Genomic DNA, 72,089 nt, shown 5'->3' with positions numbered 1-72,089 from the left:
GCATACCATGTGGGTTCATCCCATCAGTAGATAATGCGAGGCGTAGGTTCCTATCTTCTTTTCTGAACTCAGGGTACTTCTAATCAAACCTTATCAATTCAGGAGAATCAGGTAGATGCCGAATCTTATCATCTTTAATCCTTCCATCTACATACCATGTTAAATTCTTTGCCTCTTGACCTATGCTATACAAATGCCTAAATCTTGGAATAATAGGAAAATACCACATTGCCTTCTTTGCACTCTTCCCATTTTGCTTATAACATGATGTCTCACACTTAGGACAGTGGGTTAGCTCTTCATATTCATTCCTGAACAAAATGCAATCATTAGGGCAAGTATGTATCTTCTTATAGCTTAGGCCAACTATGCGTAACACCTTCTTTGCATCATATAGCCGATCTGGAAGCTTATTATTCTTCGGTAGCATTAGTTTGATTAGAGAGAGCAAGCTTGAAAAACTTGTATCACTCCACCTACTTGTTGCTTTCAAGTTGTATAATTCTAACACAGCGGACAATAAAGTGAACTTAGTACAACCCTCATATAAAGGTGTCTCCGTATCAGTTTTCAACCTTTCAAACTTCTCTAGAAAATTCTCAAGTTCCTCTTCCATCACATCAACCAATTCTTCAAGACAATCGGCCTCATTTGCATTTGTGTCAAAAGATGATGGTAATGAACAACTTTCTATATACCCTCGGCTACTGTTATTCACATCTTCAGGTGTCTCCCCATGCTTTACCCAACACTTGTAACTTTGATCAATTCCATACTTAAACAAGTGAAGTTCACATGTCTCAGGAGAAATTGACTTCACATTGCCACAACTTAAACAAGGACAAACAATTCGCTCATGATTTTTTTGCGTTGTTTACCACAAACTTAACAAATTCTGCCACCCCATCCCAATATTCTTTAGATAGGCGATTGGCAGATGTCCACTCCTTATCCATAATGCCCTTATTTAATAAAGATGGTAAAATTAGAAAAGCATTTAGTGAATCACGAGTTTAATCACTTCAACAACTTCAACTATGCTTGTATTTGTTCTTTTCAAGAGAAAAATTAAAATTAAAAAAATTAGCAGCCTAACAATTTTAAATAAGTATTTCTCAAGTATTATGCCCTTTCTTTACACTATTTTAACCTACAAAATTTTAAACTAATTCAAGAAACAAGATAGAAATATAACTAAACTCCCTCCAGACCATAATTAACAATGGTCATGTTTGCAAGACTAAAATTTTTTAAAAAATTTGGCAGCATAACGGCATAAAACTAAGCATTTCCTAGGCTTACTGCCCTTTTTTAACAAATTGAACATTAAAATAACAACAAATTCATATTAAAATTCACTCAATCAATCACATTTAACAATTAGTAATAGACACAGAGCATTTTCGTTCAACCAAAATTCAAGCACATTGTATATGAAATCATCCCCATTGTAAATAATCATAATGTTCAAATAAAATACTCAAATTTTATACAATTTCTTAAAAAAAAAACTAACCTTTTTTTGTTTTGCTGACCCACGCATGTAACCACAGTTGAATGGAGATGAATCACGAACCAAAACAACTGGAATGGAAGAGGAAGATGAAGTTAGGAAGAGAGAAAGGAAGAGGAAGAGGAAGAGGGAAGAGGAAGAGAAAGAGGAGCGAAGCAGAGTACTTACGTGTTCGCACACCACAAGATGGAAGACGAAAATAGCAATGAAGCCTTGCGACGGTGTTCCAACGGCAGAAAATGGAAGGGTTTGGCTGGAAATGTGGACTCGGTGATTGGGGAAGGAGACTCGACAGTGGGTATCTGGTTCTACAGAGGAGAAATGAAGTTTTGAGCGTCTGAAAGTAATGGTTTTGGGAGAATGAAGAGGCGATTTAAATGAAATTATTCAACGGTTATATTGAACAACCATTGAATAAATGTTTATTCAATGGTTCCTCAGGTAAACCGTTAAATATTATAAATGTTTATTCAACGGTTCTGGCTAAGGAACCGTTGAATAATAAGATGACGTCATAAGGCGGTTTCGAAAATGTTTATTTGACGGTTTTTTATTTTAACCGTTGAATATTCTGACACTTTATTCAACAGTTACTTTTCCTAAACCGTTGAATAATATGGTGATGTCACTAGGCAATATTTTGAGGATTTTATTCAACAGTTTTTATATTTAACCGTTGAATATATAAATGTATATTCAACGGTTAATTTTTTAACTACTAAATATTAGTTTTTCAAAATCTTGCCTTTTTTATTCAACGGTTTTTATATTTAACCATTGAATATATAAATGTATATTCAACGGTTAATTTTTAACCACTGAATATTAGTTTTTCAAAATCCCGCCTTTTTTTATTCAACATTTTTTCTTATAACCGTTAAATATGGAGCATTATATATACAGTATTTTTTAATAGTGTATTGAAAGAGCCACTTAACAAGAGAATAATGGAGGGATGAGAGAAAAAATTTCTCTCTTAATTTGGAAGTTCACTCCTTTTGTCTTTAATACGAAGTTATAAAATATCAAAATATTAAAATTGGGTGGTGCAATATTTTGAAACTTAATGAATATTAAAAATATAACTGACATATAAAAAAATACAAGTCATCTATAAAATTTTGAAAATCTAGTTTAAGCTGTTAATACTTAAAAAATAATTTACAAATTTTGAATAAATATTTATAAATAATTTTAAATTATTAAATATTAAAATATTTAATTTTAATAATATTTATTAAATTTTATTTTAAAAATACTTCAAGGTATATAAAACTTTTGAAAAAAGAGTTTACAGACAAATTGATATCAAAGGACAAGTTTATAGTCCTACTTGTCACTGTAGTGAGTCCCACACACATGCCTTATAAGTAGAAAACAACAAAGTTAATAGTTGGCTAACATAAGGAGTATTTTGCTCCTCCAAAAAATAGTTTTAGAAGGAAAATTATCTCACTTATTAGTATAAAGTGCCTAGCGTTCCTTGAAAAAAGTTTAAGACTAAAAATAAACCTTAACGCTATATCTTAACAAAGAAAATGACATAATAATTGGAATTTCTTATAGAGTCTATGTCATAAACTAAATCCTTAATAAATTTAATTGTTGAGTTCAAATATTTAAAATATGATTTTGTAAATGGAGTAAAATAAGTGTTATTTAAAAAAATAATCCTCATTAAAATAATAATAATAATAATAATAATAATAATAAATTTTCTAGTTCCAGTGCATGGGTGCATGTATTAAGCATAGTGCAAATATTGTATTCTATTTTTACCATGTAAGCTATCTTAGAATGGCTAATTTGTATCACACATCTAATATAATAATATTTTCTTTTAAGTCCTCGGGTATTTATATTTCTTTAACGTGGGGGTTTGGTACTGAAAGCAATTTGTGAACACCGATACTTATGAGTTATGATTGTAAATATGTACTCCATCAAGTTAATATAATTAATTTATATTGTCAACACTACTATAGAAATTAGAAAAAAAATGATGCCTAATGAATGACAGTAAAACAAAAAAAAAAAAAAAAGAGGTGATATTTGCTGAGTCACTGAATGGAGGACACAAAAATATAAGGGTTAAATTAATACCCCTCGTATTTTGTGTCCCTCAAAACAAAAAAGGACCGTCATATTTAAGTGGTACCTTTAAATGGAACCCAAAAATGATGGCTAAGTAGTTATTGATTTTGATTATTGATAATTAATTAATTCATTAATATATATAATTATTGGTTCTTTATAGTGCCTAAGATAAAAGCAAGGTAATTTAGATTATGACCATTGCTTGCGATTCACGAATGAGAAACCACAATCCAGAAATCGTATGTCAACAAGATTCTCTTTATAAATACTAATGAGCAATTTCATTTACATGGGGAATTTTATTGCACTCATTTCATATTAATTTTACTGTGGTCATTTCATACATTGCAGTACTATGATAATTCATACGCTTATGAGTGAGTTTTGAATTGATTTTTATACTACTTTTATTTGACATTGCTGGCTAGATAAATGCTGGAAATACTACTATAGATTTGTATTGTTGTAGGGAAGCTGCTGTGAAGGTAGCCTCCCTATATATATATATATATATAAGCCAAATGAGAAAATATGATAATTATTTTAAAAATAGTTAGATTTACTCACCATTTATATTGGACTATAAATGATAGGTATTAGCAATACCCATCATTTAGTGTAAATGATGGATAACACTACACACAAAAAATAGTTTATTAGCCATGAATAATTAGCGACAGAATTATGACAGAAAATTTTATGACAGAATTTTTTGTCACAAATTCTGTCACTAAAGTGGAACAAGATATCCTAAAAATTAGCAATAGAATTTTTCATTGGTAAATTATTTTTGACAGATTAGTGATGGAATAGTGATAAAATTTTAGCGAGGGAACATTTTGTCGCTAAATTCCATCACTAATTTGCTATTTTTTTAGTGTAAAGCTTTTACTTGCCATTCATATGATCCTCATCACTTTGTGAATCCATCCAAAGCCCATCATTGGATAATATCTTAGATGTTGGTTTTCCATTTATGACCCCTTCAGGGATGTAAAATACTATATCATATTTTGATTTGACAAGAGCACAAAGACAAAGAGTTGGAAAGGAGTTATGAAACCAAAAAAAAATAGATGCTTCTTTCCCACGGTGATTGAACCATTATGGGATGCTTGACCTCAGCACCATGAACTTTGTGCATTGTTTAACATCTCTAATCATCGCATCTCGAATTAGTTCCTGGGAAACAAAAGAAATATTGGAGAAAGATATATATATATATATATATAGCTTACTTAAATATGGATGTGATTAATATCAAAACATCAAAGACAAGAAAATTAATGACCTCACTCAACAATAAGTTTCTTGACTTTGAACTCAACGATATGCAATCTCTTGTATACAGCTGTTTTATGTTTGATGGAATATCTTCTACTTCTCGCCCATGCCTACACCCTTCTAAAGAAAGCATTTCCAAAAAAGGGCATTATTTTATGCATACTAGTAGAATTGTCAAGTCATTGTTGCTCAAGTCCAACTCTTTCATGTTGGAGAAACAACAAAGATAAATTTGAAGGCTCTTACTATTAGAAATGTTACACTCTTTGAGGCCAACACAAGATAAGTTTGGAAATGGAAAAACTCCTATTAACAACTTCCCATAACCTTCATTTGAATTCTCATATTGGTAGGGCAATAGAAAATCCATATTTGGTAGCTCATTTATCCCTCTAATCACTAGTGAAAAATAGGATATTTAAACCGCATTATCTATATCGATTATAGCGCCTATAGTGTAGAAATTAGAGGTGGTGGTATTTTTGTAAATAAAATTTTTTGAGTCAATATCTACACCGGTTTTGATATATAATGGGTGTAGATATCAACATCTACACCAAGTTTACATCTACCCAGTGTAGATATTCATTTTATTTTTTTTAAAAAATCTTTTTGACATATCTACACCGGTTAAAAAGGGCAACTGGTGTAGATATGTTGATATATCTACATTGATTACTTATGTAACTGGTGTAGATATGATTTTTTTAAAAAACTTTATTTTTTGACATAACTACACTAGTTAATTATGGTAACTAGTGTAGATATGCTTTTATATATATATATATATACAATTTAAATATTTTAGTCCATATATACACCGATTATATTTATAATCGATGTAGATAATGTTTCAAATTTCATATTTCTTTGTCGTTTTTCCTCATCAGTCCACCTCTTCTCGATCTCCCTATCTCGTCTCACAATCCACCTCTTCTCGCTCTCATCTTTGTCTACCTCTTCTTTTCCCGATCGTTGTCTTCCTCTGTTTATCTCTATCTCTCTTAGTCATACTATGCTTCGATCTTTGCGACGCTTTTCACTATCGTCTCCTTCACTGTCATCTCCTTCTCACCACACTCTCTTTGTTTATCAAGTGCTCATCCATTGAAATCCGTTCAAGTTCATCGCGTGCTCAGCCATTCATCCGTTACTGGTGTTTTGAGTAGTCAGAATCTTCATCCTCATTCCTCCTTTGTTCGTGCGTCACTATAGTTGTTGTCGTGGGTAAGATCCTCTTTTTGCTTCCATTGATAAGTTCTTTTCCTTTTCCTTCATTGTCACTTAAGCTTGAGGGCTTTGAGCAACTTGTGCCCTTCAAATCTATGCTATATTTATTCAAGTTATGAAATTTAATAGGTGAAGTTGTAAAATTTTCCTCTTTACTAAATTTTTGCGTGTGGGTTTAAATTAATTGTTATGAAACTAATCCTTCCTTTTTATTTGTATGTGCTGTGAATCATGCGTAGGATGTAATCTTAATTTCTTGATTTGCTTCATCTGTGAATTTCATTCAAATTCGATGCACAGCACTTTGCTTCCACGTGCATATATGAACATGTTTAGTGTGTTTGATCTGTGCATATGAATTTTCAATCTAACTATATTGACCGAACAAGAGGAAGATGAATTTTGATTTTTTGATAACAAACTTTTTGCTCATTTCTTTTTCAAATAAATGCTATGAACATGATAGAAATTCCCGCTTGATGATAAATATGCGTTTGACAAACATGGTTATTGATTTTAGAAAAATATGAAAAAAAAGGTTTAAGGTGAGTAATTTTATGAATGACAAATTTTGTATCAAGTTATACTCTCCATGAAACTATGTGATCACAAAGTTAAGGGGTTACTTTGATAAAACTAGTACTATAAGTATTTGCATAAGTTTTGAAGTTGAAATGAACTTTATTATGTTTCATGGCATGAGGGGTTATTTTGGAAAATGTTATCAATTTATTATTTCAAAAGTAATATTTGGATGCTTGGAAGTTGTTACAAATTACTATGAATCAAAAATTACTACAAGGAAATGGGTTGTGCTTATATAAGTTCTATTAGGTTAGTTTATTTCTTGTAATTAAATTGTTGTTTCATCATTACTAGTTTATTTTTTGTATGCTGGTGGAGTGCTGATAGAGGCTTGAGGCCATTAGGAATTGCATGTGAGTTTTACTTTAAATAATATTATTTCCTTCTTATATTTTTTTAAATTGTAAATTTAGTAGAAAATCTAACTTTTAGGGGAAACACTGCCAAAATTTCTTTAAAAATTGTTGTTTTACACCTTCTTCTATGTGGAAAGGGCTAAAAAATATACAAGTCAAGCATCGTGCTACAAACTTTGTCTCGTCTCTTTTCATTCCTGGCCACTACTAATAACGCTTCACATCTTGATTCATCTATGTAGCTCCTAGGTGAATAGTATATTTGCTATAGTGTGCTTAATTCAAAATCACTTTTCTCAAGTCCGCATCATTAGGCACACAAATCCTATCCTAGTATACCATAAATCTATCATCATTAAAACTGAAATCCTTAAATAGATTCAATTCAACTTTCTCTCGAATCCCAAGAAGATACTCTTCTTCTAACTGTACCATCCTCAGCTCTTTCCAAAATTCACTACTGATCACAATAATATAAGTACCAACTACAGCTTTTAATGATGTGTCTTGTTAAGAATCTATAAAAGACTCCATTAAGCTGTACTCTTACACCATTAGACTGGCCATATGCAGCGATTTCCTACTTAGTGCATTAGCTACTACATTAATTTTCCCAGGATGGTATTTCAACTCAAAGTTATAATCCTTGACTAATTATATCCACCTTCTTCATCTCATGTATAATTCTTTCTAATCCACAAGATACTTCAAGCTTTTGTGGTCACTGAACATGCTAAACATTGAACTTATATGTAATGATGCCAAATCTTTAGCGCAAAGACCATGCTGCAAGTTATAGATAATGAGCTGAATAATTTTCTTCATATAGTCTCAATTGCCTTGATGCATAGGCTACTACTTGTTTGTCTCGTATCAATACACAACCCAAACCTTTTAAAGAAGCATTTGTGTACACCTCATAAGGTAGCCTTAGATTCAAAATTATTAATACTAGTGCCATTGTCAACTTCTCTTTCAACCTTTGGAAAGCATTCTTACACTTATCATTCCAAGAAAAAGGTTGATCTTTATGAGTTAATCTTGTAAATGGAGAGGCAATTTGGGAAAAACCTTAGATAAACTGTTAGTAATATCTAGCTAATCCTAGAAAACTTTGAATTTTCATAACTGGGCTAGATCACTCCCATTTCAACACAGCATCAACTTTATGAAGATCAATAAAAATCTCATCTGCTGACACCACATGATCCAAAAATCTAACTTCTCTTAGCCAAAACTCACATGATTGAGCTTGGTATATAGCTTGTTCTCTTACAGAATCTGGAGGACAATTTGAATATGCTTGGGATGCTATTCCTCATCTTCATAATAAACCAAAATGTTGTCAATGAAAACCACAATAAACTGATCTAGATATGGTCTGAAGATACAGTTCATGTAATCCATGAATACCACAAATGCATTAGTTAGACCAAACAGCATGATAAGGAACTCATAATGCCCATAACGTGTCTAAAAGGCCGTCTTAAGTACATCTTTCTTAGAGACCCTTAACTAATGATACCCTAACCTCAACTCAATCTTAGAAAAGACTGAAGCTCCAACCAACTAATCAAGTAAATTGTCAATCCTGGATAAAGGATACTTATTCTTTACCATTACCTTATTCAATTGCTAATTATCACGCCTCAAAATCAAAGGGTGACTAGCACAGGATGTAAACCATATCACACATCCCTCAAACCCTAGATTGAGAAATCTTTTCATTTTAAAATATAGTTGAATTTGTACTGAAAATGATAACACACTTAAAAAAATCCATTATAATAAAAGTTTTAATATTTTTGTAGAAATTTTGACAAAACCTTCCTTGTAAATAGATTTTCCCAAAAATCCTACAACACAATATTTTACATAAAAAATAGGGTATCATTCAAGAGCTTAGCTCCTTCCAACTAGCAGACAACATATATCAAAATGTAAACCTAGCTATAAGCTATGTGGAGCACCTAACCTTACTTTTTAAAATAAATTATGAATTCAAGTATTTACATAAAATAAATAAATAAATAAATAATGCTAGGCAAAATTCCACCCAGACTAGTTATATGCCCTTCAGAGGTCAGTAGTATGATCAGCGTCAGCTAATGAATCTAAGACCAAAATAAATTTTCAGTGAATAGCATCCCAACAATAAATAAAATTAAATATGTATAAAAGAAAAATTTAGAATAATTATGTGTGCTAGAAATGATAATATTTTGCAACAAATATTTTATAAAATTCAACATATAAAGACTCTATGTAACTTTAAATAAAATCATAATTCATTAAAGTATTATATCAAATGTCATTATCGTTTAATTTTAATAAAGCAAATAACTACATTAAATAATTATAAATATGTCACTAATCAAAACCAATGAAAAACAAATCTATCAAATAATTAAAAACTCATAATTATAGGGACTTATCAAAACAAGCAACACACGTAGACACACAATTCACGAGGATAAGTAACCAAACGCAACTTGAGCTACGAAACAAACATGGACACACAATCCACGAGGGTAATGCTAACCAAACGTGGCTTGAAGCCACGAAATCAAACATGGGTACAAAGCCCACGAATAACAAACATGAGAACAAAGCCGACAAAACAAACTATATAGTTATTAACCACAGCATGTTACGGGCTAACGAAACTGCCGTTAGCAACAGTGTTCTGTATAAAGTCCCCTTCAAATTCATTTTCAAACATGTGAGAAAATCATTACTTTCAAAATAAAATTTTCATTTTTCATGTCAAACTCGCGTGAATCATTTTTTCTAACAATTCAATAATTTTCAAAAATGAAATCCCATAATTAGAATCTGAACTTGTATTTATTGATTAACTAAAATAATCAATTCTGGTAAGATAACTTCATGAAATAAAGTAAGTTAATCAACAAAATATCAAATAATCACATGGTTAAAAAAAATTTGCATAACAATGTAATATTTTGATAAAGGAGATTTTTATTGAAACATTAGTTGGAACACTATCCACTTACCTGAAATTCTCATAATTCCAATTTCACCTCTTAACTTTAATCAAATTTCTCTTCTTCCAAACACCCTATAAATCATATTAAAATTTTATTCTACTCTCATTTATTACAATAATTCCTTTTTAACGTTCCCACCAATAATCAACTAAATAAATTTGAAATGTTAAAACCAAAGCTTTATACCAAGAAAAAGTATTCCTCATTAGCATTTTGTCAAGGCACCAAATACAAAACCTTTCCAATCTCCTCATATCAACTCTAGCATTTAAATATTTTCTCAATAAACTATCAATCTCCAAGAATTACAACAATTATATATTATTAGTTTCATAGTCAAATGTTCCTTGCAACTTTCAAGTCAAATTTAGATATTAATAACATCTAAGCTAACTCTACTTTCCACAAGAATCAATGAAATTTCAAAATAAAGTTTAATTTTTCTAACAAGCATTTTAACAAGCATCTTAAAAGCACTAATCTCCAAGTATTCCATTTAAGCTCTTCTCTTTCACTTCCATCCTAACAATTACTTCAACACCACCCATTCCAAACAAATTAATTTAACTCAGCCATATATATATAATTATTAAGCCTTCCAACTCCATATTTGAATTGGCTCTTCCCTGAAGCAGCACAGACCACACACAAATTCTGTAATTTCACACGCACACAGAGCAAACCACACTCTCACGCACAGCAACAATATACCATATTCACGAGTACAAAAATAATCAAAAAGAAGGGACCCGAATCTCCTACCTCTGTTTAGTGCAGTTAGAAGAAGAGAAGAAAGTGAAACCACTACTCAGATCTCCATGGCAGAAAGCAAGGAAGGAGGATATAGTTTCGATAGCTAAACAGAGGAAGTAGAAAACTAAACACAGCTCACAAGATAGGAAAGAAATTGAATCAGCAGCACACGTCCGAGCTTCTACAGCACCACTAGCTCTTGCGATTTGGTTTCTCACACCCATTAGTGACATGAACGCGAACATTGAGAACATAACAGCAACTAAAGAAGGCAAACAGGGATGGAAAACATGATGGAGAACCTGAGCTTTGCACAGCTACAATGAGGTTCCACTTTCACCAACGATCACCAGAAATGAGAGGGAGAAGATGAAGCACAAAGGAAAGATAGAGAAATGTCTGAATTAGATCTTCTTTCTTCTCACAAATCATACGCACATATGACACGTTCAGCAGTTGATAAGGAAGAGAAGATGAAGATTGTACGCATATACTGACCTTCTACCTCTCACAATGCCTACTCGAGCTCGAACCCTCATGACGCACAGCAACGCTTTCCACGGCAACGAAAATTATAGAGAAAGGAGAGAAGACCGAACAAGTAGTGGAGAACGCTGATAGAAGGAGGAAGAGAGAAGGGAAAGGCTTGATCGAAGGCACAACAACCAGAAACTACCAAAAAAATTGAAGAGGAATGAAGGGAGACAATAACGGCAACACGAATTGAGTAAAAGGGTCCAGAATTTTTTTCTTCTGATGCGTGCTTCTGACCGAGAGTGAGGATAAAAAATCTGAACATTAGAGAAATGCAAAAATTACTAGAGAGGGCACAACATTTTTCTCTAATAACATAAAAGCCACAACACTTTTAGAAATTTTCTTATAATTGAAAACTAAATAAAATTAATCCACTGCTAAAAAAGCATTCAAACCTTGGACCTTCGGGTAAACCATTAACATTAATTTCATTAAGTCACCACTTTTCATTTGCCATAAAAATAATTTAAATAGGATATAAATATATATATATATATATATATAAATTGAGGGTCATTACACCGATAGTCGATACACAACCTTAAACTGCAAGCCTTCTTGCTCATAAACAACATCGGCAATCCTCATAGTAATACAATCAGTCTGATAAACCCCTTGTAAGCAAATCTTTAATCTATTCCTTTAACTCATTCAACTTCGAGGGTGAAATTTGATGTAGAGCTTTAGAAATCAAATTGGTACTAAGAACCAAATCTATTGAGAATTCAATTTCTTTTTCTAGAGGTAATCCAGACATCTCTTCTAAAAATACCTCAAGAAACTCACTTACTACTCCAATCTTTCTCAATACCCCTATCATACACACTGCTAGCTGCACAATTCTTCATATACACACAACATCCCTATCTAATTAACTTCTCAACTTGTACAACTGAACAAAAATCTAGCCTATTAAGTAGAACTGATCCCTGCCATCAACACTGGCAATGACACTAGCTTTCTAGCACAATCTAGCATAGCATTGTTAGCTGCTAGCTAATCTATGCCAACAATTACATCAATCGCCTTTATAAGAATACAGATCAAATCGATCATAGATGCCTGATCCTTAAATACAATCTCTTCTCTTTAACAAGCCTCACTAGTAATACTTGAGGATCCTGAAGTGTCATTACTTTTATCAACACAAGTAAGTCTTTCAGCTCTAGTTTTAGTCTATCTACATATTCTTCTGAAATGAAAGAATATATAGTTCCAGAGTCAAATAATGCTTCAATTCTATTACCATAAATGGAGATTATACCTTTGATCAAGTTTGAAGACGTTTTGGCCTCTTCTTGCATCACAACAAAAACTTATTTCGGAATAGTTGATGCTGCTTTGTTAACTTTATTCCACTCTTTAGAGAATATTTAAAGATATGGCTTGGCTTCCCATACTTGACACAGGACTAATACTTACCCGCATGAAATTTGCCATAGATACCACATGAGGTGATCTTCTAGTGCTAAAAGTGGGAGCTAGCACATTAAAAGCTTGTCTTGAAGCTTGTGGAGGCCCAATTCTAACCCTAGTACTCTTTTGCACAGAACCCTTTTGAACTGATCAGGTCTAAGAACCTTTAATAAAGCTCCCTTTTTCCATAAACTCTAGGACTACTTGAGCTATAAATAGGCTTCTTCAAAACACCTCCCAACAAACCCAAAGAAGAAGTAAACCTTCCCATACTGTCTCTCTTCTTCTTAGCTTTAACTTCTCTGCCTCTTCTTGCAGTCGTTCTCAACTTGTGGCACATCTCTTCATAAGTGGTCACATCAAATAGAGCAATCTACTGCTAGTATTCTGGATGCATTTTCTCTAACAATCGCTCTGCTTTCCACTTCATATCATTGTAGTACTATAGATATATCAATAGACTGATAAATCATTAAATCTCTTAATAAATTCTTCTTTATCTAGATCCCCTTACCTGAATGAATGAAACTCCTCCTCATTTTTCATACGAAAAGACACCGAGAAGTAATAATCAAAGAACACCCTCTTGACTTCCTCCCAAGAATACTTCATACCACTAGATAGCCTAACTAAATCCCAGCATCTCTTGGCTGCTTCGACTAGCTAAACTGTAGCCAAGATCACCTTCTGCTCTAACATGCAAGTCACTACCTCAAACATAGTCTTGAGGTGTTCAATCCACTTCTCAGCTTCTCCTTCTTTCATATTGCCTTTAAATATCGATGGACTGAACCTCACAAAGGTCTTTCAAGCTCGATCGAGGAATGGATCAGCCATAACTCCCATAGCTTGGCTACTACCTAAAGCTTGAGACAGCTCAGGTCTTCTATGTGCTTCCTCTTGTATCGATCTACCTTAACCTTCTGATAGAACACATTTTTTACCTACTTTTATTTGTCAATTAGGACCATTTTATTAATGATTTATCACCTTCAAGTGCACACATTGCATTAGATTTGGAACTTTGCCTAAGTTTCTACGATCAGTGCACTAGGGGCATTTTGGTCCAAAAAATGAACTTTTGAGAAAATGTACAAGAAAAATTGACAAAGTGCATTTTATGTCCAGTTGATGAATGGTGAAATTATATTTTTAAAATTCATTTTAGTTTGGGAGTAATTAAATAAAAAAGTCAACACTTTCTTAAGTGTCTTAGTTTGTCCTAGTTTTTAGTTTGCCTTTGTGTGAAAATTTTTATATAATTTTGTGCAGCCTGAAACTTGATTAATTAATAAATTCTCCCTTCTAATTATGAATTTAATTCTGGACATGACTTAGATTTTATTATATCATATGCTATTTAATTGAATTATGTGATTTATGTGACATAGGTGGCATGTGACTTGTGCATCAATTGGGCAATTGAGGTCAACACTCCTTGAGGACAATAGCTGATGGTTTGCACGTGAATTATGATTATTTTGAGGGATTAGATCAGCTAAAATGATGTGGATGACACATGGGAAATTAGGCACACATTGGAATCATCTACAAACCAATAGGAAGTTGCCACCTTGCAAGTGTGACAAGGCTCCCATTTACATTTTAATTTCTTTTTCCTTATTTTAATTAAGCTTCGGCTGATGGGAGACACCAAGGAGCACGCCATTTTAAGTCTCAAATGGGATCCAACACATATCTCATTCATCTTCCACATTCTCTCTCTCTTGTTCATAGTGTTCTTCATTTTTCTCTTTTGTTCTTCATTTTCCAGCACCCTAACCTCCATTTTCAGCCACCAAACCTCCACAAAACTCATACCATTCTTCTCCTCTCTTCATTTTCATTCCATCCCTTCCATTTTCACAAGGATTGAAGCTCATTTCCATCATTCAAGAGCTATGGAGTTTGGCCTTCACAAGCAATCACTAGGGTTCTTGAAGATGAAGATTGGCTAAGTTTCTTTGTGGAATCCTAGAGAGATAAAGATGGAGGATGAGTCTTGAGCTTCAAATTGGCTAAGTTCTTTTGTTTCCTATCCTCTTCTCTTTTTACTAGATGGTTAGATTCCTTAATCTAGGGTCTAATCATCTTAGCTTATAAATTCTAATTTGAATTTGATGTTGATGTAAAGAGAGAGGATTGTTTCATTTAATTTCTTCCTTGGACAGCCATGACTGAATTTTGCCACTCTTTGTTTGGCACATAATCTTGTGTTTTTCAATTAGTGAATTTCTGTGTTAATATTGCATAATCTTGTGGTGTTAATGCTTGTGTTATTGAGTAGCTTGACATAATCTTGTGGTTGCACAATTTATGTGTTTGACCATGGCTGTTGAGAGAGGATTTTGAATGAATCACTTGGCTAATGTCTTCACCAATTGGTTAATTGAACTAGGGACTTTAATCTAAGACCTAGGGAGGTTAGCTAATTAGGTTAATTGGCTTAGGATAATTTTCTTAAGTCATGACAGCTTTAGTCAAGAGGAAAGGGAAGCTAAACTTAGCCTAATCATGAGAAGATAATGAGTCCAAAATCAACTAATCTCTAGGGTTCCATTATTGTAAAAAGGAAGTTCATTTCACTCACTTTCACTAGCATTTTAATTACTTGCATATTAGGTAATTAGTTTAGATAATTAGATAGATAACTAAATTCCTACAAACTTTGGTTGATTTATTTCACTAGATAACTTTCAATTAGACTTAAAACCATTCCTTGGGAGATGACCTAGGGTTGGCCCTATATTGCATTAGGGTTAGCTTTAGTGTAATTTTGAGGATAAGCGACTAATTCCTATCACCTTCCCTCTCGTCATCTGCTTGATCTTTACCCTTCACAACACATCGTGATCTTACACTATTCTTAATGTCAATCATCGTGTTCCTTAATTCTTTCAACAAGCCATCTCTTCTATTAGCTTGTTAAGGCCTATCCAGTAAAACCTCTAGTACAGGCTCATCCTCTACTGGATGCCTTAATATTTGAGTACTTCATGAAGCTCGAGCACCTCTTTTCATTTTCTCCCTTCCTAAGGATGAATGCAAGAAACAAGCAAAGTGGCAGGTCTCAAAACTCAAGAAACTAATACCAAGTAATTTGTAATGCCCTTACTAATATTACCATACGACCTCCTACTTAATCTACTAATTCATTTAAAAACCATTTATTTAGAAAGTTTGGGATTCCAAATAAAAAAAATTTCAAAAATTCATTTAGTAATATACATATCAGAGTTGTAAAATATTACACAGTGGAAGCATTATATAATAGCACCTCAAAGTCAACAAGAAAACATATGCAAATCAACTAATTCAAGCTAAATCAAGGCCCATACACCACGATTGGTGCCACATGCGCTGCTGCATGTAGTACAAAGACCACAGATGCATGCTCTGTGCCATGTGCCGTGGCATGTGGTCCTTTTTTATCACATGCGTTGCAGTGCACATATTAAAATTTTCTATTAAACTTTAAATTCTAATATGAACTTTGGAAGTATGCCATTTTGCATCCGATATTTGATTAGGGTGATTCAAGCTCTCATATGAAACGTGTTTCAAAATCTAACTAATGACACTAGTTTCATTTAAATCCGATATCCCATTTGAAAATTGGAAACTCAAGTGTATTTTAATCATTTTAAGTCAGAATGTGTCACTTGAGCATCACCAATCAAAACCCCAAGTCATTGGCCACTTTGAGGGCCTTGACCACATTAAATGGATAATGTACACCTGATTGATCAATTATATAAACAATATAACAAACATATACACTTTTGACTTGTAAATTGCCCATTACACACCTCTGGGCAAAATTCCATTCCTTTCATTTTCATTATCACACTAGGCCAAATTCCACGATACACATATAAACATATCCACTGGCCCACAACATCATTTTCACCACATACACACACATATATACATTTAGTAGGCCAGGATACCAAAACTTTAGCCACATTACAACCAGACATGCATATGCTTAACTATACTTCCATATGGAAACTTATATACACATACTACACTATTTACAACTACATTCATTACACCATCTTATAATAGGCTATTAGGAGATATCTTTATTCTTGGCCCACTTCATTCCTCTTTACACCACTACTACCAAAATCTAAAAAATGTAAAGAGCCACGGGTAAGATTAAAATCACAGTAACCAATATATTTCATTTAATGTCTATTAGCACAAATAACCATGTCAAAGTAATAAAATTTAAAGTAGACATATATATACACATCAAAAATAGAATTTCATCTTTTAAAGAATTTCCACACAATTTTCACAATAGCATGATCATCTAACCACCAAACTTCTAATGCTCCCTGATCTAAAACCATAGGCTCTACTAGATCAATCACATATTGAGCTCACTTTTAGTGGTAGAAACACTCGACCAAAGGTAATCTATCCCACCTGTGGACTATGGTTTTCCTCTTCTCACACACTTGTGATAAAGGCATCGTTGACTCTTAACCATACCCTAACAGGAACTAAAGAGTTGCCAAACTGTCCGGATGTCTTATGGTAACATTCCTAATATAATGCTATACCGAATTACCCATGGTACTAGCCCATATAATGTTACATTGAATGTTTTATGGTGCTAATTCAACTATATGGATTTGTTCACTCCCATCTCCATACACATATATCCTCACATACCCTAGGTGAACTACCACCCCCTATGATCATGCTTTTTATATAAATTTTCACTGCTTTTCCACAATTTACACCATATATGCAGATATATCAAATAAAGCTAGAAATCATCAACTTTCATTTCACAAATTCAATTTCATGCTAAAGCCATTATAATGCTAAATCATGCATAAAACTTATATAAAAACAAATTCACAATTTCATATTTACTTCTACACAGTTAGAATAGCTAATCAACATAAAAAACTATATAGTTACCTCAACTCTTCTGTTTAATAAAAAGGGTTACCTGTATTTCACAACGCCATTCAAGTTTCTCTTGCTATTCAACTCACCGTATGCAAGAATCTACACAAGTTAGGCACTAAGAGTCAATTACTCTAGTGACTAAAAGTGCCAATTACAAGAATTAAGCACCTAATCTCTATCATTTCTCCTATTGCACTCCTTCATGCATATTATGGCTAATTACCACTTATGACAAACATTAACTTCCTCACAATCCAATTTCTCTCACTATTCTCTCTCTAAACTAGGTCAAATTGAGCCTATAGCTTTAAAACGTTATCATTTTGACTTAAACTAGTCATAAAGTATTAGTTTAGTCCCAGAGGACTTTTCTATTACTATAAGGTAAGAAATCATCTCCATGAAACTTTCGAATTCAATTTCTCACTAGTTAAAACTAAGAGAAAGAAGGTAGAATAGGAGATTATGGTAATATGAGATTTACCCGATAAGTAATAGGTTGGAAATATCTTACTTTCTCCTGGATATTGTTGCTTTAATAAAGGTTGGCTCCTTTTCCATGCTGGCCCTTCTTCTCCTTATCTCTCTTCTATTTTTCATGAGCAGGACATGTTCTCATTTATCAGATTTCTACTCCATGCACAATGGCAAATCCATCTTTAGCCATGGTGCATGGTACAGTGAGGGAACTCCTCTCCGGACACACATGCTCTGCTTCAAATGTTGTTCTTCTACTCATATCTATTCATGTAACATCCCAATGAGTCAATTCAACACTTTATTATCTAGAATCCTAATCCGACATTAAATTACTAATTCACTCCTTAACCAATATTAATGTAGAAATTAAAAATTCTAAATGTTACATTATTCACAAATCTTGTACTTGCGTTTGATTTTGTAGTTTTGAGCTACATTTAGTTAGTATTATCCTTGTGAACTATGTACCCATGTTTGTATTTTTGGCCTTATGCAATGTAAAGTCCCTTATATAATCTGGACTTTACCAATCTACATACATAGTACCATACAATAACAATACAATATTAGAGTTTATAGCTCTTAATTTATTTTTTTAAATGCAAGATCTTGATTTCATATAAAATAAGTTCAAATAAAAGGGGCTAACGAAAGTGCAAAAGCCATTCCCAAGACTCAAACAAATAACAATCATTTTTTTGAAAAATGTGCCATGCGCTATAGTTCATGCCCCATGTACTGTGGTATGTGGTACAAAGTAGCATGCCCTAGTTCTGCGTCATGTGCCATAGCTTACACACTGTGCATCATTTTCATACCTGACATCCAATTGGAGTGATTCAAGCACTCAAATAAAGCTTATAACATAATCTATCTAATGAGAACATGATCTAACATACAAATCTTAAATTAGACACATGGGTACAAAAAGCTACTTTTCTTGAAAAACTAGCACCTTAAGTGTTCAATCTCATTCCTTGCCCCATTAGACCACTTTGGGCCTTGAACTAAGTCCAAAAAGACCATATACACTTGATTGACATATTACATCACATATATCACATTACATACACATTTTGACCTCTCAATGCCACATAAATCACATCACATACACATTTTGATCTTAATTGGACACACGGTAGGACCATAATTCCCTACTTTAGTTTAGGGTATGCTCATGGATAATTCTCCTAGGTCCTTCCTGGTGGAGCAAGCTCTATACTCAAGACTTTCAAGACATTCTAGCATTACATAGAGTAGGGCCGCGATCCCTTACCCTACTCTAGGGTATACTTATGGATGCAAATGCACATGTTCTCTTGCATACTGTAGGCATGACTCACACACCCACATACACAATTCTTTCACAATGTTAATATTCTATTATTTCATAAAGCACAATGCATATAATTATATATACTAATTACTAATTTACCCCTGATTAGCAACTAGTTTCCCTCGGATTGAAATTAGGATGTTGCATGCAACATTTGGTTACTTACCCTTGTGGCCTGAACTGTATGTTCAATTTTCTTCATGTACCCTCGTGAAACTGTGTGCCCCATTTGCTACATGTTCTGTAAAGTTCTCAAAAATTATTTTTTTAATTGAGTTGTGAATATATATTTCATTGATTTTAATTAGTAAAATTACTTTTTTTTATTTTTTTTCTATTTGATTCTCAAGATTAAGTGCTAAGGATACTTTGCTATTGTAAATCTAATGGTTTAGTATTTTTTGAAGCTATATAGAATCTCATAATCTTCAAATTATATTGGTTATTCTCTCTTTATGTTGCATATAATTTCATGAATTTTGTTCACCCCCAATCCTATTCATTTTGTTATTGAAATGTTTATTTATGTAAATATTTTTGGTCTCAGATAACACTATAATTAATCGATCATACCTCTAGATGATCATTGAGCATTTTGATGTCAAATTGAAGTTGGAGCATTATGTTGGTGTTAATCTTCATTTATTGTAAAATTTTAATTTACATCTTATATTTTGTAAATTCTATTTTAGATGCTCCACATAGGCTATATATTTAGGATCCTTGCCTATATTATATTTGTAATGACCCCAAAAAAATTTAATTAAATGATTTTCCTTCCCTATTGAGGTTTTATTTAAATTAGTTTTATAACAAGTAGAGAATGGTAGTTTATTAGAACTTATGCGGGTAATATTCTTAAAGGTCCAGAATTCAAATCTTCTTAAGCAAAACCTTGGTTTTATTACTTTATTTATTATAGGAAGAATTTTGTGCCTTTCTTATAATTTTTTCCTAGGGCCTTTCTTGCAATTTTCCCAAATATGTTTTTGGATTGGTTTCTTATTTCCTTGCGTGAAAGAAAAATAGAGCATTATACATTCATTTTTTCCACTGCCATCACTCTCCTCTTGTTCTTCATCATCGATCCATTCCTCTGACTGTTCTCATCAATTTTAGTTACAATCTTTTAACCTGTGCTCCTTCACTGTTATTCATCCATCTCTGTACAGCATAGAGGTTGAATTCTTCCCCATTTCTACTCTGTTTCATGGCTATTATAGGGGGGTGTGTGTTTTCGATTTTATCTTTCTTCCCTCTCGGCTATTGAAGTCTCGTGTATGTGTGTATGGTAGCCGATTCTTTTATTTACTGGCTGAAATTCTTGTCTCCTTCTTTCTCATAGCTGTTACAGATTGAAGCCTTCTTCTTCTCTTCTCTTTCTTTGACATAGGTTCACTAGCTGGATCTCTTCTCTGTTTTTTTCATTTTTTAAGGCTGATAGAGGTACGTGCATGCATGTTCATTTTATTTTCTTTTCTCTGTTCTTCCCCTTAATAGCTAAAAAGTTTTGTGTGTAGATGGTGGCTCGGTTTCTCTCTTTTGCTAGCTAGTATTATTGATTTTTCTTCTCATGCATGTAGAAAGTCAAAGCTCTTCCCTTTCCTTATTTAGCGTTAGGCACGTTAGATTTATAGGTGTTGCCACTGTGGTTTTGTTGGAGGGAGTGCTATTCTTTTCTTCCTTCCTCTTCGAGTCTCATGACAGTAATGAATATCCTCTCCCTTCTCTAGCTGAATTATGACATCTCTATTCCTCATTGCTACTTTCATGAATTCTAGAAAGAATTGAGGTGTATATTTTGGTTAATGTTAGATATTATTATGCTATAATGTTGAATTGATTTTGGTTATAGAATTAAAAGTTTGGAAGTTGTTGAAATGGCTTGGTTGCTCATCTCATAATTTTGTCAATGATAAATGCCCTCAAGGTATTTGTAAAAATGTGTGAAAGAAGAATGTGATGGATGGAATGTTGTTAATCTTCCATGTTATAATCTAGAAAAGTATATTAAAGTTGGCTTGAGTTATAGATTGAAAAAAATATTAAAATAGGAGGGAAAGATTATAAAGGATATTTGTATAGTATTTTATTAAGTTTAAAGGAAGAGTACGAATAGTTGATGCTTTACTATGATTTATGATTGAGAATGGACTATAAAAGGTATGAGAATGAATTAAAATTTGTTAAATGGCTTAACTAACTCAAGTGTACTTGGAACATAATTGGTTAGAGTATTATCTTTAATATTGATTGGATTCTTCAAATGCTCATTAAGTGATTGGAAAAATTACTTGATATAATAATTTAGAATTACAATTTATTTGTAAGGAAATTAGGGACGTCATTAGAATTAAAGTTAAAGGTTGAGAGAAGCACGCTTTAGAATATTGGGAAACTTTAGATGAGTGGGTAGCATTCTGAATCAATTTCTAGTAAAATGTTTATAACCCCTTTATTTAATTTTACTATTATTCTTTTTATAAATTATACAAATATCCTGTTAATCGTATTTTTGTAATAATTGTTTTATTTATGAACACATGTTAATTTTACTAAGGATTTATATTGCTAATAAGAAATGATTGAAATGGATATATGACAAATGGTATTATTTCTTTTAAGCAGTTTTTTGAAATGGATATACAACAAATGGTATTATTTCTCATGAGTAGTTAAGTAATTATTTAATTCTATGTTTATATAAAATTTTTACTGCAATGATTCATGTATGGGGGAAATGATAATTAATTTGCATAATGGAAAATGATAGTTGAACAATATTTGCAATTGAAAATTTTGAAACTATTTTTCTTGCTCTATATACACTTGATTTTATGAGGGAGACTGAGTTCAGAATGCTGGATGCTAATAGCAGTTTCGTTAGCTCTTGGCATACCATAGTACACCTAACTAGTAAGGTGCTTATAAGAGATGCTAGCCCCGGTACGAAGGCCAACGCACGTGGATCGGAGGGATGGTATTCGTGATCACTATACTCATGTTTGTTTTTGTGGACCTAGTGCCTGCGCTTGATTCATGGCTCTTGTCGCACTTGTTTTGTGGCTTTTAGCCATACTGACTAGTTATTTCCACTACAAAAAATGCTACATAGTGACGGACAATTGCCACATTTTTTTCTTAAATCATTGGATAATCCCATGTTTTTACAAAAAAACTGTTACTATTAATTTTTCCCTTTCAAAAATTAATTAAAGTCATGGTTTTTCAAAATCGTGGCCCAAACTGTGGCTCGATTTCTTCTTATTTAAGCTCCACCTACTATTTTCATGTTCATGCAATCTACTTAGCATCTTCAAGTATGCATGCTTCATACCTTTCGGTCTTCTTTTTTTAATTTATTTTATGTATGTTTTATATTTAATATATTTTATTAACCTTAGGACAATTCTAAAGTGTTGGCATGCTGCTCCTCATCTTTTGAGTAGATTAGTAATATCATCAATAAAAACCACCATAAACTGATTTAAGAAAGGCCAAAGATGTAGTTCACATAGTTCATGAAAATCGCAAGCGCATTAGTCAAGCCGAATGGCATAACCAAGAACTCATAATATCCATATCAAGTCCTAAAAGCCATCTTTGCTACATCCTTCTTACTAAACCTCAGCTAGTGGTACCCTAACGATGATCAATCTTAGAAAAAACTATGGCACCAACCAACTGATCCAAGAGGTCATCAATACGAGGCAATGGATACCTGTTCTTCACCATAACCTTATTCAACTGCCTATAATTGATACACAATCTCAAACTACAACCCTTCTTCTTCACCAATAAGACAGGGGATCCCCAAGAAGAAACATTGGGTCTAATAAATCTCTTGTCTATGTAAAGTCTTAACTCAATTTAGACTTTACCATTCTCAATCACCCAATCAACAAGAAATACATAATAATATCAGAGTAATAGCCCTTTATTTATTTTCAAAATCATGGGATCCTGACTTCTTAAAACATATATTCAAATAAGAGGGCTAGCGGAAGCGCAACACAACTATACAACAACTAAAGAGACATAAAAGCTCAACCCTGAAAAAGCGTCTTGCACTACGGCATCTACCACATGCGCCACGGCATGTGGTACAGAGCAACGTGCTCTATTTTTGTCTACATCAAGTGCCGAGGTGCATATGACAGCAAATTCTGCTGTCATGTGATAGCTTGAAAGATGAACTTCCATCACGTGCCATTTCTACATCCAACGTCCAATTAGAGTGATTCAAGTGCCCACACAAAGCTTACAACATATACTAGCTAATGGAGTAAGTTTGGACTCGATCTAATAGTCTGATCTAAAATTGAACACCTGGGTGCAAAAAGTCACTTATTCTTTCAAAACTTGCACCCTAAGTGTTCAAGTCTCATTTTTTGTCCTATTAGACCACTTCGGCTTAAACTAAGTCTAAAAGACCACATACACACCTGATTCACACCTTATACCGCATGTATCACATCAATTGCCCATTTTGGCCTCTCAATGCCACATTACACAATTATGGACTTATATGAGGAATACACATACAACATATATTCACATATATATACAATTAGACTTGTTCTACTTTTAACGCTCTAACTCCTACATATAGGGCTCCCCCGCCTCACCATATGGTCAGGAATCACAAATGTACTCAACTTTTTTAAATGGGGCTCTGCCTCACTATTTGTGTCAAGTTCTCATATATTTACACATCACATTTCAATCAATACATATATACATTAGTGGAACATATAATGCCCTTTTTACTAACATTATGATACGCTCTACTTTAATCAATCCTACTCAATTCAAATATTTAATTTGAAAACTTTGGTAATCTTGAAAACTTTGGGATCCTAAGAAAAGATTTTTAGAAATCATCTTATAACTCACTCGAGTTATAAAACCCACACGCATTGAAAGCTATAAGCATAAGTACATCCCGGACTAAGTAAACAGTGCAATATAAACGAACTAAGTCAAATTTGGCACAGTGTGCCGTGTGCTGTGGCATGTGAATACATGCACTGCAGTGCACACACCTAAATTTGCTATCATTTTTATAGTGTTTTGATATGAAATTTAGATGTGTGTCGTTTCCACATCCAATGTTCGATTGGGGTGATTCAAGTGCTCACATGAAACTTGTTTTGAAATCTAACTAATGATACTAGTTTCATTTCAATTCGATATTTCTATCAAAAATTGGAGACCCAGGTGCATTTTGATCGTTTTTATTCCAAAACTTTGCCACTCAAGCGTCTCAATTCGAACCAAAAATCATTAGCCACTTTCTAGGCCTTAACTACATCTAAATGGACTATACACACTTGATTGACCATACACATGCATACACATTTTGGCCTGTAAATTGCCCATATCATACTTTAGGCCAAAATCACATTTTCATTTCTTAATCTCATAGATAGCTAGATCATCACACATACTCTTTAAACGTCATACATATATATATTCATCCACTAGCCATTTAGTCATTTCACCATTCATACATATACAAGGGCTAGGAAACTCAAAATCTTCCAAACATACCATAAATATAACTATATGCACATGTACTAAATCTTATGGCAACTTATATACATTCAAGACTAATAACAATAACTTTATTACACCAAACCTTATAAAAGGCTTATTGAGAGATCTCTACTCAGCCAATGTCTTCCCCCTTCAACCCACTAGTATAAGAACTTGAAAATATGAAAAACACAGGTGAGATAAACATCTCAGTAACCAATATAGTTCATTTAATGTCTATTACCACATATAACCATGCCAAAGTATCAAAACTCAAGTAATATCATGTATATATATATCAAAATATGAATAAATTCATTTTTCAAAGCAATTCCATACAAATACACACTAGCATGATCATCTAGCTATCGAACCTCTGATACTCCTCCCGACACGAAACTATAGGCTCTTCTATATCAACTACTTGTCGACCCAACCACACTTTTTGTGGTAGAAATACCCGACCAAAGGTAATCTAACCAACCTATAAACTATGGTTTTCCTCCTTCATACACTTGTGATAGAGGTGTCGTTGACTCCTAACTGCACCCTAATAAGCACTAGAGAGTATAATGTAGGTACCGAATGTCCTATAGTCCTATAATTTGATGTACTGGATTACCCATGGTACCAGCGGTATAATGTTGTACCGAATGTCCTATAGTGCCAGCCCGACCATAAATTTTTCACTCACATCTCCACATACACACATCCCCATATATCTTAGATGAACTCCTACCCCTATGATCATGCTCTTTCCACAATCCATTCCATTACACTCATCCGCACGTTTTATAGCATATACTTTAATATATATATATATATATATATTGAAATCAATGACTTTTCAAATTCTATTTCACAAACCAATGTTCATGATAAAATCATTCTTAATATTGAATCATGCATAAAACTCAAAAACCACAAGTTCTCATTTTTTTGTATTTACTTCTATACATTTATGATAGTTAATAAACACATAAACTATATGATTACCTCAACCCTTATGTCCGATAAAAAGGTTTACCCGTGGTACTTCCTTACTCAAATCTTTTACCGCTTATCTACTCATCATACACTAGAATCTACACAAAATTATCATTCAAAGTCAATTTCACTATTGACAAAAAGTGCCAATTATCGTAATTAAGCACCTAATTGCTATCATTTCCATAATTCATACTCAATTACGCACATTACCATTGATTATCCTTCATAACCAACTTTAACTTCTCTTGCCAAATTTCTCTTACTACTCTCTCTAGATTGGGGCAAATCTTTCCTATAGCTTTAAAGACTTATTGTTTCGACTCCAACCAGTCACAAACTACTAGCTTAGTTCCAAAGAACCTTTCTATTACTATAGGGTAAGAAATTGACTCCTTAAAACTCCCGAATTCAATTTCCTAATAGTTAAAAAAAGAGAGAAAACAGGTAGAATTGGAGGTTAAGCAGTATGAGACTTACCTGATAAGTAACAGGTCGAAAACACTATCCTTGCTCCTGAAATCACTTGCCCTAACACATCCCCTACTCTTTCTCCATGCCAAAACCCTTCTCTCACATTCTTCCTTTCTATTGCGCGAGCTAAACACGTCCCTATTAATCAAAGTTCTGCAACATATGCCACAGCGCATCTATCCCCTGCTATGGTGTGGCACAGTGAGGGAAATCCTTACTCGCTTCGCACACACTTTGCTTTAGGATTTTGCTCTTCTACTCATATCTATTACATAACATCTCAATGAGTTTTATAAACACTTCACTATTAAGAATCCTAATCTCATATTAAACCACTAATTCATCACTAATAAGTCATTACCCCAAGATTAAAAATTCAGGATGTTACAAAGCAAGTTACAAAAACAACATATACTTACTTGTTTTGGCATTTAGGCTTACCCATGTACCCTCCATTGGGGCACCCTCGACATAATAAAACACCATATATATATAGATATATTCAAGCAAGTTTTCACAACACAATTCACTTTCTCATATCACATACACTTATACATCTTAGTTGGCAACTTAACTCTATCAATATATTATATATTCATTTACACAAATGGTAATCATACCACTACCAATCGAGGCTATTCTCTCCTTACTTCCTTTCCTAGCCTTCTCGTGCTCTCTTAACCTGTGTTTAAAAGTAACGGAGTGAGACTTACATCCCAGTAATTCAGAGGTAACCCTACTTACTGGTTAGTAAGCAAAATTATAAACAATAGATAAAGTAGCATGTTTTTCAGTAAAAACATATCATATGCATATACAGGAATTCATTCTCATCAATCTCATTATGCTTATGCAATGCATTCCTAGTTCTACCTAGTGGAATAATCTCTACACTCGGACTAAGACATCCAGTCATAAGGAATAGGGTCCACCATACTACTGTTCAGACTAGGTAATCCTCATGGCGTATGGGTGGTCTCCTAATTTTGTCATGGTAGAGTTAAACTCTACGCTCTGGATATATAGGACTTCCAGCCTTATATAGAGTAGGACTATCACCCCCACCTACCTTAGTCTAGGGTAACCTCGTAGATCATTCTATATCATAGGTTTATCATATTAGAGACAAGCTCTACACTATGGATCATCGAGATTCTTCTCCTAGATCTGTCCTGGTAAAGTCAGGCTCCATGCTCTAGATCATCAAGACTTCTTAAACCTCCTCATGGCAGGATCGTGTCCCCTTACCATAATCTAGGGTATTCTTATGGATGCGATGCATGGAAATGCACATGCCACTTCAAATTCATTTCAATCAATACTCACACATCTGCATGCATACTCTTTCACAATGCTGCTACTTATCAGTTCACAACACAATGCACATAGTTATATATAAAAATACTTGTAAACAATTTCACAAATAAACAAGTAAAAAGGTTACTCCAATTACCTTTAAACCTTGCGACTAAGGGTTATCAATCAAACTAAGCTCTCAAGGACGTAGACTCTTATGAGCAATGTAACAGGTGCTCAATTTATATACAACACAATACCCCTCAGTCAATTCTCAACATTTCACATAAGCATTGATTCGGCCAAACTACATCCCTTAACCCACACAATGGTCCAATTAATGCCTTTTGAATTCACAAGTCTATTATTTATAGTTATTACCCCTACAAGCTATTCAAATGACTATACAAACCCTCCTAATTCATTTATTCAACTATTTCATCACCCTTTTTAAACCTAACTTTCTTAGGATAAATGAGCTTAAATCATCAAAGGTTAACTATTTAACTCCATACTAGTCAAAAACCTCAGTTCTGTATTTGATAGCCCATTTTAGACCTTTCTTTTGGATTACAACACTTCAAAACTTCATGATTCAATTTCCCAACTGATGAAATTCAATAAAAATGGGAAAGAAATGAAGCTTGGGATTGCATAATACTTTTCCAGTAAGTTACTAATCGAAGAAGACTCCAAACCTCTAGATATGGCGTGCCTTAATAAAGTTGATCTTCTCCACCCCTGTAGATGCGTTTTTTACTCTTCTTCCTTTCTGATTTCACGAGTTGTTCACATCTGCTTTAAGTGATTCCTAGACAATGTGTTTGTGGCTCATATAGCTTCTATTGTGGCACATGGCACAATAAGGCCAATCTCACTTGTGCTTGCATGTTATGCCTCGGATTATCATTCTAAACCCTTCAATCTTACTAATACAACATCCAAACATACAAAATATCAACTCAAACCCAAACAAACTACAATCAATTCACTAATTACTAATTTACCCTTGATTAGCAAACTAGTTCTTGGGATTGAAACTCAAGATGTTTACATTCTAATAGCTCTTCAAGTTGCTTTTTAACTCAACTAACTCTAAGGAGCCATTCTGTAGGGAGCCTTTGAAATTGGTTGTGTTCCCTGTATCAAGTCAATTGAGAACTCAACCTTAAACTCTGGAGGTAATCCTAACACATCCTCTGAAAACACCACCAGGAACTCCCTAACACCTCAATTTCATCACCTTACCTACCTCAAACCCTTGGGTAGCAAGCACTACCATATAAGCCTCACAACCATGCTCAATCAACCTTTCAGCTTGTAAAGAAGAAAGAAAAAAAGAATGACCAAGGTATTCCTCAATCACCTCTAACACTTCCACCAAAGTCACAGTCTTACCTGCACAATCTAAGACAATACTATAAGATAATCAGCCAGTCTATACTGATGATCAAATCAATCCCTTACATAGGAAATTTTATCATGTTCACCCCCCAAGTCGATTGCCCATTAAAAGTCATCTTAGTCCTACATACCATGCTAGATCGATTGACTAAACCAAAAGGAAACTCTATATCATAGGGAAGTTACTCAACAGGCACACCTATTCTATCTACGTGCTTGACAAAATAAAAGAATGTGTCATACAATTAAGTAGAGCTTCTAAATTAAGGCTACAGATGAAAACAGTACTAATTATCAAATTTGATGACTTTTTAGCCTTTCCTGAGATACCGTATATACTCTACTAAGAATCATGTTCCTCTAGTCTGAGCTCTCAAGTAATTTTAGGAAATCATGAATCAAATGGCCTAACTTTTCACATTTAAATCAAGCAAAATAGTGACCAAAATGAAACTTGCCACATCCATCTCAAGGTGACCTTACTGTGCTTAGAATCAAGCCTGATAGGCTTGTGAAGAATGTATTGGAGCATCCTAGAGAAATGGTAATCCCTAGTCCTCAGATTACTACCCTGATTACCTTGAAATCTTAAACCCCTATTGAAATTTCAATTACTAGAAGCAGAAGAAGAACTGGCTCTAAAGGAGCCACTAGAGAAGGACTAGAGCTAAAACCCACTCTCTTAGATACACCACCAATAGGAGCCAACCTAAAAGAAACAAGCCTCTTATATCCCTACTCTGACTACTCTCTGTCACAGCCTCAGCAAGTGACAATCCTTAAATGATTGCACATCTCATCATATATCGTCTTGCCCCAACAAAGACAGCTACTAGTGGTACTTTAGTCTCATTTATTCCCTACAACATATAAGTAATCCACATCACTTATCATAGAAAAGAGCATAAAAGAAAACTATAACTCATACCACTCAACTTAGGTCAATGAGCCATAACCCATCCTAATAGTCTAAATATTAAACTAACCATTCACATAGTACTACTTAACCACCAAAAATATTTATCAGCCACTATTAGGCCAATTTCCTAATCATGCAATTTTTAATCAACCAAAAACCATCACTTGACATTACTACCTTTCACAATTAGCTGGTATAATGAAAATCAAAGCTTAATTTAAATCTTATTAGATTCAAATAGCACAATTATAACTAAATAAATAGGCTCAAACTATTGAAGAGCAAAACCCAATCTCTTGGGGTTTAAACTTGTGCCCAAAACACTCATTTTATCAAATTGCTCACTTAAAATATTATAGCACTATATAAAATCTTAAAATAACCTCCTTAGGACCCAAGAAGCTAAAGCTTACAAGAGTAACCTTTGGGAACAAAATCATGAATTTTCCTCATCCAAAAATTGAAGAAAACCAAAAGGGAAGGAAGATGATTGAAGTAGGGAGCATACCTATCATGTAACCAAGCTCGCAACCACCACAAAGCCGCCTTCTAGATCAGAGCCCTAGCTCCCTCCCTTTTGGTCTCTCTTTGTTCCTTGCTCTTTGCTCTCTCGATTCTTTTCTTTGTTTCTATGCATTTTTTGCATTCATTTCCTCTTAAAAAAACTGAACTAAAACACATGGGAAAAATTACAAGGAAGGGCCCAATCTTTTTTTTATATCACAAAAGGCTAAGGCAACTTTGGTAATTTTTCCCATTGTTAAGAAACAAAATAAAATCAACTTTTGTGAGGTAAAATTCAAACTCTAGACCTTTATCAAATTATTCTTAATTTTAATTGAATTATTTATATTCTATTTATTTTTATTAATTTGGGTCTTTAAAAATTTTTTGGGATGTTATAGACTGTGTATCCAAGCTTGTTATTCGTTCTGATAAAGCCTTTCTAAATTTAAATCTAAATTTAAATTTATCATTTCTATAAATTCTCTAAATGTATTTTACCTAATTGTGCATTACCTAAAAATTGTTTATTCTATGAGCAATACAAATCTTGGTAAATTTATATTGTTCTATTAGTATTAGTTAATTTCACATCTATATTATTGAAATTAAAATCATTATTTATTATTAGTTCAAATATTTTCATTATTTCATAAAATTATTTTAGATAAATTTATTAGTTCTATCTTCATAATTGTTTTAATCATAATTCTAATTGGAATACTACTCACCATAAATTCTTTTGGTCTCAAATATTTCAACTGACCTTGCGTCTCTCGCGAATCACTGAAAGACCCTCTTGTTTCTCTTTAGAAAGAAGAAGCACACTACAATTATCCTTTTTGGCGAACTACATATGATATTATACAGTTAGAAATTAGTGCTCCACGTACGCCGTAATTAAATCCTAGTTTTATTTTGTTGATATGTAATTTGTTGGTCTAAAGCTAGTCCTCTTGTTGGTTTGGCTAACAGGTTTGCTACTGTAGAGATTTTAGGAGGTTCAAATTACAAGGGAGACTCTATTAAAATTTCTACAAACATTAAAACTTTATGAACTTTTTTATATATAACTTATATATCAATATTTTAGTTTAACCTCTGAGTAATCACAGCTATGGAATATGAGTCACCTTATATTTTATGCCGGTCGTACCTTTAGTATTAAGGTGTGACAATATTTCCTATATATCTATTGATGAGGAGCAAAGCTCTCTATTGTTATTTTGTATTGAAAATTGTTGATGTAAAATTGTTAGGAGGTCTTATTTTCAGGGAAGGTTTTGTCGAAATTTCTAAGCTCATTCATGACTTTTTTTAATTTACACACACACGCGCGTTGAAAAATTTCTATTATATTTTGTATGATAAATGGATTATTGATAAAAAATTAAATCTTTCCTATATCAAGGCTTAAGGGATGTGAGGTCTCATGCATATCTCATGCCCGGTCACACTTTAATTTTGAGACGTGGTAGATTTATCCTTATTAAATGTATCAAATTTAGAAACACTTTCTCTTTCATTGTTAACATTTTACTATATTCATACAAAATTGTGAAAGGGTAAAATTGGATAAAGTAATCAACAGTCCATCTTTTTATACAAAGTGATTTATAAAAAATAACTATATCATTTTTTCTCCATCCAAGCAGAAGAATTAAGGCTTTTACAATAATAACCAAAGGGATTCCATATATGTTGTTATCATGTCAACGGACAAAAGGTTCATATAACCAATGGGTAAGACATCAAAAATTGAACTTTTACATTATCGGTACAGGCCTAGTGAGCCAATCAATTAGTGTAACTGTTTACCGATCTCTAAAGACATGCTCAATATTTGACAATCCTTAAGCATATAAACTCTTATGAACTAAATGATTTCTTTAATTGTCATGATGGACACTAACCTAAAGTTAATTTAATCCATATGAATATAAACTTGAAAGATATATACAAGCTTTAATTTACTAACGACTTATAATATTGAGTTATAAAAATTAATAAATGAGGCATCACCTTTTCAAATAAGCCCATCCACACACTTTTTTGACTGAAAATGTAGTTTGCAGAATCTTCTTCGCCATTATTTGAGTTTAAAAGACAAATAAAAAGAATAACCACCCCATTCCATTCTTCCCAATTAAATTATGTTTTATAGTTCGTCATTTGACAAAATTCTCATATTTCTCACGCAATATAATTACGATTCTAGCCTATATTCATCATGCAACGCATAGCTCATATATTAAGTTTTCAAATCTTTCGCTTTTTTTCCATGCTGAGATGAAAATAATATCACAAGTGTCAAGAGGTAAGTCATGGGCTAATTAATCCACAGGTCAAATTTAAAATCGCAACATGGCTAAAAATTTGGTACTAAATTTTATTTATTTTTCTTACCAATTTTTGGCAAGCCTAAGTTTATCCTTTTTAGCAACCTTGTCAAGAGAAGTTAAAAATTCATCAAATTCTTGATTACAACATCGCGTTTGTTAAATCAGAATTTACAAATGTATGCAATCCTTTGTTGCTCACAAAGGCTCATCAACCATGTCATAAATATAACAATTATTACCCAATTTTTCTTCCATGTTTGGTGAAAAAATATGCATTCATCATACAAGTAATGTGCCAAGCATGTTTATGAATGGAAATATAACATAAATTGAAATAGAGCAATGCTTATTTAATGATGTCGATGATGCTACTATTGCAAAATCATGTTCTTCGTCTTGTTTAATGAAACTACAACATCTGTCATGTTGCTTCGCATTTTAGGAAAATCAGTGCAACAATTTAATGCCAATTCAAAAATACAAGATGTAAAAGTTAATATATCACCTATATATTGTTCATCTCCTTCCAATAAATTGGAATCTATGACATTAATGATTTCATGTGGCATTGAGTCACTTACCCAACTCTTCAAGTTCAATCCTGAGGTGAACATGTCTTCTGTTGGTTTTTTTCTTGTGAACACTTCTAGTAATATAATTCCAAAGCTATCTACATCTACTTTTGTGGAAACAATTCCAATAGATTCCATATTCTGAATTGGATTCAAGCACCAAAAATCAATTTCTCTCTCATAATCAAATTTTTACAAAACTAGAATAAATTAAAAATACTCAAAAAACCAATAATTTATATTGGTGTTTCTTGTGGTAATCATTATACTATTATTTTTTATACATCAATACAACAAGGCAATACTTGAAAGACTTGTTTTCACATCCAAAAAAAATCATAGAAAATTTTCCACGTTGCAATAGAGTTTTTTTTTTTTTTTTTGAATATATGGGCATGTGTATGCTAGAGAAAGTACATGCTATAATGATTTGCATTCCCCTCTCACATATCATATACATACACATAAAAATAATTAAAAAATTATGAACCTCTTTTTGGGAGAAATATAAATTTGAGAGTACTTTTCTCTATAGAATAATTTAGAAGAAATGCTTTCAAGTATTTATTGACAGGTGACTTTAATGCCACGTGAATCATCATTGAGCTTCTTATCTATGCATACTGAATCAAGAAGATCTAATGCTTTTGTGGACACAATTGTATTATTGCTCATAGAAAGTAATGGATATTTTATAGATTAATTTTCTATGATATTGCTTTAAATAACAATTGATAGTGTGAAAAGATTTCATATGTATCATTTATGATGAAAATTAAGAAAGGAAAGCATTCTAAAAATAAAAACAGCAAAGAACATGATGAAGATGGGTTTTAGAATCATACCAGGTGCATATATCCGATCGTAGGTATTGTCTCTGTATGTGTTTTAGATTTCCCTTCATCTAAAAGTTTGAAAATCCCAAAGTCACTCACATGAGCAACCATATCATTGTCCAACAAATGTTACTTGGCTTTAAATCACAATGAACTACCGATTCTGATAAGCCATGATGGAGATATTCCAAAGCAGATGCTACATTTATCATTACATTCAGCCTTTGGAAAAAATCCAAATAATAGTTATGAGAATATAACCATTTTTCAAGGCTCCCTTTAGGCATGAACTCCATTATCAAACACTTGAAATCAATATGGAACAACTACTTATAATCTTCACCAAATTCTAATGGCGCACATTACGCATTGTGTTGCATTCTACTTCAAAGCTCCTTGACATTTTTCAGAATCAAAATTAAATACTTTAATCGCAACCATCATCCCATTCAAAAGCTTTCCTTTGAAAACATCACCATAACTCCCCTTTCCAAGAAGGTTACTCTCATCAAATCCATTAGTTGCTTCTAGAATTTCAAAATAAGAAATCCTTCTTGGCCCTCCTAAAATAATGAACCCCTCTCAATCGGTTCCCTTAAATTTGATTGTCTATTTCTTAAAAGGATAATGCCCAAGACAATTAAAATTATTGACAATACCATTGGTAATATGCATTTTATTAAAAGTGATTTTGCCCATGACCATTTTCTTCTTGCTTTTTCACAACGAGGCACTTTTAGTTGTGGATTGACCACAAAGAGCTTCATTCATCATGAAAGATTCAGCAGTCAAAATTTTTAAAAACTCCACCACTTGGAATCTCACCTTGTAGTTTGTTATAGGAGAGATTGATATACTTAAGATAAGTAAGTGACTCCAAGGATTTAGGGATCTCACCAGATAAATTATTCTCAGAAAGGTCCAATTTACTAAGCTCAGCATATTTAGAAATGATTCAGGAATCTTTCCTTGCAAATTGTTATGTGCCAAGGAGAGATCTTGCAAGTTCTTCAAGCCACCCAGAGTTTGTTGGAATAATGCCTGAAAATATGATTTCTTGACAAATCTAGTAATATAATAGCATTTAGTTTCCAATCTTTATGACATATTTCCAAACTAAAATATTGGAAGATAAGTCTACTATCAATAAATCCTTTCAAATTCCAAAAGGAAGAAGGTATTTTTGAAATTAACTTATTAGAGCCCAAGTAACGTTCTCGTAAAGAAGTAAGATTTGCTAAACAAGGTGGTATTCCTCCAGAGAATTGTTTCTGCTTAAAGATAAGTAGGCAAGCTTCGGGATTTCACAAATCTCTATTAATGATTATGCCATGTAGCTCGTTGTATTGCAAGTTCAAAGATTGAAGATCCTGTAAGCTACCAATTGCTTTTGGAATTGATCCCTATAAAATTATTTTCTCCCAAACCTAGGTTAAAAGAAACTAGTGAGATTCCCAAAATTTGATGGAAGACTACCGGATATAGAATTGCTTTCAAGCTCTAAATTTTTCAAAGTTGAAATGTTAAAAATGCTAGATGGCATAGATCCACTCAACTTGTTATATGACAATTCTAAGGTCTCAAGCTTATGAAGATTGCCTATTTCCATCGGTATTAAACCTTATTAAAAGATTAATTTTAATGAAGTTATTTGCAGTGAATAATAAAAAATAGCAATAAGACAAATATCTGACAAATGAGATGTATCATTGTTGATACTCCTTGTTTGTTATAGGAGAGATTGATATACTTAAGATAAGTAAGTGACTCCAAGGATTTAGGGATCTCACCAGATAAATTATTCTCAGAAAGGTCCAAATTTACTAAGCTCAGCATATTTAGAAATGATTCAGGAATATTTCCTTGCAAATTGTTATGTGCCAAGGAGAGATCTTGCAAGTTCTTCAAGCCACCCAGAGTTGTTGGAATAATGCCTGAAATATGATTTCTTGACAAATCTAGTAATATAATAGCATTTAAGTTTCCAATCTTTAATGACATATTTCCAACTAAAATATTGGAAGATAAGTCTACTATCAATAAATCCTTCAAATTCCAAAAGGAAGAAGGTATTTTTGAAATTAACTTATTAGAGCCCAAGTAAAGTTCTCGTAAAGAAGTAAGATTTGCTAAACAAGGTGGTATTCCTCCAGAGAACTTGTTTCTGCTTAAAGATAAGTAGGCAAGCTTCGGGATTTCACAAATCTCATTAATGATTATGCCATGTAGCTCGTTGTATTGCAAGTTCAAAGATTGAAGATCCTGTAAGCTACCAATTGCTTTTGGAATTGATCCTATAAAATTATTTTCTCCCAAACCTAGGTTAAAGAAACTAGTGAGATTCCCAAAATTTGATGGAAGACTACCGGATATAGAATTGCTTTCAAGCTCTAAATTTTTCAAAGTTGAAATGTTAAAAATGCTAGATGGCATAGATCCACTCAACTTGTTATATGACAATTCTAAGGTCTCAAGCTTATGAAGATTGCCTATTTCCATCGGTATTAAACCTGTATTAAAAAGATTAATTTTAATGAAGTTATTTGCAGTGAATAATAAAAATAGCAAATAAGACAAATATCTGACAAATGAGATGTATCATTGTTGATACTCCTTTTTTATATCAAGTCATTCAAATTCTGCATCAGATTTTACCTTTCTCCCCACAAAAACGCACGCACTAACAAGATGACCATAGTTGACCATTGTAATCTAAATATAAAAATTAAATAATACTCTTGTTTTTTTATGACTTAAACGTGCATCTACTCCACCATTTATAGTTAAAATTGAGAAAACTTATTAAAATTTAAAATTTAAATGTTCGATTTCAAATATCGCAATCTCTTACACAATATCTTTGCAATGTGGTAACAAACAAATAAAAAAATTAATAATTAATGTTGTTTCTGATTTTACACAAAATGAAAAACATGTGAACTTGAAAAAAAGGATTGGATATTTTTTTAAACTGTTAAAACATGTCTACAATGTTTAGGTTTGTAGGATCACCAATTTTGTGACGAATAGTTCTCATAATTTAGCAACAGATAAAATAAACATATATACAATGCTTATGATTTGTTGAATGAATACCTTCCAAGTTGTTGGAATTCAAATATAACTCTTGAAGCATGGTCAAGTTTCCAATACTTTTTGGTATATGGCCTGAAAGAAGATTGACACATATAGGCATAAGGGGCATTACATTAATTAAAGCACAAATTGTCTAATGCTATTTAGAAATCACAACTTGTTAGGCATAAGATATTTCCAACATTTTCATTCATTTTAAGAAAATACTATTACATTGTTAACTTTGTTAAATGTCCAAAGATTCTAGTTTTACCACATTCTTCTTTTGATACTGTAGTTTTACCTTTTAAAATAAAGGAATTATTGTAGAACAAAGGAAATTGAATAATTTTTTTTAGATAAATAATACTCATCGGGCATGTATGCCTCAGCCCAAGTAGCCCAGTATTCTAATATGAGTTAACATATGGTATCATAAGTTAAGGCCCATCATCATCATCATATAAATTTTTGGCCAATAGATATTGTATGGCAATAAGACCAAGTAGTTTGCTAAAATTTTGGGGTGATAGCGCTTGAGCTAATAGCTTGAGCTCACTCCAAAACAACTTATATGATGACATCATGATTTTTGGTATTGAAGATCATAATTTTTAAATTTCTGTGATCTTCAGTTTCATTAAGAATATCTCTAACATATTCTTGTAAAAGAACAAATGAAAATGAAAATAAAACAGGCAATGTTTTTATTTAAAATGATGCAAAGAAAATCATTTAAGACAAATATGGGTAGTAATGCACGGGCTATTGAACTTTTATTTATTTATTATTTATACTTTTCTAAACACAAGTTTGATAGGGCCTACTTATCTATTTATTATGAATATCATTTGACAAGTTCAAAAGAGAATTTCATTTACATAAAAGTGAAAAAATAAAAATAAAATATTTTCATTCTCCCTTCTTCTACTCTCCCTCTTTCTTTCTAATACATGGCAAAGCTTTTCAATTATTACCTGATTTGACCCATGTATTTGCAAGATATGGAATTGTACTTACAAACAAAACAGAAAATTAGATATATAGAAAATTATTTTGATCAAAATATGTCAATGAGGTTCATATATACAAGGGTACGATCAGATAGTGTCTTTTAATATGTTTTGTAGACATTGTGTTTTAAAGTTTAGGTTCATATAATAGGGTATGTAATATGTTTGCCATATGTATGAGGAAGGAAGATAGAGACGGAGAAGTTGGCTGCGAACCGACGCAAGCCTTTAAGAAAACAGAATTTTAAAAATTATATAAATTAATATATATTAATAACAATAATATCAAAATTTTATTTTACTATATATATTTTTTCTAAAACATGTTTGATACGGGCTCTTGAAATTTTGTTTATTTTTATAAATATAAATTAAATTGTCAAGCTAGATTTTCGTTTAAATGAAAATAAGAGACAACGAAGTCCAATTTGTTTTATTATTTTGATCAATACCAATGTCAAATGCATAAAAGGGCAATCAGAATATATTTGATAAGATTGAATTTAGAGATTTGACAGTGAGTAGTACATACCTGTGAACAAGTTGTAATTTAATGTTATTATTTCCAGCTCCTTGCATTGTGTCCAGCCAGATGGTATAGCATTAAATAATTTGTTCTCTTGAAGAGCCAAATTTTGCAAATTTGGAATCCCATTACATATATCAGAAGGAATGTCTCCCGACAAATTATTCCAACTTAAATCAATCTTTCGCAACTCAGATATATTAAAGATGGTTGATGGTATTTGGGCAGAAAACTTATTGCCGCCAAAATATAAAATTTCCAGACTTTTAAGATTACCAATCTCTTTGGGAATATCTCCTACAATGTTATACAAAAAGACCCATCAAATTTATTGTACTCGATCAAAATATAGCTCTTGAAGTTGAAAATAAAATAGTAAAGAAAAATGTAAGGTAACTTTTAAAACTATTAACAACTTATTCTTTCTCAGTTTTTGAATTAGGATACTACACAAGAAGTATAAATCCAATTTGTTGACTCTTTCGTTTATGAGCTTGACCCCAATATTGGCCTTTGCTAATAATGAATTTAATATTTTAACTAAAAAAGTTTTATAAAAGAAAGTTGTGAAATAAAAAGAGAAAATGTTATGACGAACACTCTTGGACCGCAAGTTTTAAATAAATAATTTTTGTCATAACAACTTTTGGTCCGTGCAGTGTTGGCAAATAACAACTTGAGGCTATTAGACTGAAATAATTTTTTTTTTTATGAAAAGACTGAAAGAATTTTACTAACACGATGACAGTTTGAGATTAATTTCGTAGACAATATATATGTCGCTCGTATTTTTAAATTTTGATTATTTGCTTTTGGTATATAGAAATCCCTCATTGTCAACAAAAATGGGCATTGAAATTCACATATTATTTTTTTTTGGTGAATTCACATATTCAGTTTTAGACTAATGGAATTTCTCAAGAAGGTGACACTGACATACTTTAACATATATATATATATATATATAAACAAATTTCAAATATTGTGTCTCCATATGAAATATTCAAATTTATATCTACCATAAAACAAATTAGAATCATAAATTTAGCAAACAAGTTAAAGAATTAACTTGTAGGGCATAGGCTTAGATTCATTTTAAGGAGTCCAAATTAAAATTATAATAATGTTGTATCAAAGAAAAATATTCTATAAATCAACAAAATAATTTCAATTCAGACAAACTTTATTAAAAAATTTATATATTCAATGTCATCACACAATTCTTTTTCTTTGATTGTACCCCAAAACATAGATATATTAATGAGGGAAAGAGATGTTGCCAGTATTTAAAAAAGTGATGATGTGGAGAATGAAAAAGGAGTTGCTTACAAGAACAAAGACAAAACAACCCATAATCTATTCGTTCGATAGCTCTAATCTCTCTATGAAGAGAGTTAAAAGAAAAATCTTCATGAAAATAAGTGCGCAAAATAAAGAAGAAAATTTGAAAACTATTGAGAGACGCAAACGAAAAGAGCATGAATGGAGTAGAAAGGGCAAATCTTCGTGGAATTAATAATAGTATTATATGCTTACCTCTGTTTTCTAGGCCAAAAAATTAGGTAAACAGAGTAACACTTTTATATTTGTTGGACACCAAAGTGTTGTAAATTGCACAACAATGTGAGCCATAATTCTGAATATGTAGTTGAGGGATCTAAAGTATAATGATCAAAGATAGTGAAGACATAAATGTAAATAAAGGCAATTCCATCAAGAGCACGAGATGTACAAAAGGTAGAAAGCAAGACAAAGAAAGCCAAAATGATCAACGAGACAAAAAGGGAAAACAAATGTTTCTAATGATGCTGATAAATTTATTTAGAAAGGTGAAAAATATTAAAATTATGTTTTGCATGGAATATGCCTTGTAAATTATTCATATTGAAGCCCAACACCTGGAGCATATTCAAAATCTCAATTTCTCTTGGTATGTGCCAAACAAGATATTAGCACCCAAGTGCAGTATTTTCAGGCTTGTAAAATTACTAATTGATTTGGTAATATCTCTTGCAGTAATCATGACAACCTAAAAAAAAAAACATTATGATTCGTGATGTGTACAAAATCATATTAAACAAAAATTAAGTAACAATTTTTGAAAGCATTATTTCTAAAAATATTATTTATTCTTAGATGTTTTCGATACATGACCATGCATTGCAGATCATACAGATGCAACTTATGTGATAGGCGTCCTCCCTAGAGAGTGAGGGATGCTTTAATTTGGATGTGGTCCCCTTTTCCCTATTCCCCTCAATATACGTTTGTGGAGTATTAATTGAATCAAAAATAAAAAATTCTAATAAATACTTTTCGAGGCATTAAAATTGTAATTAAGTTTGAAGCAAAAAAAAAACGGGTAGAAATTAATTTAAACTAAAAAACGGGAGAAATTTTATTAACACACAGCTTCACTGCACAATTATTCTTATATTTTGTTTTTCACAAACTGGTTTTTCAAAGATGTAAAAACCTTCTTGAAGCATGTTCTAATTAAATCACCATGAGTTAATTGAATAATGATTGTCAAGGCATTATTCTTACACATAATTGATTTTTCCTGGAAATATAATTTCTTGCCATATGCATAGTAATTGAAAAAAAAAAAACAGAGAGAGCTCATTTTAGTATGGATGCATGATAAGCTATCGTAAAAACAAAAATGAGTAGCAGTTACATATTTTGTTAAAGAAGTGCTTTGATTCAATGAAAATAAGATAAAGGTTTCCCATTTTATCTAAGAAAGAAATGTATCCCAAAGCATATATAATACCACAAGATAGACTAAAGTACAGGAAATTTGAATATAAAAATTGGAACGTAGTCTTGTCATTTTTTTTTTTTTCAACAATTCGCTAGATAGATGCATGAAGAAAAGATAATATAACTAGATAGATGGCAAAAAAATATGTAAGCTTCGTGTATGATATATATACAAGTTAGACACTAAATTAAACTTTTTTAAGAATATTATACTTCATTTTTAAAACATTCAAATCTAACTAAAAAATAAGTATGGCTTTTTTGGGTTTTATACAGGGAGAATGACAAATAGTTCCTAAGATGACCAATTAATTCAAATTAGGCCCCAAGTACCAAACTTTAGAAATTTGTAAGTTTAGCTCTCAATTTTACAACTTGGTTGTGATGATTTTACAACTTGTGTTCCAAATTTTAGCACAAAAAAAAATTTGTTTAATCTTCAATCATGTTAAAATTTAGACAAACAAATTGTAAATTTATCACAATGAAGTTGCAAAATTGAGAGCCAAATTTGTAAATTCTTAGAATTTGATACTTGAGACCTAATTTGAACTCACAGTATTAAAAAAAAGTGATGATGTGGGGAAAAAAAAAGAAGTCAACAAAAGAAGATAACCAAAAATGTTAAAGGAGAAGTAGAGATAGAGCTACAAAGACATAGACAATCCATACTATGTTAGTTCAATATCTCTCATCTCTATGTGGATAATGAAAACGGAAATCTTCATGGAATTGTGATAATAAAGATGCAAACTTATGCAAACACCTACAATAAACTCATAACTGACTATGCTTTTAAACCTGAAGGCCTTTGGAGTATATAGGTGCAGAATTTTATGGTTATAAAACAAGTTAACAACAATCAAGATATTATTTTATTTTTTTAATATGTCTCTGTATATTTTTACATTATAGCACTTCAACATGTTTAAACTTTAAGTAGGTGTTAAATGTTTAAAATTTTAAATTTAAGTAATTTAAAAAAATCTGTTACATATCTATCAAGATATTACGTGCTTGTTTTGTATTGAACTTTTCTTGGGTATTGAAAAATTTACTAAACGATATAAAAAATATTGAAGGATTTAAAAAGTTTTAGGAAGCTCAACAAAATATGCAGAGAAATATTAAATAATAAAGAATGATATAAAAACTAGTGGATCAGTATCTTCTATAATTTTGGGTTATATACGAGGCACAATAAAACTTATAAAAATTAACACAAATATAAAAATAACCTGGATAAGTCACACTTATTTTTAGTAGGATTTAAATGTTGGAAGAACAATATTCTATAAATTTGTAATTTAGTATCTAGTTATAATTTTTTAAACTGTATTTACACTGTGATATTTTCTTATAAGATTGTATACGAAAAGGTATAAAATGGGGAAGTGGGAATAAAAATAAATGTTGTGAAGGAAGTTAACTTGAGAGCTTTTAGGTTTACGGCCCATTTGTTTTACCTTATTTTATGAAAGAAATCAATTATTTTAAAAAAAATCCATTTTGTGATTTTTAATATGTTTATTTAAACTTTTAAAAATAATTAGAATAAAAAAAAGCATATTTCTGATTATTTTGGAAAACTACTTTGAGTAGCTTTTGAAAATAATTTGATATAATATATGAAAGATAATATCTTAAAAATGCGGGATACACGAAGATATCTTAAAATTTTAAAATAATTAAATAGTAAATCACCTTTACAAACAGAAATCAAGAAAGCTATCATGAAATTTAAAAATAACTAATTACTAACCATTTTTAATTTTGCTACGCTATAATGAATTTATTAGTGTTGCCATTTCCCTCCCAGTTTAAGTTTGTAGATTTGATTGAATCAAAATTTTATTATCATAATAAAAAATATACTCATATATACCTCTCAAGGAATGAAAATTGTAATCATGATTGAAGTAATAAAAACGGTAGAAATAAATTTAAACTAAAAAATAAATTTTATTGACATTGCTTCCCCGCTCATTCTTATATTTGTTTTATAAAATATGTTTTACAAACATGTAGAAACCTTCTTGAGACATGTTCTAATTAGCATTAGTTAATTGAATAATAGTCAAGGTGTAATATTATAATGCTAAAAGACTCAATGGGTAGTAAAACTTAGGGAGAATGACTTAAAAAAAAAAAAAAACTCCTGAAATATGCAAATGACAAATAAGTACTGTAAAAACATGTTAATTATATCATGTAGTCCCTAGAAACTTGTCTGACATTTTGTTTTTGAAAATGATATATTTACCCCCAATTTAAAATTTGCAAAGAAGGCACTTGTTGTGTGTGGTCCCCTTTTCCAATTTTCTTATTCCATTTTCATATAATAATAGCATTTAACATGATAATAAAATTAGAAACTCATATAAATGCCTCCACATATTTGGTCTATATTAGTTAAGAAATTAAAGGCAGCTGATCATTTAATATTGCCAATATCCTCTAAACACACATGAAGTATCATTTCTATTGACAAATGGAAGCCAAAACACTTTCAGCAAAAGGTTTTAACGCTCTTGGACCCAATTAGGAAGTTGCAAAAGGCAAATAGAGTCTGTTAGACTGAAAGAATTTTATTAGCACAATGAGATCATATTTGTCATTTTCATAGGTAATTGACAAGGTTTTAAAAACTAAACTGGTCATTGAACAGAACAAGACATTGGTTTAAGGGTCACTGCACTGTCAAACTATGGTTAAACTGATTATAATTAATTTAATATATTTTTTATTTTAGATGTTAGGTTTTATACTAGAAATAAAATTTTACAAAATATTACAAGGTTCACTGAAAAAAATAAAAAAGTTTAGGAGTGAGAGGATATTTTCTCTTTAATTAGTAAAGAAACTCATCTTAAGTGTTAAAAATTACTCTAAAGCTGTTTAGTTTTTAAGAGAACAAATTTATTATGTGCAAAAAATGACAAAGCACGAGACACTTTTAGAAGATTTATTAATTATAAATTAAAATTATATTTTTTAATAATTAAGTTCACATTAAAAAAATAATGCAAGATTTAAGTAAACTAAAACCGGTTCGGTTTTGGTGATTGTTGACTGATTTTATTGGTTTTGAATTGGCTAGTTTTTTAGGTTATACTGTACTGGACATGGAGCTAATTCTCGATCCAACTAGTTGAACTGGCTGGTCTAATTTTTAAAAATTGGAGTTATTGATCTCGTATAAAGTAACAAATTTCATAAAAAAAATTTATACATGTTACTTGTATTTTAAAATTTTGATTATTTGCTTTTGAAATATATAAATCCTTCATTGTCAAGGAAAATAGACATTGAAATTCACATATTCAATTTTTTTGGTGGAAGCTCGAATTCAATTTTAGATAAAAAGAATTTTCAAGATGATATTATTCATTGGACAAAGTAAAAACTACGGGATTAAGTAATAAATTTAAACTTGTTATATGTCTGGCCATTTTTTTTAAATCAATGACAAGAAATTAAAACCAAAAGAAAAGTGTTTGATGGATAATGAAGATAGATAAGTGACATTGAAAAAAAAGAAAAAAAATGTCTTTTTTGCATTAACTTTACTAAAAGATATTAAAAAATATTAAATGATCAACAGAAAAAAGTTTAGGATGTTCCATAAAATATTAAAGAATAAGAAGTGTGGCTTGTGGCCGGAGCAACTTTTGTAATTCTTAAAAACAAATATGAAGCTTTTAAAATGAAATAAATTTTCTTATGCGTATGTTGTTATATAAAAATAAAAATTCTCTATCACATGCATCTTTAGAATAAGCTTTTAATCTCGTGTTGAGAAATATTTATCATTTATATAACACCTGATGACATAACAATATGTAAAAAATATCAATAATAAAATATAGCACAGAGATAAGATCTGACTAATGTATCTATCTTAAATAAATATATTTAATTATCACAATTATATCATGCAATCAAAGAATAATAATTAGTTTGGCATAAAAACTAAGAATGATAATTAGATTTATCAACAACATTAATAATTAGTCATATTGCCATGCATGAAGTTTGAACCCTTGAAGCATAATCTAATTTTCAATGGTTCTTGGTATGCAACTACAAAGTTGATTAACACTAAAATAAAGGGTTATAGGGCAAAAATATACATAAACTTTTTTTTGAGAGGCACCCAGTATTCTTAAGTGAAGGAGGGTCCAAAAACACCTCTAACATTGATGAAGTGGGTGCAAGAGTGCCTAAATCGTTAAATTTGACTAACGTTCATTAACATTGACCTTTAAAAAAAGGAAGCAAACTTGAAGTGCAAAAATACTCATAAACTTTTTATCTATGAGCTTTTAATATTGTTAAGTCAATAATGGTGCATGGGGTACCTATCAACTATATAAAAGATGCTATATAGCCAAGCTTAGCTCTAACAACTCAAGCTTTCAAACTTATTCAAGCAATCCAAAATACCCAAATTAAAAATATTATTTTATTTTATTTTTTATTTTTTTAGTCAATTTCAATTTTTTTCTAATTTTAATTTTATTTTATTAATAATAAAAAAGAATTCAGGTATTCAAGATAAATCCATTTAGGTTGGGCTTTGCCCGGATTAATGGGCCAACCTTATCCAATCCATTACATTTTATTCTTAAAACTTCACAGTCAATATCAAGTTATTTTAATGGATTGGGAAAGGTTAGATATGATAATTTGGGTCAAGCCTGACATGGCAGCCTGAATAAGCCCGAAAAATCTTAATATCAACCTTGGGAGTTTAGAAAATTTTCTTTACTTCAAGGTTAATCAAGCTATCTGAATAAGCTTGAACAAATCCAGGCCAAGCCCATACCTAAATTCTTTTCTACTATTAATAAAATAAAATTAAAATTAGATAAAAATTGAAAAATATTAATTTTTAAGATAAAATTGAAATTGACTAAAAAATAAAATAATATTTTATAATTCAAGGATTCAAGTCAGGTTGAATAAGCCTGAAAGCCTAAGTTGTTATTGTTAAGCTTGGCTATATAGCCTCTTTTATAGAGTTAATGGGTACCCATGCACCATTGTTGACTTAAGGATACCAAAAGCTCCTAGTTAAAATGTTTATCGGTATTTTTGCTCCTTATGTTTGCTTCTTATTTTTATAACAGTCAACAATTATGGATGTTAGTCAAATTTAACAATTTGGACACTTTTGCACCTACTTCATCAATGTTAGCAGTTTGCAACTTCTTTCACTTAAGGATTACTAGAAGCCCTTGGAGGGTAAGTTCATTTGTATTTTTGCCCCTTGACCCCTTAAATAAATTATGTTCAAATTTTTCAAATCACTAATTGAGAATACTTACTAGATTATAAAGTTTATGAGCACTTTGAAAATTTGAAAGATAGTTTATCTTATATAGAAATAAATAATTTTTGACAGAACTAAGATACTTTTAGTTTGAAATTTGACTATTGTCTTTTGAAATAAATTAATCCGGCAATGTCAGCAAAATAAACTCATTTAGCATTATAAATATGTTTGTAGCTTACCTAAACACACAAAAATAATACAAAACTAATTGAATGTTGCACATTATGATTAGTTGAAATGATACCTTCAAAGTTATTGTGATCAAGCTCTAGTTTTTGAAGTTTTGTCAAGTTTCCAATGCTTCTTGGTATAATGCCCGACAACATATTAACACTTAAGTATATAAATTTCAAATTTGTAAGAGTACTGATTGTCTTGGGAATATCTCCTGCAAGATGGTTATAAGAAAACCACATTATTGCTCCATGTATAAAATGATCATAATAAAAGAAAAATAAGAAACAAATATAATTTTTGAATTCATTGTTTTGAAGTTATTGTGATCAAGTTGCAACTCTTGAAAAAGAAAGTAAGAAAGAAGATAAAGCTCTTCAACACGAACAGAAAAATGAAAAAAGAAGAAAATTGATGTATCTTGATAAGCATCCATTAATATGAATTGTGTTTAGCGTGACCAATCAAATGCTCACATGCAAAGGGTTTTGTCCAAGTCTTTGCAGCATAACAGGGCTAAATATATTAAGAAAGTCAGATATTTTTCATCATATTATGAATAAATAAGGTTTTTATATTAATTGATATGAATAAAATTAGTCAAAACCCTTACAGCACCCAAATTGATTAGAGAAATAGTGAAACATTAATTATTGTTTCATTGCTTGAATAGCTATATGCATATATTTAAACATCTGGAGCCCTATACAGTTATTTTTAAAGAGCATATATAGGAACCTTATATTATAAGAAAACAGTGATTTTCTCACAGAATTTTCTCTCAGAATAAATATTGGAAAGAAGTTCTCTCAAAATTTTTCTCAAAAAGCCTCTTCTAAAAAGTTAATTATGAAATTTCTCACGGAAACCGAAATAGTGAGAAATTCTGAGAGAATGATGTGAGAAAATTAGAGAGAAAAAAGCCCATTTCAATGCAGGAAAATTTTCTCTCAGTTTAATCTGTGAGAAATGTTTGACAAAAATAAAAAATTGATAATGAAAATAATAAAAATAAAAACTCATTAAGTTTCTCTCTAATTTTTTTGAGAGAAGATTTCTCTCAAAAAAATCAAGGAGAATTTAAAGAGTTCTCTCCAATAATAATGAGAGAAATGTTCTCTCAAACAAAGTCAAAGGGAATTTTCTCTCAAATTAAGTCAACAGAAATATTCTCAGCTTTTTTCGAGAGAAAATTTCTCTCAAAGCAATCGAAGAGAATTTCTCTTAGATTAAGTCGAGAGAAATGTTTTTCTCAGAATAAGCTGTGAGAAAAGTGTTTCTCGAATTATTTAAATTTTTCTCTTAAAACAACTTAAGAGGAATTTTAAAATTTCTCTCAAAATTTATCATGAGAAAATTTCAAATTTCTCTCATATTTTTCTAAGAGAAACTATAAAATAGATATTATATATATTATTACTTATTCAATACTCATATTATATATATTATTGAATGAGATGGTCCAAAATGTGACAAAAGTAATTGTAAACCAAGAGGGGGCAGACACTAATAGGGATTAGGCCTAATATTACGATATGACAAACCAAAGTTTGAATCACTACTCAAACCTATGTTAGATACTTGTATGTAATAAAAAAACAACAGAGAGTAGATGTCGAAAACATAAAATATACATGATTATGATTTATATAATAATATCAATATTAATTTATCATACATTAACTGACATCTATAGCATATAAGTTTGCTAAAAAAATTATCTATAGAATTAAATTGCATTATATTTCACTTTTTCAATTGAGAAAAATTATCTATATAATTGTATATATAATATAACTTATGTAGTTTTAAAATATACAAAATTAAGTGACTCTAATAAAAAATATTAAGTTGTAGCCTTATTGATTGCAATAATAACCTGCAAGCATATTGTTTTAGTTCACATTTTTGATAGGCTTGCTAAACAATTTTTTTCTCTTTTGTATGCAAAAAATTTTGGGAACTTATTGAGTAAAAATATTTTGTCAAAATTTCTCTTTGGTGATGATAAATTGTTACTACTAAAAGTTTTTTCCTCAAAAAAATAAAAATTTACAAGTAATTATAAATTATATTAAATAATTTTATAAAATATTTTTAAAATAATTAAAAACTAAAATTGGAAAATATAAAATTAAAAATAAAGTATACAAATTAAAAAATATTTAAAAATTAATATAATTTAATTTTAAATCAAATTAAATTATACAATATATTATAAAATTACTGATTAAATGATTAAAAAAATTTGAAATTATTTTTTGAAGTCAAATAAATTAAAATAATTTATAAATATGCTATATTATAAATTCATTTTTTTTAAAATAAAATAATATAAGCTTTATAAAAGTGTATAGTTTAGTAATATATATTTAATTTTGTTAATTTAAGACATCAAATTCACCGTAGCTCAACTGGCAAAAAGGTAAATACTAAAGGTGTAGCTAAGGTCATGTGTTCTACTCCAAGGAAAGACATATATGTATGGCAAGTAACATGGCATGATATGGATGCTCACATGATAGATGACATGGCTCACATATGGAAGGGGATAAAATTTAATTTTTAATGTTATCTAAATTTCTCATAGAATTTCTCTTGATATAATCTGTGAGAAATGTCTCTCAGAACATTTTCAAGAAAAAGTTCTCATGAAACATTTTGAGAGAATATTTCTCTCAAATAAATCCGAGAGAAGTTTCTCTCAGATTTTTTCAAGAGAAACAATTTCTCTTGGATTGATGGAAGGGGATAAAATTTAATTTTTAATGTTATCTAAATTTCTCACAGAATTTCTCTTGATATAATTTATGAGAAATATCTCTCGGAACATTTTCAAGAAAAAGTTCTCATGAAACATTTTGAGAGAATATTTCTCTCAAATAAATCCGAGAGAAGTTTCTCTCAGATTATTCCACAAGAACCATTTTCTCTCGGATCAATCCGAGAGAAATTGTTTCTCTTGGAAAAATCTGAGAGAAAATAAAAATTTTTATGAATTTTAACTCATTTAAATTTTTTGAGAGAAAATTCAAGAAAAATCTCTTTTCTCATGGTTTTTCTATGTTTTATTTCAGAATAGAAACAAGAGAAAATCAAGGATTATTATAACATTACAAATACTTAGATATTGAGAGTCAAATTGGATAGAACATGAATGATGTAGTACACCTAGTCCATGCAAGAATTATTTGGCAAGTATACATTTGCAAAGCTAATTTCATGAAATGTACAAAATGGGCTAACTTTGGTATTAACTGGGCATGCAAAGCTTATATATTATCTTAAGGCACACAAAAATATAAATTAAAATCTAGCAAAAGGATTTAAAAAAAAAATATCATTGTAAAATGCAAGAAATGCTAATAGCACATTATGCAAGACATACCTGTTAAGGAGTTGTAAGACAAAGACAACAACTCAAGTGAGGATAAGTTGGAAATAGTTGGAGGTATTCTTCCAAAAAGCTTGTTTCCTGCAAAGCGTAAAATCTTCAAGCATTGAAGTGTTCCAATTTGGAATGGAATAACTCCTTCAATAAAGTTATCATTCCAATCCAAAGTTTTTAACTTTGACAATTTGGATACACTTTTAGGAATAACACCTCCAAAACTATTATTACAGAGATGGAAGTGTTGAAGGGTAAATAAGCTTCCAATCCAAATTGGAATTTCTCCGTTGAATTCATTGTAGCTCAAGTTGAGAATTTGCAGCTTTTTTAATTGGATCAACTCTTTTGGCAAATCACCATAAAGGTTGTTACTATGAAGGTCAAGCTCAACTAGGAAAGACAAATTCCCAATTTTTGAGGGTAAGGTTCCCTTGAGACCCATCTCACCAAGATTCAAGGCTATTACTCTCTCATGGTGAGCATCACACATAATCCCAACCCATTTGCAAATAGAAGAAGAGTTGGACCAATTAGCCAAGTGATTGTAAGGGTCCTTGACAGAAAACTTGAAAGCCAATAGTGCCAATTCATCATTCATAGTAAAATTGGCGTGGCATAAAGTGAAACAGACCATGAGACAAAGTAAAGAGAACAGGGGGAAGGGGATATGAAAACAAAGATTTGCCATGTTGGATAGGTTCAAGGTTTCTTAGATTGATGAAGTGGTTGGGAGGAGGAGGTTGTACTATATATGTATATATATGCGCTTAGAAATTCATAAGCACACCTTTTAAATAGGAGGGGATGATTATATATGCATTTAAAACTGTTGATTAATGGTTGAAATTTATCGACTAATGACATTTTCTACTTCTGTATTAATTAATGGCCACCACTGGTCATAATGTTGGGATGGTGGGGCCTGTAAGGAAGTTTGGAAATGAGACTGTATTGGCGTGTTGGAATAATTTGTTGGAAATCTGGACCATTTGATATTGGAATAAAAAATGAATTTGGTAGGGAGATATTAATGGAAGGAATTTTTTTATTTTACATAACATATAAATATTGATAGATAAACACTGTTATAAATACAAAAAGTCCGTGCCCAAAAAACAATTACCAAGCTTAAAAAGATTTTCATAAAATTGATTTAACTTGTCAACCTTAAATAAAAAATATTTAAATATCCCAAAAATATAATTAAAAAAATAACAGTTATATGTATTAGATACCATAAAAAAATTTAAATACTCCCAAACAAATTGTAGCCTTGTGTGAGCTTTAAAATATATATTCTATCTAGTTCCTATTATAAAGTGTTTTTAACTACTTCATGGGAGCAAAAAAAAAAAAAGACACTTAACTCATTAAATATGTCTTAAAAAGAAAAAATTTTCAAATTCACCCCTATTAAAAATGGAGAGGAATACAATGCATGATATGTCATAAAATTAAATTTACAATAGGGGTAAAATAAAAAAATGATAATAAATAAGCCTCCATATTCCTTATATTAAGGATCAAAGAATACTCTTTCAAGGTGCCGTATAATAGGGACATGATGGGGTATTAATTATATTAGTGTATTTATTAACTTGTTGAAATACAATCATAAGTATTGGTTACAAATTGCTTCCACAAGCCAACAAGTTAAAGAAATAGAAATATCCAAGGAATTAAATGAAAATCTTTACTATCATATTAGACTTGATAGTACAAATTAATCACCCTAGGATACCTTAGATGGTAAGCATAGAATAAAGTGTTTGTACTACTTAATATATGCACTAGAATTTGAAAAAATTATTATTATTTCAATGATGGCTATTTTTAAATAACACTTGCTTTACTCAATTTATAAAATCATATTTTAAAAATTTGAACTCAACAAAAATAATGTATCGACCATTCAATTCCTAACATTCAATCTATTGCTTTAGATAACTAAAAACAAATTATCCATTATTGTGTCATTTTTTTCCAAGATATAAGTACATAGTTGAGCCGGCTTGACCAAAGAAAAATATGAACGCCAACTAACAAGATAGATTGTCACCATTAATAACTTCTTTTCTTGTTGACTTCAATAATGGGTTGGTAGGAGTCAAGAATTCTATTATTATGCCATTTTCTTTACGCGGTCTTAATTTTTAGAATGGAATACCTTAAATATACTTACATTGCGCTTGGATGGGTAGGTTTCGGATGAAAATTTAGATTTAAAATCTCACATTTGAAATTCATAGATTTTAAATTCATTGGATGACATAAAAAATTTCAAGAAAAAATTACACATAGGTCCCGTGGAGTTGACTTATTTACAAATAAGTCTCACAAAATTCAAAAACCACAACTAGATCCTTTGGAACTTGAATGTAATTTAAAATTTGGATAAAAAAACAATAATGCACTATTAAATATATGTGCATTACATCAATAAAATAATTTACAACTATTTTATCAATAAATTACAAATATAACTTTAACTTTTTACAACTTTAATTTCATATATGTAATAATTAAATTAAACTGATTAGTTTAACTATTGAATACATGAAATTACAGTTGTAAAAAGTTAAAGTTATAGTTGTAAATTACTAATAAAGTAGTTGTAAACAATTAATATTAAAATTTATTAGTAATGCGTGATTGTTGAACTATTGGACATGTGAAGTTACATTTGTAAAAAATTAAAATTATAGTTGTAAATTACTGATAAGGTAGTTATAAATTAATTAATTGATTGATGTAATGTATGTTTAATGGAGGTATTATTGTTTTTGTAGTATAATTTCAAATTACACTTCAGTCCTAAAGGACCTAGTTATGGTTTTCAAATTTCACGAGACTTATTTGTAAATAAATCTACACTATAGGACCTACACATAATTTTCATAAATTTCAAATAATAATATTAAAATTGTTTGTTTGAATATAATGTGAAAGTTGACAGTCCAATCTCAATCAAAGGTGGTAGCCCAATCTCAGTCGACACTAACTGTTCAAACCCCAAAAAAAATTAGTAGTCCACTCTCAATCGACAGCAATAGATTGGTACCGATCAATGTTGGTGGTTTAGTCTAGGTCAAAGTCAACAGTCTAATCAATGCCAATGGTCTAGGCCCAGTCAGTGCTAGTGTGTTAGGTCCTAGTTGGCATTATTAGTCTAGTCCCAATCATCCTCAGTCAGTGCCAGTAGTCCAATCAAAGTTGGCATCAACGATCCAGTCTCAATAGAAGTTAGTAATCTAGACCCTGTTGGTGCCAACAATCCAATCCTAGTTGAAGTTGGCAATCCGATCCCGATTGGCACAAAGTGGTCTGGTCCTGATCCATGGTTGTTGTCTAGTTGTGGTGGCACCAACACTTTGGCCTAATCATCAACGGCAGTCTAGTCCTAATAAGCATTGATGGTTTAGGTCCAAATGATAGACGGGATGGGTCTTGATCACTATCAGTGTTTGGTCTAATTGGTGGAGGTTTGGTCACATTTGGCATAGACAGTCCAGTGCTTGTCAACAGCAATAGTCCAATCTTAGGCTATGGAAATGAACAAGTCCTAGACAATAGTGGCAGGTTGGCCTTGAACAACTCTAACAATTAGCACTGGACAATGATAGCAATTCGAGGGCTGCAGATTGGTCCTAGATGATGAAACCAGACCATTACTGATTAACAACAACATGTGGTGCTAGATGATGAAGGTGGACAGATCATAGATGATGATCACAGAGCAATCCCGGACAGCAGCAATGACAGTGAACCAATGCCAGTCAAATATGGTAGAATGGCATTAGACAACCATAGCGGACTAATACTGGTATGATGGCAGCGGCAGATTGGCATCGAGTTGCAGCGAAGGGTGATTGAAAGTGAATTAAAATTGAAATTCCTAATATGTAAAAGGAATTTGAGATGCAAAGGAATTATATTTAAGTATGGATTTAGATTTGGACCAAATCCAAATTCACAAATTCCCATGGATCCAAACAGTGAATTTGGCTCAAATTTAAATCCAAATCCAAATTCAAATGAATCCAAACATAACATAAAATTATTTTTATTCCTCCATGCACTATTATTGTTCCATTTTCTCTAGGCATATGAATTGACTTAGACTTTGAAATTATGCATTGGGATAGAAAAATAAGACAACCATTATGGTCTTTTTTTTCCCAAAATTTGTATTTCTTTATGTGAATTGAACTAAAAACAAAAAACATTATGGTCTTTTTTATAAAATTTTTAAGACATTTGGAGGAGAGATTTTATGGTCCTTTTTTAAAAAAATTTCATGATCACTTACAACTTAGAGAATTTAAAAACCTCAATTTTTTTATTATATTGGCTCAAAATAAATGCATATTTAGATTATTAATGAAATTAAGAAAAAATTGTAGTAAAAGAATTGAAGAATGACCCAAGATGACAAAAGATGGATGACTTGGAAAGGAGAAATAACATGTTGGCTCTCATTTGTTTTGCCAAAGAGATAACCATTCATATTGATGGACCATAAACACAAGTCCCGAAATAGTAAGTTCGAAACAAACAAAATCAGACAACAGCAAAACATTTAAAAAAAATAAAAATTAGCCAACAGCACAAACATCAATTCTGTCCTTCTCTAGTAGGTGATCGACGTCAACAAATTAAGATGATCCAACTAGTAAGGAGTTAATCCATTTTCCATAAGAATATAAGTTCATATGCCGCGGTCGACATGTGGATTTTTCTTGTAACTTGTTAAAAAATAACTTGCAAACTACCTTTAAAGCAAAAGGCATAGATAATCTTACTTCAAAATTTTAATCACTTGAAATACCCTTCCATCACATTTGTCAGTCTATTGAAAATGGAATTGGTCAAGGAATCTTTTACCATGTATATTATGTTCCATGCCTTTCCATCATAGCCTCAAGAATGTGTATGTATATATATGTTCTCATCATATAATATTAGGAGAGTAACAAATTGAATTGTTGAAATTGCTCTTAATTTTCTTATGCATTTATATTAATACGAAGTTAAATATAATTTTATTTTCCTCTGTTTACATTAAAGAATTGTTTTTATATGTTTTTTATTCTGTTTTTTATTTTATCATACAAACATAATTAATTTTTTTCCCATCGTTTTCTATACATAAAAAGTTGTTTTACAACTTACAACTCTCATGTTATTATTTTGATCAACACTATGTCTGGAACAATCCAACTGGTCAAACACATATGATTTCATTTATTGTTATTATGAGAGCCTTTGATTCGACAAACAATAAATGGGCTTTGCTATGATGTCACCAAAGAAAGTGGATGGAGTTAGGTTAATAAACATTATATGAATGAAATGATATTGATATTGGAGAAGATATTGGCGCACTTATCAACTTGTTGGAGAAGATACAAAGACCACATATTACTGCCCCACTTTCTCTATGCCAATCACATATGAGTTTACTTGACTTAGAAATACAACACTCATTGATTATAAAATGAAATTTATTCTATGAATTGTTAGGGATTAATTATGCGTGCCATAGTCGGATTATTCTAACAAAAAAGAATCAACATCATTGTGTATTGTTTTTTAACAACATAAGTATATGGATTGTTTGGCTAGGAAAATTTTATATAAATTTGTCACCATTCATGACTTCTTTTTCTCTTTGGTCATATTAATGAGTTGTGTGAAAAAAAAAAACAAGAAAACATCCCAATTCATAGAACCTCCACATTGTCAATGAAATGACTAAAACAAATATACATAAATTATTTTTATTCCATTGACCTATCATTTTGTAATTTTTTTATGCAATGAGTATATGAATTGATATGAAAACACTATCAAAACGATAACTACCATTTATGATTTTTTTCCTTAAAACAAAATAGATTGGGGGTTAGTCATCAGTGTGTTTTAAAGATAAATTCAAATATAATAGCAAATAGGACAATCAATATAGTATGGATCAACTTTGATTACATTTGGAAGCAAATATAGTGGCACTTACATATTGATATCAATGACAAGTCCCAGGAATTGAAATGATGATGATGATGATAGAAAGGTGACAAATATAAGAGAGTTGTAAACTTGGTCTGTAATGGTGAATCCATACCTAGTTAATTATTAATTAATGATAATTAATTGATGAATGTGAAAAGGATAATTAATTATTTGGTCATGAAACCATAATTAATTGAACATGCTAATCAAACATAATTTGAGAATTTTTTTGACCAAAGTATTTTGAGAATATTATTAATTAATAGTTCTATCATCTCAACAAACATGTATTTACCTCCCTTTAGTCAAGATATGTGTTTTATTATCAGAATAGATAATGACAATAAGTTTTATCTTTATGTCTTTTGTTGTAGAATATAATTAATATGAAGAGTAGAGAAGGACAAGACAATACAAGAAATGGAGGGAAAACAATGAAGGAGAATTCTTATTCACTAATATACATATACTTTGGACACAACCTCTATTTATAGGCCTTAAACCATTCAAGTCCTATTCTAATGTTACAAAGATATAATAAGGCATATAATGGTGCATTATGTAACCTTTGAAGGTTATAAGTTATTAAGACTAAGAATTTCCTTCCATGCCATTCATGAGGACATTAAGGATAAAGGAATTCTAAAGGCTATGAGTTATGGACATCCATAACATAATATTTATAATACTCCCCCTTGGATGTCCATAACAAATAGTATGCTTCATTAAAACCTTACTAGAAAAAAACCAATGGGATAAAAACATAATAAAGGAAAAAGAGTACACAATATTTTTAAACATTCACTAATGTTGCCTCATTAAAAACCTTTCTAGAAAAACTCAGTGGGACAAAACCTTAGAAAGGAAAAAAGAGTACAACATAATATTTACTCCCCGTAGTCTCCCCTGGTAACAAATATCACTTCATTCCCCCTGATGACATCACCACTTTATATCTCTGAGTTTGTGCATTCCAATTCCATACACTAACTTCTATAATGTCAAAGTTGGTAGTGTCTTAGTAAACAAATTTGCAAGATTGTCATATGAGTGAATTTGCTGAACATCTATATCACCGCTTTTCAAAAGGTCATGAGTGAATTTTTTTTTTTGGAGAAATATGTTTTGTTCTATCTCCTTTGATATATCCTCCTTTCAATTGAGCTATGCATGCTGTGTTATCCTCAAATAATATTGTTGGAATCCTTTTTTTTCCAACAATAAACCACACATCTTTTGGATATGATGGATTACTGATCTTAGCCAAATACATTCTCTACTTGTTTCATGAATTGCAATTATTTATGCATGATTTGATGAGGTAGCAGCTAAAGTTTGTTTTGTTGAATGCCAAGATATTGCTGTACCCCACAAGTAAACACGTATCCATTTTGTGATCTACCTTTATGTGGATCTAATCGAAATCCTCCATCTGCATAACCAAATAAATTAATTAACAAATGCCCAATACTTAACATAATAATAATAATAATAATAATAATAATTAAAAATCATCTACATAAAATATATTATTTCAGTAAAAGAAATTTTATTGATAGATTAATTGGAATGCTATTCATTTACATGTTAAATTCCAAAATCCAATGGTTTTCTCCCTCAATTCTTCTCAAGGTACTACTCTTCCTCACACCCTAGCTATAAGAATATGCATAAATGAAACCTCAATTTACTTCCTATAGTTATATAAACTTTATTCTACTACCAACACAATTCCAACCAATTGCAAGTATTCAAAATTTCAAAACTCAAGATTCATATCTTAATGATTTCCAAAATATCATCACATACCACCAATTTACCTCATATCACTCTAATCATAATTACTAATTAAATGAGACATAGTTTTCTTATGCCTTGTGTCAACCACCTTGTGTGCACAATTTCCAAATACCCATAATTAAATTTGCAATGCTTCTTTTACCCATTTTCTCAAACACCTTTTTGTGTACTAATTGTCTAATTCAAACGAAACTTCTTCCTCTTTAATTCCCTCTCCCAAAAAATTTTCTATATCAGTATTGTAATTAATAATTCAATAAATTTCATTTACAACCTTCTAGTTAAACTCAATTATATAGCATTTAAATCAATCATACTTCTCACCATAATTAATAAAATTCAAAAAATGTATGATCAAACAAAACTCTCCTAATGGGTATTTTATCAAACATCTTATAGGCACCAATATTAAGTTTTACATCTAAGCTATTTTCTTTCAATTTCACCCTAACAAATTCTTCAACACCAAGCATTTGAAACAAATTTAATTTAACACAAAAATTATGACCTATAATTATCATAATTATACTTCCAGTAGATAAATTTCAGCTCAATTCCAACTTTTTTTTCATTCCTTCAACAGCCACGGACAGTAGCAAAATAATAAAAAAAAAATTGCAACTTCAATTATCCATTCCCACACTCACACGCATAGGACAAGAAGCAGGGCTCAAGCTTTCTCACCTAAATCCCTAATATTGACAAAGAAATAGGGAGTAGACGAACCTACAGCAGAACAGGGGAGAGAATTTTTGCATAATACATGAAAGAGGAAGACAAACAAGACCAACCGAACTAGACCAAGAAGCACAAGACTCATAAGTAGTACCTCAGATCAATGATTCAACTTTTATGCCGCCCACTACACGAACACAAACAGTGAAAATAGAAAAAGAAATGACAGAGGACCAACAGAGGTGAGGAACGACGGAGAACCTGGTGTTGCACGGTGGTAACGAGCACCCATTAGTGCCGACAGTAACTAAAAAAAAGGGAAGAGATGAACGCGCAGAGGAGGACGAAGGAATGGCTGATCAAAGCTTCTCTGTTTCTCATATCTGGAAAAATAGAAGAAGAGACTGAGAATTTATCAGATTTGAAACAAGGGCAGTTTGGTAATTTCATAAAATAAAATGGAAAAAAAAAAGCCTCATCGGGTTCGAACTTGAAACTTATGAGGCGGGATACTTGGACAGCTTCCACTACACTAATTTTCCTTCTGGCCATATTTGTCCTAAGAATTAATATAATTACTATTAAACATATTATTACATATTATATATATTTTTTAAAATTCCTGGGTTATTACAATAATAATCATCATCATCATGACATCAAATACATAAATATAAAGAAAGAAAAATAAGTATATCAATCTTCATAAAATATATAACAACAAATAATAAAAATAAAGTAATAGATAGTAAATGAGACTTGATTAAATTAAATCACTAATCATATGATTATTTTCAAATGAATAAAATGGAGAAATTTAAAATTACTTTATAACTAAGAAAAATGAAATAATAGAAAAATAAAACAATAAAATATAAGAACAACATAAGCATGAATGTTAATAAAACAAGAATATAAAATATAATTATATATATATATATATATATATATAAGAACACATTAATCTAACTAAAAGCTCATACCTTATTTTTAGAGCCAATTGGTGCTAATAACATGTTGCAAAATATAGTTAATATGAAGAGTAGAAAAGGACAAGACAATACAAGAAATGGAGAGAAAACAATGGAGGAGAATTCTTGTTCACTAGTGTTCATACGCTTTGGACATGACCTCTATTTATAGGCCTTTAACCATTCAAGTTCTATCCTAATGTTACAAAGATATAATGAGGCATAAGCCTTTGAAGGTTATAAGTTATTAATACTAAAAAACTCCTTCTATGCCATTCATGAGGACATTAAGGATAAAGGAATCATAAGAGCTATGAGTTATGGACATCCATAACATAATATTTATAATATATTTAATTTTTTTTCCAAGTTTTATCTTTTTATTGCTCATATATATACTCTTATTAGAGGCAATCTTATTCAAGGCACTATTAGGTACAAAATGTGTGAACATTTCCCAATGGAGATTCCAATATTGGTTCGCTAGCTATATTATGAGAGACTAGCCTCTTCTACTAGATCTAACTCTATTCTTTCTAGCTAATAGTCAAAAACTACAACAAAATTAAGGACCCTAACTATAGTCTATGTGGAGCACCTAATCATATTTTCAAGACATAATGCATAAATTTCATAATTATATCAAAAGGAGATATTTATGAAACAAATCTCCATCTAGCGCAGCAAAAAGTCCCTCAGTAGTCAGCAAGATGTATTATGTCAGCTGCACTATCTAACACCAAACTAAAAAGTTTTTAATGAATAACGTCCTAACCATAAAATTTGTAGGATTAAAATGAATAATTTACGACAGTTATGAAAATTAAAGATAAAGTGATTTAATATAATAAAATAGTAAACTTAGAATAAAAAATTCTATACAGTTTTAATATCATGAACCTTTAGATCTTTAATGAAGTAGCAGCTTTAACATGTAATATTGACAAATTAAATATGTTCAATAAATAAATAAAAATAATAACACTTACTAATTAAAAACTATTAGAGCATGAAATCATCAATTAATTAAAAATTCATATTTTTGGGAATTTATTAGAACAATTCACAAATGTGGACACACAATCTATGAAGATAAATGACCAAACACAGCTTATTCCACAAAGACAAATGTGAACACATAATCCATAAAGGTAAGTAACCAAATGCGACCTGACTTACAAAACAAACGTAGGCACATAGTCCACAAGAGTAATATTAACCAAACACGGTTTAAAGCCACAAAAACAAATGCAAGTGTTACATCCATGAATAACAAATATGAGAACAAAGCTTACAAAAACAAAACTAACTAGTCATTAACCTTGGCACACTAAGGGTTAATGGAAATACAGTCAGCAACTAGTATTCTATATAAAGTTCCCTCCAAATCCATTTTTAAGCATGCAAGAAAATTATCACTATTAAAATACAATTTCCATGCTCAAAATCAACCTCGCATGAATAGTTTTAAGCACCAAAACTTGCCAAAATAAAGTTTCATATCTAATTTTCTTGGTTGCATTTATTGAGTAGCCAAAATTATCAAAGCTAATAAAAATAATTTCATCAATATTAAAAGTATACTTCATAAAGAAAAATACAAGCCCATGCCATAATGTAATTATTCTTCACCATCACTTTATAATTTCAAAAGATAAAGAAATTTAAATAACAAATTGTCCAATATTTAATGTCATACTCCAATACTAAAGATATGACTGGCACAGAATATGAGATAAACTAACATTCCATAAGCCGTAATCAAATAGATATTAAGAAAAATATCAACAAATAATCCCTACTACTCAAAAAAAAATCTCTAATATATATATATAATTATAAAATTGCTAAAATTTTAAACTATAATGACCCTGAATTTTAAATTAAGTTAAATTAATTTTCTCTTCTAATTAAAATTTTATTTAAGTTAGATTTATATAAGGGTGGTGATTCGTAGAAACTTATGCTAGTAACTTTTTTGAAGATCTAAAATTTGAATTTACCAAGCGAAAATTTGGTTTTATTTTATTTTTTATTATTATTTATTACAGGAGATTCTGTGCCTTTCTTGTAATTTTTTCTTGGGCCTTTCTTGTAATTTTTCCAAATACTTTTTTGGATCAGATTTTATTTCTTCACACGAAGGAAAAGCAGAGCATCCCCATCTTTCTCTTTACCGCCATTACTTTCCTCTGGTTCTTCATCGTCGGTCCTATCCTCTGGCTTCTCTCGTTGCTTTCCTTTGCTTGCTGTCAACATGTGCCCCTTCGCTACTGTTGGATTCTCCGCTGTTGTGGTTGGCCGCTGGAAATGGTGAAGACGTTCGTTCTGCTGTCGTTGTTCTCTGCTGTTTCAGGTCTGTGTGGGTGTGTGTTCAACCTTTCTATTTCGTTTCGTTTAATAGCTGGAAGTCCGTGTGTGTGCATAGCAAGCTCAAATCATTCTTTTTTTTTTTTCCTTCTTTTTGGTCTATAATTTTTGTTTCTCCTCCTCGTTGAGCAGCCCGTTGGATTGAAACTGCCCTTTTCTTCTTCAGTCTGGTTCGTAAGCCGAAGGGTGGTAGCTCCACTGAACTTTAGTGGAGGTAAAACATTGATTCTTCCTTCTTCTCCTTCGGTTTCAATTCCAACATGAATCCTCCTTCTTTCCCTGACCGAAGAAATGCGTCCCTATTTCTTTGAGTTGTTGCCATAAATTTTTTTTTTTAATCTGAGTTGTAATTTCGGTTGATACTGTGCATGATTTTGGTTAATGACAAGCTGAATGTTGGTAATAGAAACAATGTTGGAGGTTGATTAAATGGTTGGATGACTATTATGAGCTTAATTTGGATGCATTTAAGATATTTGTAGAAATGTTTAAAAGAAAAAAATTTACGGAAATAATGTTGCTAAATTGATATAATATAACTTGGAGAAGTATATGTTGAGAAATGTCTTGATCTATTGATTGAAATATAAAAAAATACCAAATTAGGAGCAAGGATTACATTGAATGTTTGTATAATACTTTATTAAGTTTAAAGAAAGTATAAGAATAGTTTATATAATTTATTATAATTTATGATTGAGAATGGGTTACAAGGAGGCATAAGGATGAATTAAAATTTGTCAAATAGTTTAATTGACTCAAGTATAGTTGAAACTCAAATGAAAACAGTACCATCTTAATTATTGCTTACAAATTAATTGTCGATGTATTGTGAAAGTATGAAGTTGCATGTGATTTAGTTTATATTATGTTTTAAGATATTTGAACATAGGATTTGGTGGAAATATGACTAATATTTTTCATAATAGGACCTAGTGGAATTATAAATGCTACTTGATGAAATATATGTCTTTACATACAAGTTGAGTTACTAATTGGAACCATGTAGCACCTGAAGGAAATTATTAGAGTAAATGATAATTAGGATTTTGTTAAGCTCAGAATAAGAGTTGTGTTAATGGTTATGGTTGAATGTTGCCTAGTGTTGTTGATAACTTGATAAAAGTTGTTAAAGGGTTTAGTAAAAATTAAGGGGTTAATGAGAAATTTAAAGGATTATCAAAGATTTTGAATGTTAATTTTGCTTGTTTATTATAAGAGAGAAAATTCATAATAACAAGAGGATTGTTGGATTATGTGTTAGATTATTTGGAGAATCATTGACGTATGTGAGAACTTAAAGGAGTCAAATTTTAGAATTCTTGAAAACTCTCAGGTGAGTGGGTGGCGTTCCAAATATATTTTCAGTAAAGTGTTTATAAAAATTTATTTATTTAAATATTATTATTATTGCTTTATAAATTGTTTACATATTTTTGTTAATCCTATTTCTATATTAATGGTATTATTTCTCATAAGCAGTTTAATTATTTAATTTTATGTTGATATAAAATTTTTATTGCAATAATTTGTGTATGGAGGAGATGATGATAATTTTGGGCAATGGAAAATGATAGTTGAATAATATTTGAAAGTGAGAATTTTGAAACTATTTTTCTTTCTCCATACACACTTGATTTTAACAAGGGGGACTGAGTTCAAAATGTTGGATACTAACGGCAGTTCCATTAGCCCTTAGCACGCCATGCTACACCTAGCTAGCAAGGTATTTATGGGAGGTGCTAGCCCCATGCGCAAGCCAATGCATGTGGAACAAAGGGACAATTATTCATGAGCATTGTACTCATGCTTGTTCATGGGCATCATGCCTGTGCTTGACTCATGGCTCCAACCATGCTTGTTGCATGGCTTTTAGCCTCTCTTGATTAGTTACTTACCCTCGTGAACTGTGTGTCCATGCTTGGTTAGTTACCCTTGTGGACTGGGTGTCCACACTTGCTATTTGTTCTGGTAAAGTCCTTCTAGATCTAAACTTAAAATTCATTATTTTTATATTATTTCTTTAAAAGCATTCTACCTAGTCATATTGTAGCTTGAAATTTTTATATTTATGAGCATTATAAATTTTGATAAATTATTTTGTCTTATTAACATTGTTCAAATTCATGATTGTATCATTGAAAAAAAGCTTGTTGTTTATTATTATTAGTTTAAGTTCATGTTTTATTATTTCAAAACTTTAAATTAAATTTATTCATTAATGTCTTCGTATATGTATATAAATATATGATTGGAATGCTATTCACTTGTAATTTCTTTGGTCTCAAATAGTATAGTTAACTCGACACCTTCAGTAGATCATTGAGAGGCCCTTTTGTCTTTTTGGAAAAGAGGAGGGATATTGCAATTATTGTTTTGGTAAAGCTATGAATTGCATTTTATAATCATAACTTAGTGTTCCACATACCTCATAGTTAGGTCATAGTCTTATTTTGTTATTATGTAAATTGCTGGAATAGAGCTAGTCTCCTTGTTGGTTTTGTTGGCAGGTTCTATTATTGTTGTGAAAATTTCAGGAGGCCAAATTATAAGGGAGACTCTACTGAAATTTCTACAAAACATTTAAAACTTTACAAACTTTATTATTATATTTAACTTACATATATCGATATTTTAGCTTAGTTCCTGATCAATCAAAGCTTATGGACTATGAGTTCATCTCATATTTCATGCTGATCACAACCTTAGTATTGGGGTGTGACATAAACATTTTGTAAAAATTTTGGCAGAGTCTCCCCTATAATTAGGATCTCCTAAAATTTCTACAGTAGCAAAACCTATCAATCAAACCAGAAAGGAGCTTATCTCCACACCAATAGATTTCATAATAACAAAATAAGTCTAGGACCTACTTTACAGTATACATGGAGACTAAATTACAATTTGCATAATATAATATATATTTGCATCAACAAAATGACTAACATGTGCTTTTGCTATTCCAAAAAGCAATAAAGCCCCTTAATGATCAGTAAGAGGTACAGGGTCAACTTCAATATCTGAGACCAAAGAAAATTTTCTAGTGAGTAACGTCCCAATTGAAATTATAAAATGAAGGAAGAGAACATGTATGAATATAATAAGAAAATTAAACATTAACATACCAGAACTCATTTTTTTCATTCAATTTTTTTAATTTTAAAACAATCATATATGAATACATAAATCAAATATATATATATATATATATCAATCTCAAATAATGGAGAAATCAAGTTCAACATTTCAAGCAACAATCTTTACTTTAAACAATTGGGTTGTATAATTTACTATATAAAATCATATACAATCAAACAATAGTTTATTTAATAGAATAAATTTAAAAATAATAAGTTTTAAAAAATTCACATTTTAGTAGGACTTTACCAGAACAATTAACAAGCATAAACACAGTTTAGAAGGGTAAGTAACTAACAAGCTTGGACATATAGCCTACGAGGGTAAGTAACTGATAAGTGCGTGTCAAAGCCACGAAAACAAGTGCGAGCACAAAGCCTATGAAAACAAGCATGAGTACTATGCTCACACATAACCATCCCTCTATTCCATGAGTGTTTGCCATCGCACGGGAATAGCACCCTACTAGCTAGGTGTACTATAGGATGTCAAAGGCTAACAGAATTGTCGTTAGCATCCAACATTTGAACTCAGTCCTCCTAATTAAATGGAGTGTACATGGAGTTGAAACATTCATTTAAAACCATTCTTTTCAAAATATAATATTCAATTATCAAATTTTCTATTCAATTTTCTCCATGCACGAATCACTTTATTAATAACTATAATATAAATCATAAAATTTAAACAAAAAAAATGTTTAGAATAAATATTCAGTTAATACTATACCGGATCCAAATATTTGATAATACTAGCATAATTCTTAATGAATATAAAGCAGATTCCATAATAAACTAGTTAATAAAAAAGTGAGGTAAGTAAAAAGAATTGTATGAATCCTAAAATTAGAATTGACAACAATATTTATACAACTTATAAAAAAATAACATAAAAATTTAAATAAAAAAATTTAATAAACACTTTGTAAGAAATTATTTGAGACACTACTCACTCACTTGAGAGTTTTCTAATAATTCTAAAGATTGCTTCAACTTGTCATTTAATTTCAAGGGTGCCATTAATTTTGTCACACCTTGGTACTAAAGATACGATCGATATGAAATATGAGGTGAACTCATATTCCATAAGCCTTGATTAGTCAGAGGTTAAACTAAAATACCAATATATAAGTTATATATAACAATAAGGTTTGTAAAACTTTAAATATAGTGTAGAAATTTCAGCAATCTCCCCCGTAATTTAAACCTCCTGAAACTTCTACAATAACAAACCATGTCAACCAAGCTAGCAAAGGAAACTAGCTCTATAACAGCAAGTTAGTAATGACAAAATAAAACTAGAACCTAATTATGGTGTACGTGAAGCACTAATTTACAATTACAAAATATAATACATAGTTTCACTAAAAAGGATAATCACAATGTGCTTCCTCTTTCTAAAAAAAGTTAAAGGGCCCCTCAATAATCCGCAGGAGGCACAGGGTCAACTACAATATCTGAGACCAAAGAAATTTTTGGTAAGTAGCATTCCAGTCAAAATTATAATTTAAAAAATTATATATACACACACACAGATAATAACTAATAAATTTATTTCAAAATGGCTTAATGAAATAGTGAAACATATACTCAAGCTAACAACAAATAATGAATTTTCTCAATAACATAACTGAGAAATTAAACAATACTATAAGAATTACATAAATGTATTAAAATTCATACTACTCATAAAATATAAAAATTTTGAATAATAGTGCAATTCGATAAAAATACTTCTAGAACATTAATAGAGAAATGATAATTTTAACTTAAATTTAAGAGGGCTTTATCAAAACAAATAACAAGTGTGGATGCATAGTCTATAAGGGTAAATAACCAATCAAGCATAGATATACAATCTACGAGGGTAAGTAACTAGTTAAGTGTTGTTGAAAGCCACGAAACAAGTGCAAGTACGAAGCCCACGAAAACAAGTATGAGTACGATGCTCACAAATAACCGTCCCTCCATTCAACATAAGTTGGCCATCACATGGGACTAACACCTCTTATAAGCACCCTACTAACTAGGTGCACCATGGCACACAAAGAACTAATGGAACTGTCATTAGCATCCGGTGTTCTAAACTCAGTCCTCCTCAGTAAAATCAAGAATGTATGGAGCAAAAACAAATAATTTCAAAATTTTCACTTTCATACACTACTTAACTATTATTTTCCATTGTCTAAATTTATTATCATTTCTTCCATACATGAATCATTAGATTAAAACTTATTATATCAACATAAAATTAAGTAATTAAAGTGCTTTTGAGAAATAATATCATTTATCATATATCCATTTTAATCATTACTTATTAACAATATAAATTATCAGTAAAATCAAGACATTTTCATTGATAAAACAATTATTAGAAAAATAAGATTAACAAGAATATTTATACAATTTATAAATGAATAATAATAAAATTCAAATAAAGGGATTTTATAAATATTTTACTGGAAATTGATTCAAAACACTACTCACTCACTTGAGTTTCCAAAAAATCTAATTGTCAAATTTCCTAAATTTCTTGCTTACTTCAATGATGCTCCAAATTAATCTAACACATAATAATCCATCTGTAATGACCCTAAATTTTAATTGGAATAAAAATTTTTATCCCAAGGGATATTTTATGTAAATAAATTATTTTTAGCAACTTTGATTTATTTTATTTTTAATTATAGGAAAATTTTATGCTCTTTTTGGTAATTTTCTTGTGCCCTTTCTTGTGATTTTCTCTTGCTCTTTCTTGTAATTTTTCCTAATATTCTTTGATCAGATTTTATATCTTGTGAATGGAAAACAGAGCATTCTTGTCTCTTCTATTCACCAACCTTAGACTTCTTTTCTCTCATCACTATTGGGCATTCCCTCCTCACCTTCTATTTGTCTCCTCACCGCCAGCTGTTTGCTATTAAGTTCCATCAGCTGTTCATCCATTTTTGTCGAGTGGTATCACTAAATCTCTCCTCTGTTTCTTCATTGCTATGTGCTAACATAGGTGCATGCATGTTCATATCTTTTCTTTTCTTCTCCTCAATAGCTGGACATCGGGGTGTGCGTACATAGTAAGTTTAATCTCTTTTTTTTTATATGAAATTTCCGCTTCTTTTCTTTCTACTCATGTTATTCGTTCTGATAAAGCCCTCCTAAATTTTTAAATTTAAACTTATCATTTTTAGGAAATTTTCTAAAAGTACTTTATCAAACTATATTTATTGTAAGTTTTTATATTTTGTGAGCAGCAAAAATTTTAATACACACATATGTAATTCTATCTGCCTTGTCTAAATTCACAATCACACTATTATGAAAAATCATCATTTATTTTCAATTTTAAATAATTCGTTGTGTCATTAAGTTATTTGAAGTTAAATTAGTTATTTATTATCTTTAGATATTTTCTTTATTAAAATTTGGATTGGGACGCTACTCATCGGTAAATTTTTGGTCTCAGGTATTGTAGCTGACCTTGCACCTCCAACTGACTATTAAGGGCCCTTATTGCTTTTTAGATAAAGGAAGTACATGGTGATTACTCTTTTTGGTGAAATCTTATATTGTATTTGTAAATTATAAGTTAATGCTTCACATACACCATAGTTGGATCCTAGTTTTATTTTGTTATTATGAAAATTGCTGGTCTGATTGACATGTTTTGTAGTTGTTGTGGAAATTTTAGGAGGTCCAAATTATAAGGGAGACTCTGTTAAAATTTTTACAAAAGCTCTAAAAACTTTAAGAACTTTACGATTATATATAACTTGCATATATCGCTAATTTAGCTTAATTTTTAGACAATCAAGGCTTATGGAATGTGAGTCCACATCATATTCCATATCGATCATACCCTTAGTATTGGGGTGTGACAGATGGTATTAGAGCCAGGTTTCTTTGGCTATGTGGAGTAAGAATTCTTCTTTGGAGTTTCAATTATTATTATAAACCCGGGCATAATAATAATTGAGACTTCATTGAGGGTCCTACTAAGATGTCCTAAAAGAGTCATTTCCTTCTTTATTTATTGTGTTTCTTATATAACCACTGTGTTTTGAACTAAATAATTCTTATGTTTTCTTGTATAGTGAGAATGTTGCCTAGGTGTCATCCTTCTGGTAGAAGTTTTACTTGCAGTACATCCTCTGCTCTACAAAATGGATCATCCCTTTGTGGTTAAGGACAGTGTCTTAAGCGAGCCAGGATTAGGGGTAGTCAACCCTATAGATATATTCAGGAGATTTTATTTGTGATCGAACCTTCAAAACTTCAATCTCAGGAGGGTGCTTCATCATCTACTTATGGCAATGGAAGAGAAATTGTTAGTACTACTAAAGAAGAGATTGTCATAGAAAAATTGATTGATTTTATTAAGCTGAATCCTCCTACCTTCTCTAGAACTAATGAGAAAGAAAATCTGGTGGCATTTCTTGAGGGAATTAAAAAGAGATGTCAAACCTTGAGGTGTGCAGATGTGTAGTTTGTAGAATTTGCTATTTTTCAACTCAATAAAGTTCTAGAGGAATGGGTTAAAACTATTCTAAGTGTCAAGGACAAAAGAGTGCCATCTTTGTCCTAAGAAGAATTCAGAGATGTATTTCTTCAATATTATCTCCCTTAGAGTAAGAGAGATGCTAAGATTGAAGAATTCTTAAATTTGAGATGTATTGGGTCCGTATCAGAATATGATCAAAAATGTGTAGAACTTTCTTCTTTTACTTCTCACATAGTGCCTTTGGAGAAAGAAAGGATCCACAAATTTATTCATGGTTTACCTCAAGAGAAACATGATCTCGTATCTATCATGATGGAGCTCTTTACCAGCTATTCATAGGCTGTAGACGCTGCTCTCAAAATTGAGTTGAAACATCAAGAAAACAAGGCAATTTCTAAGAAGCGTAAGAGAAAAGATGAGGTAAAATTGTAAGGTTCTTCTTCTATAAGTGATCATTTTCATAGGCAATTTTATTCTCATGGAAAGCAATAAAGATCTTATGTCCCTCCTTCTATTGGTGCCTCAATTTCTAGACATAATATTGGAAGTCCTAGATCACAATCTCAATCAGTTTCAGTTTAGCCAAACTATGCTAGAGCTCCTTGTGCTAATTATAGGAATTTTCATTCGGGACTTTGTTGCAAGGCATCTGGTGCTCATTATGAGTGTTGACAGGTGGGTCATTTGAGAAGAAATTATCCTCTTATTCAATCAATGTCTAGCCAAGGATTTGCTCGACCATCTCCATGCTTAACTGCTTTTGTGAGGGCACCTTCTACTACAGCTAGAAGGGGGTATGTCGAGAAAAACATTTGAAAACAAGGACAATCTTCAAGATAAGGACAAGCATGGGCTTATGTGATAACCCGATAAGATGCTCGAGTTTCAATGATATTGTTACAAGTATTATTTTTCTATGTTCTAAAAGTGCATATGCATTGATTGATCCTAGTTCAACATATTCATGTGTTTCTATGTACTTTGTAAAACGGTTAGGTAAAGAACCTATTAAACTTGATGATCCTTTTATGGTTGCTACTCCAGTACGAGAACCTCTTTTTGTTACCCAAGGATACATATCATTTGAAGTATCTCCTGAGGGTAGAGAAATCCTAATTGATTTGATGATCTTAGATATGATTGATTTTGATGTAATTTTAGGCATAGATTGGTTAGCTTCTTGTTATGCTACTGTTGATTGCCACTTGAAAGTGGTAAGATTTGAAATTCTTGGAGAAACTCCTTTTGTTTTGCAAGGGAATCAAATTGATAGATTAACTAGTTTAATTTCAACCCTGAAAGGCCAACGGCTTTTGATGAAGGATTGTTAAGGGTACTTATCCTTAGTAAGGGATGTTGAAAAATTAATTTCTAGTGTTGAACAAATTCTAATAGTTAGAGAATTTCTTAATCTCTTTCCAGGTGAGTTGCTTGGATTACCCCTATATAAGGAGATCAAATTTGCTATTGATGTGATTCTGGGTACTCAACCAATGTCAGTTCCTCTTTATAGAATGGCATCATCTAAGCTAAGAGAATTGAAGAGTCAGATGCAAGAGTTGTTGGATAAGGGAATTTTTTTGCCCTTGTATTTCTCCTTGGGGAGCACCAATTCTCTTTATGAAAAAGAAGGGTAGGTCATTAAGACTTTATGTTGATTATTGGCAGCTTAATGAAGTAACTATAAATAATAAATATCAATTGCTTCATATTGATGATCTCTTTCACCAGTTGGTAGGAGCTCAGTGTTTCTTAAAGAATGACTTACATTTAGGTTATCATCAGCTAAAAATTAAGAAAGAGGATATTCCAAAAACAACATTTAGAACTCGATATGGCCATTATGAGTATTTGGTAATGTCTTTCGGGTAATAAATCCACCAGTTGCATTCATGGATTTGATAAACTGGGTATTTAAACCATTCCTGGACAAGTTTGTAAGTG

General features: G+C 31.0%; 2 protein-coding genes and 1 long non-coding RNA gene across 3 annotated transcripts; all 3 read right to left on the bottom strand.

Moving 5' to 3' along the window:
* Window positions 1-28,917: 28,917 nt before the first annotated feature.
* Window positions 28,918-39,337, bottom strand: LOC129313993 (probable leucine-rich repeat receptor-like protein kinase At1g35710). Its single transcript, XM_054957374.1, has 9 exons — window positions 39,020-39,337; window positions 37,496-37,567; window positions 36,150-36,909; window positions 34,558-34,621; window positions 33,573-33,704; window positions 31,416-31,499; window positions 30,020-30,086; window positions 29,075-29,220; window positions 28,918-28,962 (listed from the first exon to the last, which is right to left on the bottom strand). The coding sequence occupies exons 2-9, from the start codon at window positions 37,533-37,535 to the stop codon at window positions 28,918-28,920; spliced, it is 1,338 nt and encodes a 445-aa protein (XP_054813349.1). The 5' UTR covers window positions 37,536-37,567; window positions 39,020-39,337.
* On the bottom strand, window positions 38,991-51,380 carry LOC129313991 (leucine-rich repeat receptor-like serine/threonine-protein kinase At1g17230). The gene is made up of 3 exons (XM_054957373.1): window positions 50,680-51,380; window positions 47,362-47,505; window positions 38,991-39,310 (listed from the first exon to the last, which is right to left on the bottom strand). Exons 1-3 carry the CDS (start codon window positions 51,368-51,370, stop codon window positions 38,991-38,993), a joined length of 1,155 nt encoding a protein of 384 aa, XP_054813348.1. The 5' UTR covers window positions 51,371-51,380.
* A 5,735-nt stretch (window positions 51,381-57,115) lies between these two features.
* On the bottom strand, window positions 57,116-59,536 carry LOC129314490 (uncharacterized). The gene is made up of 2 exons (XR_008594128.1): window positions 59,324-59,536; window positions 57,116-58,126 (listed from the first exon to the last, which is right to left on the bottom strand). It is a non-coding gene; the product is annotated as an uncharacterized LOC129314490 (long non-coding RNA).
* Between the last annotated feature and the right edge of the window lie 12,553 nt (window positions 59,537-72,089).

Source organism: Prosopis cineraria, unplaced genomic scaffold (assembly GCF_029017545.1).
Source record: "Prosopis cineraria cultivar Desert tree isolate PC_DT_omini unplaced genomic scaffold, ASM2901754v1 PC6, whole genome shotgun sequence".
NCBI lineage: Eukaryota > Viridiplantae > Streptophyta > Magnoliopsida > Fabales > Fabaceae > Prosopis > Prosopis cineraria.
The sequence above is the reverse complement of the archived record's forward strand: the minus strand, read 5'-3'. Positions and strand labels throughout refer to the sequence as shown.

Bases quoted from the DNA above. Each gene is read 5' to 3' on its own strand.
- LOC129313991 (XM_054957373.1), bottom strand. From the start codon at position 51,370: ATGGCAAATCTTTGTTTTCATATCCCCTTCCCCCTGTTCTCTTTACTT. The intron at 47,506-50,679 runs GTATGTCTTGCA...ACCATCTTGCAG, and splicing joins GTCTTACAACTCCTTAACAG to GAGATATTCCCAAGACAATC. The intron at 39,311-47,361 runs GTATCATTTCAA...ATAACATTGTAG, and splicing joins TGATCACAATAACTTTGAAG to GAGATATTCCCAAAGAGATT.
- LOC129313993 (XM_054957374.1), bottom strand. From the start codon at position 37,535: ATGCTTCAAGAGTTATATTTGAATTCCAACAACTTGGAAG. The intron at 36,910-37,495 runs GTATTCATTCAA...TTTTTAATACAG, and splicing joins GAATTCCAACAACTTGGAAG to GTTTAATACCGATGGAAATA. The intron at 33,705-34,557 runs GTAGTTCATTGT...AATCCAATTCAG, and splicing joins ATCATGGCTTATCAGAATCG to AATATGGAATCTATTGGAAT.